The 69,924-nt window shown below is 52.5% G+C and overlaps 1 protein-coding gene across 1 annotated transcript; it reads left to right on the forward strand.

The window, feature by feature from the left end:
- Positions 1-243: 243 nt before the first annotated feature.
- ICE1 (interactor of little elongation complex ELL subunit 1) lies at positions 244-44,108 on the forward strand. Its single transcript, XM_040977383.1, has 19 exons — positions 244-350; positions 8,697-8,755; positions 9,511-9,545; positions 10,997-11,015; positions 11,964-12,075; positions 13,076-13,152; positions 13,957-13,994; positions 17,203-17,285; positions 18,141-18,180; positions 18,263-18,319; positions 21,326-21,412; positions 25,611-26,023; positions 27,282-31,904; positions 32,515-32,683; positions 34,490-34,650; positions 35,890-36,080; positions 37,715-37,821; positions 40,533-40,631; positions 43,102-44,108. The coding sequence occupies exons 1-19, from the start codon at positions 267-269 to the stop codon at positions 43,281-43,283; spliced, it is 6,636 nt and encodes a 2,211-aa protein (XP_040833317.1). The 5' UTR covers positions 244-266; the 3' UTR covers positions 43,284-44,108.
- Positions 44,109-69,924: the final 25,816 nt, after the last annotated feature.

The following is a 69,924-nucleotide window of genomic DNA, read 5'->3' on the forward strand; positions in this document are numbered from 1 at the left end:
GCGCATCCTGTGCACCGCGCCGCGCGGCTCCGCTCGCCGCTGTGTGCAGGCAGCGCGGCGGCCAGCCCTGCGCGCCGGCCGGGGCGGGGCCGGGTCCTGGCTGGCTGGCGTCGCGCCGGGGAGCGGCTCGGTGTCCCAGCGCCAGCTCCACGGGGACCTCGGTGCACGGATGGCCCGGCGCGGGCCCTGCGGCGAGCGGCCCGGCGGGCGGCGGCGGGGGCGAGGCAGGCCCGCGGCCGGGGGTGCCTGAGCCCGGAGGCGGCACCATGATGCCGGGCGAGACCCACCCGGCGGCGCCCGGGCCGGCGGCGGGGCTCTCGCGGTGTCAGGGCTGCGCCTCCCTGCAGCAGGTGCGGCGCGGGGCGCGGGGGGCCTGGGCGCGAGGGAGGCACGCAGCCCCTCGCCCTCCTCTTCCTCGCTGGGCTCGTGCTGGGAGGAGGCGGCGCGCGGCTTCCTGGCTTGCTTCTCAGCGGAGCGCTGCACGTCCCGGGTGACAGGTGCGGTGCCGAGGAGCGGGGCCTCCCGCGGAGCAAGGCCCTGGTCTGTCGCGAGGAGGTGGGACGTGGCGTGTCACGGACAAGGCCTGGGGTCCGTCGGGCTCAGCCGAGTTAGCATGCCCGGGTCGCCTGTGCTTGCTCGGGTCCCCGACGGCGGGCTGCACGGCTGAAAGATCCTCCCTGCCTGGGGCAGGCCGGAGTCCACAGAACTCCTTGGCTTTGTCACCCCGGAGGTGGCTGGCTCCCCAGGTGTTGCCAGGCACCGTGGAGGACGCCTTAGCGTCGCAGGACAGGGCTGGTCTCTCCAGGTGAGGTGTCTGTGTGCCGGTTAGGGCCGTGGGAGGCTGTGTGTGTTGGGAAGAACACGACGAGGCCGTCGGGATGCGCTGTGGTGCCCTGGCTGCAGTGGGCTTCTTGCAGAGTCCAATGCGGAGAAGGAGTGGCTGGGCAGGTGGAGGGGTGCAGGGAGCACGTGCAAAGGGCTTCCCGTGGTGGCAGGGAGCAGGGGCACCCGGGAGCGTTGGGAACACGCCCACCAGTTTCGGTCGGTGTTGGGCCGCCCTCGTTTGAGGCTTGCTTACGGGAATTTACGCTGGACTTCTTGCCAAAGGTTTGAACTTTACGCAGGACTTCTTGCCGAAGGTTTGAACTTTGTTGTTCGAAACTTAAAGCCTGTTTTCTGCAGACACACTAACTAGGAAGTGTTTTCTTATTAGGCAAATGCATGCTCACGGAGTTGTAATTCCTGCAAAGATAGTGTGCGCTTCTGGCTAGTGATGTGTTTGTGGCTGGTGTATACTTTGGGTCTCAAGGAGTCTTCCGGAAGCTCATGAGAGATGTGTGTCAAAAGGAAACTGGCCAAAGAAACTTGTCTGTTAATTGAACATTTCCAGGGGTTTTGGAGTGTCCTCCCCAGACAGGAGCGGAGAGGCGTGGGTTAGGGACACAGGCAAGAACAGGAGGGTACGACTGCCACGGTTGATGTGACTGTGGAGTGGAAAGGCAGTCGCCGTGGGGCCGTGGAGCTCTGGAAGCCACGGGAAGGACGCCTTGCGCACGCTGTTATAGGAGAGGAGACAGGAGGCAGCAGAGAGAGCAGGTGCGTGGGCCAAGTCCGCGGGAAGCCAGCATGCGTTTCTGGACGTCTCTGCCCGGGAGTCACGTTGAGCTGCATCGTCCCACATGTTGTGCCAGCCTGCATGCAGCTGGAAGCTTTTTGGAGACCTGGAGCCCAAGTCAGGGGGATGGGGTTCAGCACACACCCCCATTGCAGGCTCTGCGAGGATGAGCAGGTGTTTGGCATAAGCCTCGTTGCATGGTCCAAGGAGGGACAGTCAGCCACTGTAAGCAGGAAAAGTGGAGGGACAGAGCCCTCCGAGTCTGTTCCTAGATGCCAGCTAAGGGCACGCCTTGAAGCCGTGCCTTCTGAGGAGTGTGCCCTCAGACCTGCCAACCCCGGCCCTGCCGTGGGCAGTCTAAGGGGCAGGAATGCTGGGCCCAGCCTGTTTGTGAGCTTGGAATGTCAGGTTGCCCCTCAGGTCCATGGAGCGTTGGTTCTGGGATGTTCTTCAGGTACCAGAATACAGTGTGTACACACAAGCTGCACCCGGGCTTTCCTGGCCCTGAAGCCATGCGAGGTCATGGTGGTTGCTGATACGATCTTGGTACTACTCCATTGAGGAAATGGCAAGGAAACAAGTCTGTGCGCGCTTAGGACCAGCAGGGATTTTGCTTCTTTCTCCCTTGAGGTATTTTCTCTGTAGGTGCAGAGGCGTGGCTGCAGCCAGCCAGGTGGCTTGTCACTCCTCCCAGCCTTGCTGACTGACTTGGCAGTCTGCTTTCAGCACCTAGGCCTTCTGGCTTGCTCCTGGCCAAGGCTGTCTGCCCTGTCCTGGCCCACTCTGTCCGAGAATCGGCATCTGTGGGAATTGTATTTGTGGATCCATACTGTATTGTCTTGAGGAAATATCTAGAAGGCCAAAAAAAAAAAGAGTAGTATTTAGAAGATAGGAAAGAATTGAGAGAAATTGCACCACTGAAATCCTTAACTTTCTGAAGGTGAAATTTAAGATTTTTTGAATTAGGGGTAGGTGGTCAACTGGCAAAGCCAGCGTAAATATTGCAAAATCCCTTCCTTCTCACCAACCCCCCAAAATCCCTCCAAGTTCTGATACACATCTGGCCCTAAGCGGTCTGGTACGATACGCTGGATCCCCAGTGAGCGCAGCACTGCTGGGATAAACCTCAGCAGAGCTCGGCCTCGAGGGCCGAACCCCGTTAACCTGGGGCTTGCTTCTGCAGAGCGTGGCCACATCCGTGTGTGTGGATAAGTACAGCTCCCAGAAAAACCCGACGTGCCCTCTGCCCAAGCACACCCTGCAGCTTTCACAGCTTAGGGCTCGTCCTGTGCGTTAGCGTGAATGTCGTGTGGGCTAGGTTGGCCTTTGCACCTGCTCGGTGCGGTCCCAGCCACAGCATTTGTGTGCTGCTCAGAGCTGAGCTGTCCCGTGCGTGGCTGCCTTGTCCTCCACTGTGTGGTTAGTAACTGCTCCTGCAGCTTTAGGTGAACGTTGCATCCTGAAAGTGGGAGTGCTTACTCACTTATCCAACACTTGCCTGCTCATCCTAGTGACCCCCAACACCATGCAGCCATTAGCTTCCTGTGTGCCTCGGGTCCCTGTCTGCCCAAGTAGTGTGGAGGCCAGGGGAGGTTGGTGGAATTTGCCCAAGATCACTCAGCCAGCAGTTGTGGTTGAGGAATTGGAATCCAGATGTGTGGATTGGAGCCTGCAGTTGGCGTGCTTTCTGTGGCACGGTCCTTGACAGGACCGAGCAGCACCTGGAAGCAGGCCGGCAAGGTAGGGGTCACGGAGGACTTGGTTGAGAGTAAAGAAAAAGGCGGAATTGGTTCTACTTTAAGTATCATTTAAATGCCTAAGCAAACCAAATACTTGCGATTCTCTGCCAGTTGAGCCTAAACACCCTGGAGCACCCTGTTGGTCTGGGGGACTGGCCAGTCACTGCCAGCTGCTCACCTGCCTTGGGCGTCGTCCGCCAGCGCTGTCCTGCGTCCACCCTGTCTGTGCTGCTCCTAGCAGAGACCGGTCCTCCCTGGGAACCCCCCTGGGAGTTCAGACTGGAGAGGGTGCAGACTCTGCCTCGGAATGCACTCTCCTCCGGGGTGTGCAGAGCTTGCTCTCCCAGGCTCAAGTTCCCAGCTCATGTTGGTCTGCAACCTTTCTGATTCCAGATTCTTTACCGCACTTGCTTCGTTGGGTTTTTCTCTGGGGTTCTTTCAGCAGCCTGCCTGACTATAATGTCATTAAACTGTGTGCTGACATTTCGTGGTCTGGATTTTGTTTGAACTGTGCTGCCTGCTTTTAGTTTGGGCTCTTTTGTCTTCAGCTGAGGATTGCTTCTTGAATATCAAAATTTCTTAGCTGTCTCTTTCTCTGGGACTCTGCCTATTGCTCTAACACAAGTTGCTTCTTTCTCTTGTTTGTTTTGCTTTACTTTCTGGAATGGTTTTTTTGAACTGAAGTCATTTAAGAAAAAAAAATATTTGGAAGGCAGTTACAAAGAGAGAGAGGGAGAAACAGAAAGGTCTTCCATGGGTTGATTCACTCCCCAAACGGCTGTGGCAGCTGGAGCAGGGCAGGTTCAGAGCCTGGAGTGCCTTCTGTTCTCCCATGTGAGTGTGGAGCCCTCGCACTCGGGCCAGCTCCTGCTGCCTCCGGTGCGTTAGCGTGGAGGCGCATTGGAAGTGGAGCAGCTGGACTCCAGCTGCCTCCGGTGTGTTAGCGTGGAGGCACATTGGAAGTGGAGTAGCCGGACTCCAGCTGCCTCCGGTGCGTTAGCGTGGAGGCACATTGGAAGTGGCGTAGCCGGACTCCAGCTGGCGCCCCTGTGGATGCCTGTCTCAGAGAAGGTGTGTCTCCTTCCAGCTGTGCTGTCCCAAAGTTAATGGAGAGAAGCAGGTGACCGGTATGTGGCGATGTGTGTGTTTACTCAGCCCCTGGCATTGGTTGAGCAGCCCTGCCACGAGTGATCAGAGGCAAGCCCAGCCCTCAATGGGCTGGCGGGGGGTGAGCTCCCCGAGGCTGACTGGGAGCTGGAGGTGGGCAGTGCCCCCCGTGGGCTGGCGGAAGGGTAATTTCCCCGAGGCTGGCCGGGAGCTGGAGGTGGGCAGTGCCCTCCGTGGGCTGGTGGGGGGGGTGAGGGAGCTGGAGGTAGGCAGTGCCCCCCGTGGGCTGGCGGAAGGGTAATCTCCCCGAGGCTGGCCGGGAGCTGGAGGTGGGCAGTGCCCCCCGTGGCTGAGTGCTGCCCACCACACTCACCCTGCAGCACAGTTGCTGGGAGATTTGCAGTTTGTTGTTGATTTTCACTGTTTCTGGTTTTTTGAGTTTTAAATCTGTACTTGAATCTCATTTCCAGTTGACTTTTATCTTGTCCTCATCATTAAGGATTTTGCCCTTTTGAAGAAAATTCCTTGGATTGTGCTTCAGCTGGCTTGAGGCAGGAATAAAAGCGCAAGCGTACCTCCACCTTTCGGCCCAGGTGCCTCACTGTGGATCTAGCGGAACCCAGGACAGCCTCATTTGAGCCTAATCAGACTTGCAAAGACCTGTTTGTTTTTAAAATTTGTTTTGAAGAGAAAGAAGAAACAGACAAGGAAAATCCCCCTTCCCCATGGTTCACTCTCCCACTGTTTGTAGCAGTCAAGGCCAGGCCAAGCCAAAGCCAGAGCCAAAAGCTTGGGCAGCCAGCACTCAGGCGCGTGCGCACTCGACACCTGCTGCCTCCTGGAATGTGTCAGCAGGAAACTGGAACGGGAACCCAGGCCTGCAGTGTGGGACAGAGCATCCTAGGAGATCCTGGAACCTCTGCCCCACGTGCCTGGCCCTCCAAAACCCTGTTTCCAGCCATGGTCATTCAGAGTGCGGGTTGAAGGGTGAGGGTTAACCGGTAACAGACTAGCAAAGTTACCCGTGCCCCAGAGGTGTTCCTGTTTTACCTCTTCCTTCCTTTTGATTGAAGAAGATATCACATCTTATGAACCATGTTTAATGGCAGTAAGAATATTGGATGTAGTACAAAAGAAGCATAAACGTGTCAGTTATGAATATAGATAAGGGGAAGAAGCCTAAGCAAGCTAGTGGAAGTAACCCGTCCGTGTGTCTAAGCAGTTAATCCACCGTTATGTTTCTGCATTGGAAACCTCTTGTTGGACCTGCTATGACACAGCAGGTGGAGTTGTCCCTGCTCTGCCAGCAGCCCATATGTGAGTGCTTTGTTTCTGATTTGGCTTCCTGCTGGGGAAAGTGGCAGTTGATAACCCAAGGACTTGGGCCCCCGCATGCGTCTGGGAGGCCAGGTTGGGGCTCCTGGATGCTGGTTTGGGCTGGCCAACCCAGATCTGGTTGTTGCTGCCATCTGGGGAATAAACTAGCAGGTGGGGTCTCTCTCTCTCTGTTGGCTCTGCCTTCCCAATAAATACGTCTTTTTAAAACAGCAAATACTATAATTAATCCACTATAATTAATTATAAAAGGAGCAAAGTACAGGTTTAAACTACACAGAGGCATAAATTTGTTTAATACTTATACATGATAAAATGTTTTAGCAGATTATAAATCTCAATCAAAAATCTGGAGCAGGACAAACTTAATTCTGCTTTAAGACAGAGACACCTGTTGTCACTCCTGCTGTTCACCGTTATGCTGGGATCTTATTACAGGGTGAAGAGGGCAGGTGGGCGAAGGAAATATCAAATGAAATTGTTACCAGTGGGTGTTGCAGTGACTGACATAGACCAGGGTAATCCACAGATGAGTTACTTAACATTGCTGGACTTTGTCGGTGTTTTATTTAGGCCTTAGGTATCCAGGCCTATAGATAAACTTTTAGAGCCAGTGGATTTACCATAATTAATGAACAGAAGTTAAGATTCTAGAACGTATGTGAGATAAAGCAGTGGGGGTGCGGACCCAGCACCTGCTCGTGATCCCAGCAGCGTAACCAGGAGTGTGGGGAACAAATTGTCACATATGCTCCATGCGCACACACAATGCCCAAACACTGCCACCTGTCACATGAATTCTCTTTTCATCCTTTCAGATACTTCGATTCCAGTGTAGTGGGTGAAAAATGCATTTAGTCTTTACATTTTTCTGATACCAAAATGTGGTCTGTTTTTAATGTCCATTCTGGATTCTTCAGTTGATATACTGGACTCCTTTACTACTTTCCTCTGATTATAAATTTGCCTTTTAATAATTTGCTCATTAAATTGTTTGTATGTTAGGAATTTATTATCTCCTGTATTTTATACATGGTAGCTCCAAGACTCATATCTTTTACTGATGAAAATTTTACATTTTGATGCCAGGTGTATGTCCATATGTTTATGCACTGGTGTATAATTTCTGCCTTGAAATTATTAAGAGAATGTCCTGTATTTTGCCTGATAGCGTTAAAGCTTTGTTTACACTGTGTCTATGCAGAACTGACTGCACGCAAAGCACAGGGCTGGTTTAAGTTTGGGAATTCCGTACACTGCTACTCCAACCAGTCCATTTATCACAACCAGTCTGCGTCATACTATTCCTAAGAATCAGTTCCAGAAGAACTAAAGGTACAGGTTTACAAAAAAGGCATCAGAGAGCAAGAACAGCTTATAGAGCAGTCCTTTAATTCTGTCATCCTTGCATACCATGAAACCTGTGGTGGTATGCATGTCTCAGACGTCTGTGTGCCATTGTAATGATGAGTATCATACGAGATTGCTAGTTCCCAAGTATTCTCTTCAGAAGTGGAGCCCTGTCCACAAGCAGCAAGCTGTGGTGAGAGGGAACAGCCAGAAGTGATCAGGAGAGCTGCTTAGCCACCGTTGTCATGAAGGCCGCCGGAGGTGTCACACGGGGGAAGGCCTGCTTAGCTCAGCCGGTGTGGCCTGACGCGCCATGGCAGCGCTGTGCGGGCTGTGCCGGACAGCCTGGACGTGCTGCTGCAGGCTGCCACGGCCACAGTGCCCTTCCAGAACAGATGGTACTTCTGGTACATCCAGGCTGGTGTACATGATTGTAATGGTGCTGAAAGTGCCCCGGAATTTTAGGAGTAACCAGTTTTGATTGCTGATAGGATTGTAAGAGCTTTGTTTACATGTATTTTAATATGTAGCTTTTTGTCTTTGTAGACATTGCAATAAGTGCAGAGCAAGTGTGGATTATGATAAAGACTGATTACTGTAACTGACAAAATTAATTGATTTACTTAGAAAAGAGTCTTGAGAAAATCAGCGGATATTGCTGCTGATAGATCATTGTATCGCATGGGCAAGGCTGCTGCCGTGCTGTTTCCAGTTGTGTTGTTTCTGAAGCATCTGCTGATGGGAAAAGGAGGCGCTGAGAAAACAGGAAGCGGGGTACAGTACTGTGAGAGGCTGGCAGCCCTCGTGGGAGTGGGTTCATGTCCTGGCTGCCCCACTTCTGATCCAACTCCCTCTTGATGGCCTGGGAAAAGCAGAAGATGGCCCAGTGCCTACACACCTGCTGTTCTCCTGGGAGACCTGGAAAAAGCGCTCTGAGGAATGAGCCAGCGGATCCAAGGTCATCTCCCTCCCTGACTCCTTGCTTTACCCCTTCCCTGCCTCCTCCTCTCTCTACCTCCCTCTCCCTGTAACCTTTGCAAATGAGTTAATAAATCTGAAAAACAAAGCAAAACATTGGTTTGTGAATCGCCGGGGTATTAAACACAGCCCTGATGCTCAGTCCGATTAGTGTCTGGTCCCCGTGATGTATACAGATCCTGGAAATGATGTGTTAGTTTTTATTTTAATGTTGGCCCCATTTTAACATTCCTGTTTGTCTCCTCCAGTAATTGTTTTAGTTATTGTGCTGGCATTTTGTATAACTTTTGTGTTTGTCTTCTAAGATGCCATATATCTTTTCAGAAATGAAAGAGTGAAGATTGAGGATAATAATTTGTGAAATTCAGTAGTTTATTCTTACTGGCTGTGTGCAAAGTGTCTTGAGCTGCATTACTGGCAGAGGATTGTTACTGGTCTCAGAGCGTTAGACATAGGTGGCATGGGCTAGAACCATGACACGTGTGTGTTCACATGCAGTATAAATAATAGTTTATTGAAGTTAATTGCATGTGGTAAAAAAAATAGCTGATTGTAGCTTTTTATTCTTTCAGAACTTGAATGAGTATGTTGATGCATTAATTACCTTGAAACAGAAAATCATCAATACAGAGTAAGTACATGTGCATGTGTTTGGCATAACTACCGGGCTGGAGCCTGTGTCGGCTGTGGGCGCGGGGCTGAGGGGCGAGCCGGGGGGTCGTGGGCGCGGGGCTGAGGGGGCCGAGGGGGAGCCGGGGGCAGTGGGCGCAGGGCCGAGGGGAAGCCTGTGTCGGCTGTGGGCGCGGGGCCAAGGGGCGAGCCGGGGGCCGTGGGTGCGGGGCCGAGGGGGTAGCCGGGGGTCGTGGGCGCGGGGCCGAGGGCGAGCCGGGGGTCGTGGGCGTGGGGCTGAGTGGGGAGCTGGAGTTTCTCCCCTGGATGCCTGTTGGGGTCAGGTGCTGATTGTAATAAAACTGGCAGCAGCTTAAACCTCTTGTTGGTGGCTCACAGATCTTTGAGATAAATCTTGTGCATTACTAGAAAGTTTTTTGCAAAGTTGGGATTTTTAAAAATCCTTTTCTGTATTTAAAACCTTAGTTTGGGACCAGACCTGAAATGTCCTCACAGTGTTTGATATTTTATAGTACTTCTACAAAGTTAAGCTGGATTTCCTATTTTAAAATTTCTGCAGTATTGCTCAGAAAGGGCTGTAAAGGCCGTAGTGCGTGCGGGGGAGAGTTGAGGAGCTTGTGTGGCTTGGCAAACGTTCATTTCAGGGAACCTGGGGAGGGAGGCCGGACCTGGGGTCTGCAGGACCTGAAACATGGATTTATTAAAGTATGCGTTCTGGATAAGACAGTAACCTCAGTAACCTTTCCTTTATTACAGTAATCTGTTAACGGAATATCAGAAGAAATGTGATGATATCCTTTTTCTTGCTTTTCCTTTTGAATTTTGGTCTGAAATTGATGTAACCTCTGAAGAAATGTGAATAGTTTAAAGTCACCTTGTGGAAGGCCAGCGGGGAGATCAGCTCGACAGCACAAGAAGGAACAGCCGGCACATCTCGTGTTGGCAGAGGCAGTTGGAAGATGAGGCCCTGGGACGGGTCGGGTTTTGACCTGGGACGTGAATTGCTTCAGCGTGCCCCTGAGCTTTTCACGTCGTGGGGTGTGTGTCCCTTGGGCTTAAGCAATCGGTAGCTAATGATGCTGTCTGTTAGCTTTTCTCTGCTCAAGTTGTACTAGGAGAACATTTACAGTGTTGGGAAATTGACTTAAATTCTTTTTGATTTGTAAAAAAATGACATGTATGTCCACAGCAGTACAGAGAAAGAATAGCTCCGTATCCCCGCTCTGGCATCTAGCTGCCTTGATCCAGTCCAGCCTGCGTCTGCCGAGGGCTTACTGAGGGGAAGGTGTATGTAACACATTCTGACACTGATCATGGTCCCCTTCCTTGAGTTCTTGCCCTTGGAAATGAAAAGCCGCTCTGCCGTGTGCGGGTCACGCTCCGTCCGCGGTGTGCCAAGTTCAGCTTCACGTGCGGGCTGTGCAGTCCTGTGGATGGTGTACCTCCTGAGCGGTGTGTCAGTGCGTCACTCTAAATTCATGTAATGAGAGCAACGAATCAAAACATTATTACTGAGATTGATTTTGAATATCTGAATCTGTATGTGCAGAATAGGCTGTTAAAACCTCAAGTACCTTATTTGTTGGACCTGTCAATTCTTTGAACTATAAATGCATTTACAGTGCACTTAAATATAAATGCAAATACACTAGTACTGCGCTGAGCATTTAGTGTATATTAAAGTGCTTTAGGAACACTTTAGATAGCTAAGTGCTGATCATATTACTTCTGAGAGTTGCCATAAGCTTTTTGAAGTAATTATGGCAGGTAAGCTGGCACTGAAGTTGTTGTTTTTGCAAACTGGCCATAGAAAATTTCAATAAAAATTATCAGTAATTTTTTCAAGAGAATAGAATGTTACTCTTGAATTCCACAGGTTGATTCTGTAGTATAATCTATAGCGTCAGGTTCAGCTACTGTTACTGAGTTTGGTCATTTGATTTGTCTCTGACCTGTGTGAGAGGCAGCTCGCCATCTGCTGGGTCTGCTGGGTCTGCGGGTGGTTCCGGGTGCCCGCAGTGCTCTAGGCTTCCAAGCAGAGCAGGCTTCCACTGTTCTGAAACGTTAACAATGTGTCAGTAACTCAGGATCAACAGTCTTGTGTTACAGCTAGAACCTCGCATATTGTCTTCTAGACTCATGATTTTGCCTGCGTGTCTGTTAAGCAAAATGATTACATTGTAGAGTGAGTTTTATCTTGAGCTGACTGAAGAATCTCGGCATTTTCTTTAACAAGTGTCACAGCTGCAGTTTGCACGAAGGTGAGCTGCCTTTGCTGTTGCTTGAAGGGTGGAGCTGGAAAGGGGGTCGATCAGGCCAGACTGCACTCAGATTTGAGGATTGCTGCGCAGTGCTGAGCGTGGCTTTGGCACTCAGGCATGAAGGGTGGCTTTTATTTAATCGTTAGATTGTGCAGATTTGAGACTCGTGGCTTCAGTCACCAGTGTGGCATTTGGCTCCTTGGCTGTTTACTGATGACATTGTTAGCAAGAGCAATTCCTTTCTTGTTATTGTCAACATGTATCCGACTGTTAATGTCGTTGTTTATCCCATGTTATTTTTTTAACTGAATAGTCTTTTATTTATTTATTTATTTTTATTGAAAAGGCAGATTTACAGAGCGAAGGAAAGATAGGAAGATCTCTCCTCTGGTTCAGTCCCCAGATGGCTGCAATGGTTGGAGCTGAGCCAATCCAAAGCCAAGAGCTCCTGGGTCTCCCACGCAAGTGCATGGTCCCAGCGCTTTGGACCATCCTCCCGTGCTCTTGCAGGCCACAGCAGGGGGTTAGATCGGAAGTGGAGCAGCCAGGACACAAACTGGCATCCGTATCGGATGCTGACGCTTGCAGGCGGAGCCTTAGCGAATAGAGCCACCGTGCAGGTCCCTGCCTCGAGTTGTTTTAAACAGTTCGGAGTAGGCTCGCTTAGAGTGTTAGCAGTGCGTCATGTTCTGGTTACATTGAGCATCTACAGGAAGGTGGGAGGGTGGTGGCAGGGAGGGGTTTACAGTTGCAGAAGCCACGTTCAGGGCTTGTTGCCCTCTGCCCCAGCAGATTGAGGATCTGCTAAACGTGGTTTTCAGGGTGCTTTTGGTTGCTTTTGTTACAAACAGGCTTATGCCTGAGAAATGGGGAAGTGAGTCGTGAAGATCATCAGTGCGTGTGCTTACCGATTCCGTGGTTAACAGTGTGTGCCTTGTCCGCTTCCAGAGAAAACAGTACTCTGCATCACCAGGTGGAACAGATGCTTCAGAAAATCTCTCCTCTGCAGAAGTGTCAGGAAGAACTGGGCTCCTTAAAGGCAGAGCTGGAGGAGAAGAAGGTGTGTGAACTCACTGTGCAGCCCAGACCGGTCAGGATGGGCGGGCAGAGATGCGGGCGGGAGCTGCACCTGCCCCGCTGCTCGTGCGCCCGGAACGGCCTGCCCTAGTGGCTGCTGCAAGCTAATGTCTGTGTATTTGGTTTTAGCTGTCTTGCATTAAATGACTTTTGTACTTTGGTGTGTTTTGTTTTGTTTTTGAGCTTCAATGTTAAAATCCAAGTTTAAAACTAGGGGAACTATTGATGTGAAAGAGGAGGGCAAAGAACTCGATTTCTCCCGCGCCAGGTCTTCCTGCTGTGCTGTCAGGACTGCCAGGGCGTGATCTGGGTACGCATTAGCCGAAAATCACGGCGTTTGGCCCTGTCTAGCCCCGACTGCACGATCTCTCCAGCCTTACCTGAAGGAACCGGCACACTGGACACAGACCTTCAGGTGTCCCCTGATGAGCCACTTTGGCACTGCAACTTTGCCAAACTGTCTCTCAGACTCCTCATTTGTTAAAAAAAAAAAAAGGGGGGGGGTGGGGGACAGTGAAGGCTCAGGACCGAGGCCCCACACGCTCTGTCGTGATGTTGTCCTCATTGCCGTGTCCGCCTCCCGCTGCCCGTCAGCACTCTGATCCGTGTGCACTGTTCCCTGAGTTACTGTGAGGAAATGAGGTGTGGTCCTTGGTATTTCCCCATAATAATATAAACAACATTTGTTTAGTTCAAGATTTCTCTAGGATATGTGCAGTGTCAGTTAATAGAGACAGTAGCTATTCAAATTCAAATATGGTGAGGGTCTGGAATGATCTTGATTAGTATATTATTTTAGATTTTACAGTTTTTACTTGGTTTATGCTAATCTGTTACACTTGCTGGGAATGGTTGATCACCCAGTGTATGAGCTGTGCTTTGATTTCCTGCATTTGGTTCATCACGCGCTTAGAGGGGAGGTGAGGCTCAGGCAGTGGACAGGCGCCGATGCTCAGCTGACCTCCCTGTGCTCTCGCCCCTAGAGTTCTCTCAAGCTGTACCAGGACACCCAGCAGGAGTACACGCGTGTGAAGGAGGAGTGCCTCAGGACTGACGCTCAGTGAGTGCGTGCCCCGTGACTGGGCAGGCGTCCCGGGGAGCGCCGCTGCTTGCTCTGGGGGCCCCCCGGCCATGGTCAGCTAGCTGTGTGAGCCTGAACTAGGCTCTCCGTGTCCGTTAAACGGAAAATGTCTACTCTGAAGGCTTCTGTGGGCTAAAGGGCTGCATGAAGAATGAACTTGACGCATGCATGCATGTCTGTAGAATGTGTTACTCAGTCCTTATGTTATACCAGGACTTTCCAGAAAACCTGTGGAATGGGTCTCTTGTTACCATTAGCAGGAAAGGCCACTCAAAAGCATCCTCTTGATGTAGTTTTGAGATTCGTGACTGTTCCTGTTCTGAACGAAGCAAGCACAGAGCTGTCCCTGTGGCATGCTCGGCGTCGTTGCAGGGGACCGGTGCGCCATGCCCTGCAGAGGCCAGCTCAGTGTTGCAGCCACTGCTCTCGCGTGTCCCTCGGGAGTCACGCCGACCCTGAGTGGCCACCTTGTGGGTAACACGTAGGCCAGGCCTCAGAGGTGCTCCTGGCGTAGCTGGGGTGGTTGGTGGTTGGGCTTCAGAGAGGAACTCCCGCTGGTTGTTGAGCCGTTCAGTGTTCAACATGACGCAGTCACTGTTCTTTATGAAATGTATTCTTCTCTCAGAACAATTGCCAATAACCCCACTTGTTGTGATACTGTGGCCAGAAATGTGTGCTGTACAAACCACATCCATTCAGTAAATACATGTGTCTGTCTCATGAGCTGGAATGCTCTGTCCTGCGCACTGCTCTCACCATTTAATTCCTGCACTTTGTTACTAGGAAGAAGAAACTGGAAGCGAAGGTGAAGAAGCTCGAAGGTAACTGACTGGAGCACAGGATGCGGGTGCCATGCGCTCTGCTGCTGTTGTCATTTGGTTTTGTGTGAGAGGCAGACAGAGAAGCAGCTTTTCCTCCCCTTCTTCGCTACTCCCCTAAATGCCCACGGGGTCAGGTGGGCCGGGCAGGAGCTCGGAGCTGAGAATTCACGGCAGGTCCTCCACAGGCATGGGAGGCAGGCACCAGGAGCTCTCATTGGCCACCTCGCGAGGTGTGCATTAGCGGGAAGTTGGCATTGGCAGTGCCGTGGGATGCAGATGCCCTCCAGTGTCTCCAGGCTGCCCGCTGAGCCCAAGGCCCTGCTCCAGAGCTGTGGGAACCATTTTTAGTATTTTACTCAGAAGAGAGAAAGGCCTTTCATCAGCTCGTTCGCTCACCAGGCTGAAACCAGGAGCCTAGGCGTCACTCGGGCTGTCCTGTGGCTGGTGGACTGTAAACACGTGGCTGAGTGTGGAGGGCAGCTGGAACTCAGACGGCCTGGGGTGGGGCCTGCGGCTGTGCCACGTGGGTTTGTTATCAAAGTGCTGCCCCTGGTCATGGTTTTCGGTGGTACCTCCCTGGGTGACTGTGGCAGGGGTCGTATTGGGAAGAAGTGTGGGTCGCGAACGGCATGCTTGCTCAGACACCAGGTGGGCTTGTGCAGGGCAACTGCCAAACTGCTGACGTCATAGTGCACTCGGAATCAGAGCACTTCTTACTGTAATGTATTAAAAATAGCTGCTAATGACCTGAGTAAGTTTTGGAATTTGAATCCCATGGAGCTTTCTCACTTTTGCTCTTCCTAATGGGATGAAAGATTATTACTTCTAGTGTAAAGAGCATGATGTATTTGCACAGTTGTAGTGCACTTATTGATTAATTTTGAGGAGTTCCCGTCACTGGGGCTTGTCCGGCTAGACCTAGCCTCTGAGCCACGCCAGCTGGGACCTAGCCTCTGAGCCACGCCAGCTGGCAGTGCTTTCTGAAGGGAGCCGCAGAGGAACTTGGTGTGTCAACTTCGGCCTTTTCTCCCGATTCTGCAGCTAGGAGGTGGCCGTGGCGGCAGGGAGGGGAGCGGGCCTTGCACACAGCTGCTTTCTTTCCTGTGACTGGCTCTTGTTTTGTTTTCTTTATAGATGTATTTCTCTTTATTGGAAAGCCAGATATACAGAGAGGAAGAGAGAGAGAGAAAGGTCTTCTACCCATTGGTTTGTTCCCCAAATGCTGCACTGGCTAGATCTAAGCCAGTCTAAACCCAGGAGCTGGTATCCTCCTCCAGGTCTCCCAGGCGGGTGCAGGGTCCCAAGGCTTTGGGCCGTCCTCCACTGCTTTCCCAGGCCATAAGCAGGGCGCTGGACGGGGAGTGGGGCTGCAGCAACACAAACTAACGCCTGTGGGATTCCAGCACTTGCAAGAGGAGCCGCAGCCGGTTGAGCCATTGTGCTGGGCCCTCCACTGACCATCTTGATCCCTGTGGGTTTCCAACCTCTGTATTCACAGTGCACCCCTTCCCAGATGCTGAGTGTTCATTTTGCATGTGAACTAAAAATGTCCTTTGAATTGCCTCAGGGACTCAGCCGAATAGTGGTCGCTCAGCCTGTTTCTAGTTACTGATTTGTCTAGACTGAGCTGCATTTTTTTCTTAAACTGTAAATACTTAGGAAACATTTTTTTCTGCTTTGATTGTTGACTGCATACAGGAAGTGCATTACTATGTTCTGTGTAAGTACTGTCTTCCCTTGCTGGTGAGTGCAGATAATCACTGAGGAAGTGTTTTTGGAAGGCTGTATGCTTGTGCGTTTATGCAATATTCACAATAGTGTTTGCAAAGTGAGAGGTAGCCTTTCTTTTTCCTGTAACAAAAACATTTCCCCCAGTAAGTGAAATGGCATAAAAAAAAAAAATTACCAGGTCTGGCACAGTAGCCTAGTGGCTGAAGTCCTCGCCTTACACTGGCCGGGATTCCATAAGGATGCTGGTTCTAGTCCCTGCTTCCCATCCAGCTCCCTGCTGTGGCCTGGGAAGGCAGTCGAGGATGCCCTAAAGCTTTGAGACCTGCACCCGTGTAGGAAACCCAAAAGAGGCTCCTGGCTCCTGACTCCTGGCTTCAGATTGGCTCAGCTCCAGCTGTTGAGGCTGTTTGGGGAGTGAATCAACAAATGGAAGATCTTCCTCTGTCTTTCCTCCTCTCTGTATATCTGACTTTCCAATAAAATAAATAAATCTTTTTTAAAAAAATGATTACCAAGAAGCGACATTCTCAAGCTCGTTAGTTCTGTGTATTTGGTGGGATTGATACGCTCATTGTATTGTGAAGCAGGGCGTTGGGTTGGAGGTCGGAAAAGAAACAAAGTGAGCAGTGCGTGGTCTCTGCAAGTGACCGAGGTGCCCGGGGTCGGGCCAAGCCAAATGCAGAAGCCAGGGGCTCTGTGTGGGTCCCCTGCGTGGGTGACGAGACCGTGCACCTGCGGCCCTGCCGCCCTCACAGTGCGTTAGCAGGGAGCTGGAGGGGAAGCGGAGCGCTGGGTAGGTGATGTCCTGGCCACTGGGTGACAAACCTGGGCCCAGCTGGTGTCCTTCGCAGTTACATAGTGCATCTCATGGAAAGTCAGTAGTGACCAGACTCCTAGTAGTAAGTAGTCTAGAACTAAAGCCTGTGTTAAGGACTTTACTGAAGCTGCAGAGCGCTGAAAAGATACCTAAAGGGCACATGGGTTCTGTTAGCTTAGAGTAGTGTGGGTTTAGAATCGATTACCTTGTTGAAGGGAATTCCAGGACACAGTAGACATTTTTTGGAGGTGCTTGTTGAAAAGATTGGCCAGAGTTGAAGGTTGCTGCTGTTATTGAAATGGAAGAATAGTGGCATCTTTCTGTTGTGCAGTGAAATGATCTTGGACCAGAAGAAGCTGCAATTGCTGTGTGGTTTGGTGACTATGTTAAGCTTTGCTCCAATTCTAACTTTACAAACAGCATTTACACTTGATCTTAGTAAAAGGCCAAGAAGCGATATATAAACAGCATTTAAAAATACACATTCCTGTTTTTAGTCCAGGCTATTAAAATTCTGAAGCAATGGTAACTTTATAATAACTGTTTCAGAATTTTAACAAAGCATGTGTGCTGGATTAGGTTTTAAGTGTTTCATTTGCCATGGTAGTAATGTTAGTAAATTGGTTTTCTTTCTTGCTTTGTTGTACCTTTTACATAAAGAGGCTGCTGTCAGGCAGACTGAGGACTTCAAGCAACTGAGAAATGAAAAGAAAATACTCGAAAAGGAATTTAAGAAGACACAGGTACCAGATCCAGCAGTGTGAACATGCTGATCCCTGATCCAACTGTGTGCGCATGCTGATCCCTGATCCAGCAGTGTGCTCACGCTGATCCTTCATCCATCTGTGTGCTCATACTGATCCCTGATCCAGCAGTGTGCGCACACTGATCCCTGATCCAGCAGTGTGCTCATACTGATCCCTAATCCAGCAGTGTGCTCACACTGATCCCTGATCCATCTGTGTGCTCACACTGATCCCTGGTCCAGCAGTGTGCTCACGCTGATCCCTGATCCAGCAGTGTGCTCACACTGATCCCTGATCCAGCAGTGTGCGCACACTGATCCCTGATCCAGCAGTGTGCGCACACTGATCCCTGATCCAGCAGTGTGCGCACACTGATCCCTGATCCATCTGTGTGCTCATACTGATCCCTGATCCATCTGTGTGCTCACACTGATCCCTGATCCAGCAGTGTGCTCACGCTGATCCCTGATCCAGCAGTGTGCTCACGCTGATCCCTGATCCATCTGTGTGCTCACACTGATCCCTGATCCATCTGTGTGCTCATACTGATCCCTGATCCATCTGTGTGCTCATACTGATCCCTGATCCAGCAGTGTGCTCTCGCTGATCCCTGATCCATCTGTGTGCTCTCGCTGATCCCTGATCTAGCAGTGTGCTCACGCTGATCCCTGATCCAGCAGTGTGCGCATGCTGATCCCTGACTCCGGCACTCTGCTGTGTCTGACTGCAGCTGATGTGAGACACAGGGCCCTGATGACCAGTCTCATTGACCTGTGAAGTCCCACCTTTTACATAGTCAGAGTGTCTGTAATCGTATGCAGCGTAAACATTATTAGTGTTTTGTTTTCACAGGAAAGGCTTGATGAATTTTCTAAACAGAAGAATGAAAAGGGTAAGTGTTTAGGTAATAGTTATTTGGAAACTACTTCATTGTGCGATGGTTTTGTTTTAATTGTTTTCCTGTGTGTTTTTAGAATTGAGACATATTGGAACACAGATCTCCAGTGATTCGTACGGCAGCATAGATAGAAGTGAGTATATCAGAACCTTTGTGGAGTATTGGAACGATTTGGGAGATTCCGTGTTGCCCTGGTACAGAGCTGCAAAAAAGCCAGGTTATAATAAACGCTTTGTGTTAAAGGCCTTTTTTTTTTTTTTAAGTTTTTGTTAGGTCTGTATATGCTTGTATGATCCATACTTTCATGAAGTATGGATTTTCTCATTAGATTACAGGTTATCAGTTCACTAGATGTGCTGGGTACAAAAGACAGACAGCGGTAAGGTCAGGCAGGGCCTGGAGTCACAGACCTGTAGTATGTTGTCTCAAGACAGAGTTTAAGGAAAGGCTTAGGTCGGAAAGAATGGCGCTGGAGTGGCATGTGGAGTCACAGGTGTGTGTGTAAAGGCCCAGGTCGGAAAGAACCGTGCTGGAGCAGGACCCGGGGTGGGGAGGAGCCACTGGCGTGTGTGTGCTGCTTCCCACTGAGCACCGCTCTTACGGGCGACAGGCCGTGCCCCAGCAGTGTGCACCCTAACACCTCTGCTTGTGTGTGACAGGCCGTGCGTGCCCCAGCAGTGTGCACCCTAACACCTCTGCTTGTGTGTGACAGGCCGTGTGTGCCCCAGCAGTGTGCACCCTAACACCTCTGCTTGTGTGTGACAGGCCGTGCCCCAGCACTGTGCGCCCTAACACCTCTGCTTGTGTATGACCCTAGGTGATTACTCCTCTTGTATGCACTTCTGTCTTAAAAGCAATAACTGTGATTTTAAAATCACAGAGTTTTTTATAGGGTAAAATAGTAAGTTCACAATGGTGTTTTCACTGAGACCATGTTTCCCACGTGGATGTGACTATGAATTGTTATAAGACGAAACGTTGTAAGACACTGAATGGGGTCTGAGGAAGTCTCCCCGACCTCGTGCTTTCTGTAGCTCAGGGCCACACACCTTACTGCTGTCTGGCCACTAACTTGGCGTTTATTGCTCTCACTAAAAATATATATGTAGGATTGGGGAGGATGGAGCTGTGTGTTAGAAATTCCCAGAGAACTGCCAGGAGAGACAGTGACGAGGAAGTCACGGGCAGGAGCTCCCTGAGCCGACACGGGTGCCACGCGTGCCACGGGTGCCACGCGGCCAGTGCAGAGTCCAGCATGACTTCTGTGTTCATCTCTGCTCGTTGGAAACAGACTGAAATTCAGATGACGCATAAAGATATCCCAAGCAATGCTAGCATGAAAACAAAAACATTTGAATCTAAATAATTTGTGCTTAAGAATTACCTTACATTAATTGAAAGGGAATGTGAAGGTTGACTGACGATGTGATTCCAGAAGCTTCAGCTGTTGTAGGCCAGGGGTCAGTCAGTGCCAAGGGAGAACTTGTAGATTCTAGGCGAATTGGTCCAATCTGTTTTCATTGGGAAGTGGCGTGGACGGGCAGGCTTTGGGGTAGGTTAACCGTGGACGGGCAGGCTTTGGGGTAGGTTAACCGTGGCGTGGACGGGCAGGCTTTGGGGTAGGTTAACCGTGGCGTGGACGGGCAGGCTTTGGGGTAGGTTAACCGTGGACGGGCAGGCTTTGGGGTAGGTTAACCGTGGCGTGGACGGGCAGGCTTTGGGGTAGGTTAACCGTGGACGGGCAGGCTTTGGGGTAGGTTAACCGTGGACGGGCAGGCTTTGGGGTAGGTTAACCGTGGACGGGCAGGCTTTGGGGTAGGTTAACCGTGGACGGGCAGGCTTTGGGGTAGGTTAACCGTGGACGGGCAGGCTTTGGGGTAGGTTAACCGTGGACGGGCAGGCTTTGGGGTAGGTTAACCGTGGCGTGGACGGGCAGGCTTTGGGGTAGGTTAACCGTGGCGTGGACGGGCAGGCTTTGGGGAAGGTTGACCGTGGCGTGGACGAGCTGCTCCATCTCAGAATTCTGAAACTGAGAGCTAGATGTACGTCACAGGCAGCAACAGTGCGAGCTTGGCAGTAAATGTCCAGCCTGTCTGGCTCCCCTGGCTGTGTCCTCCACGGTCTTGTGGTCCCCTTTCTGTGGCCTGCACTTTTTCCAGCTTATATAGGACTAACCTATTTGGATTTACAAGGTTAGTCTTTTCGGGTTCTTTTGAACTGGATTAAGGATTTTGCTAATCTCATTAGATGCTTAAGATTGGTGTAAAACTTAAAGAAACTATAATGGGACCATAAAGTACTTAAAACTACTTTTCTTGAGTTTTATTGAGAGTGAGTTCTGTTTTTATGTGCATTTCACTGTAAGCTACTCATATTTTCATGAATACATTTTGTCTAGGGAGATATATGTTTAAGATGCATGTAGTTCATTTAAAGCTGTAGTGTGCTGGTGTGGCGATCCCTTGATGCTTTTGCTTGAAGAATTCTTAACCACGTGAGGGATCAAGACCCCTTTGAACATCTACACAAATCCCTCACGTTTCACTTTCCTGGGAAAGCGTGTGCTGCTTTTGCCCTGGGTGTGCGTCTGCCCTGAGCACATGTGCGTTTATACTTGTTGATCTTCCATCCCGTTGTCCTTCCCAGCCTTTGATGGGCTTTTCTGCAGTCCACCAACTCTCCCAGGTGAATTCCAGCGTGGTCAACTCTGATGACTTTTCTGATAATTTCGTAGAACTTAGGGTTACTTTCCTACTGTTCGTTGTAAAACACGTGAATGCAGCACCAAATGCCCTTGTAAGTTGGTAATAATACTTGCTTCTCTGTTTTATGGCATTCTATGAAGAAAACGTGTGAGCTAAAGATTGATTTGTCCCCTGCGTGGGAAAGTGATACAGCTTTAATAACAAGTAGGCTTGGCCTTCTGAGTCCTTCCTCAAGTCCCCAAATAAAATAGCAAGCAAACCAGGAGTTGCTGGTTGGTTTCCAGCTGAGGCATTGCAGGACTTTGTCGGTGAGTAAGTAATATACAAGGGTTGAGCTTAGGAAAGATAGCTCTCTAGGTCCCTAATGAGTTTCATTTCACAGAAATATGTTTTGGCCCGACGGCATGACTTGAACGTTTTTACTGTCTCCGCAGGAAAAGTGAAGCTGCTGCTGAAGGAACTCTGGCTCTGCATCAACGCAGCACACAGACTCCCAGGGGAGGGCAGCAGGTGTGTCCTAGGTGAGAGAACCTCCTAGAAATGCGTTTCTGTCGTGAAAGTGGGCGCGCTCGCCACTGCTGTTGCATTGTTAAACCTCCTTGATCTCAGCGTTAAGGAGGGGGATGACCTAAGGGGGAGGCGTTGAGCCATCCCTCACTCCTTGTCGCCTCAGAGTGACCTGCGGCCCAGTGGATGCCCTCTTTTACATTAGGTCTTCTCGACAACTTGCATCAGAATGTCATCAAGGGAACTGGACAGGGATAGCAGAGCACGGCAGGACCCACTTCTGAATCTTGACGTTCATGAACCCATCAGGGGTTGAACTTCATGCGTTTTCTTGTAATTTGCTAGCTCATTTGATTGAACCTCTTGACTTGTGAAATACGACTGCTTTCTGCCACATGCACAGCTACAGTCCTTTCAGGATGGAGGGTCTGACAGTGGGTACTGGTTACCTCTAGCAGAAGATCGCCGACTTGTGTAAGATCAAAGTGTCTCTTGTTTATCTTTTTGGCCCTTTACTACTTGGCTGCTCTGAATGTGTACAAGGTTGAGTATCAGAATTTATAGAGACAATGCGTGTGACTTCCCCTTGGGAAAATGTCTGCATGGGCTCTTGAACTTTTCAGGTATGCAAAGGCATATTTGACGGGTCTTCTGGATGGACTGTGATTCTGAACAACAGAATAACCATGGTTGTACCTGGCGCTGGGAGAACCTGGCTAGTCCTGCGGCTCCTGAATTAATGCGTTGTGCTACCTTCTTGTTCAGAGAGACACTGCCTGGAGATGTCTTCTGATTCTTCTGTATCAGTCAGTACTCTCAGGATTTTGAGTATTTGATTTTGTATTGTGAAAGATCTTATTTAAAAGACTAGCAGTCTATTTTTATTACGAGTACATTTATGAAGGGTGAGGCTGTTAGTTACACAAGCTTTTCCTGGGTAGAAGAGAAAATAAGGCTGCTTCGGGGCCCGCTGCATCGCGAGCCGTACTTTTAATTTCCTGACGGAAACAGCTGAGAATTCCCTTAGCGCCTTGTCTGTGCTCCCCAGGTCGGATGCTCTGGTACCCAAGCTGTTGGACACAAGGCCGTTGTTTCATTGTGCCGTGTATTGATGCCACTGTGGTGCTGATGTTTCCCTCTGCTTGGGAAATCCTGTCTGGAATAAGTGATGTGGAAATGTCCTGTTTTCAAAGCTAATCTTGCTGCTTTGTATCTATTTTTAATGATATTTTTACATAATTTTCACACGTTCACGTACTTGAGAGGAATGCATGCTCAGGTGTTCCTCTGGTTAGGATAAGCAGGGTCAAGGTAAGAAGGAAGGTGGATGCTACAAATGTCTCCATTTTTTTCTGCTCCCTGTGTCCACAGTAAGAGAAGAGAGGGGTCTGCTCCCTGTGTCCACAGTGAGAGAAGAGGGGGTCTGCTCCCTGTGTCCACAGTGAGAGAAGAGGGGGCTGCTCCCTGTGTCCACAGTGAGAGAAGAGGGGGTCTGCTCCCTGTGTCCACAGTGAGAGAAGAGGGGGTCTGCTCCCTGTGTCCACAGTGAGAGAAGAGGGGCTGCTCCCTGTGTCCACAGTGAGAGAAGAGGGGGCTGCCCTGTGTCACGTGAGAGAGGGGCTGCTCCTGTGTCCACAGTGAGAGAAGAGGGGTCTGCTCCTGTCCACAGTGAGAGAAGAGGGGGTCTGCTCCCTGTGTCCACAGTGAGAGAAGAGGGGGTCTGCTCCCTGTGTCCACAGTGAGAGAAGAGGGGGCTGCTCCCTGTGTCCACAGTGAGAGAAGAGGGGGCTGCTCCCTGTGTCCACAGTGAGAGAAGAGGGGGTCTGCTCCCTGCTGTCTGAAGTGCAGTGCCCGTGGATAGGGCATATTCATTTCATAGCACCTTAAGAGACCTCACTGTGGGGAAGAGTGTTCTGAGGGTGTTGCTTGAGTGGTTTTGATAGTTCTGAGAAGTTGTCAGTTTCATTGCTCCAGGGTTGAGAGAATCTTTCCAAGGTCTAGTGGCTGACCACGTCCACCTTAGTGCAGCCACATGCTGCAAAGCTTGGCCAGGAGAGTGATCCAACCTGTTTTGCTTTTCATCCTCTGACGAGGTAGTTGATGTCCTCTGCTGGCCTAGATGATCTGGCTGTCATGTCCTCTGTGTGCAACTGGGCATGCTCTCCGCTGCACAGGCATCAGCTGATGAGGAGGCCCAGTCTCGATACATGCGCTCCGTGGCCAGGGTCTTCATTCAGTGGTCTGGGGAGTCCCCGCAGAAAACTGCTTGGATGGCTTCAGACTTAACTCTTGTGTGCATCAGCCAGCACACCTACCAGTGGCTATACCTGCCTGGTTAGTTCTGCCCTCGGTGCCTTTTCACACCAGCTAATGCGTGCTGTGGACTAGCCCAGAACAGCCTGCCACAGGCCTGGATTTCATCCACAGCAGTGGGTTTTGCAGCCTGCTCCATGTAGCTCCCAATGCCTCTACTAAGCCCACCCCCAGCCCCGTGTTTTGTGGTGCTAGCATGTGCTGCAGCCTAGCCCAGTACATTCCGCATAGAATCCGGCTCTGATGCACACCCACGGGTGCTGCTGCCTTGACCAGCTTGAATCACCCTCAGCCCTGGCTCTGGCTCTTATGCTTGCCGGCAGGATCCATAGCCCAACAACAGAGTGCCCACAATTCCCCTACCAAGCTAGTTCCCAGCCCTGGATCTTGTACCTGCCAGGAGGTACTGTGCTCCAGCCTAAAGTAACTCATACCAACTTCCTGTACTGTCAGTGAGTGCTGCAGTCTAGCACATCTGGCCTGTACCCATCATGGCTCTATGTTATGCCAGGGGTTGTTGCAGCCTCACTCTGCCTGGTCCACCTTCCTTGACCAGCCCATACGCCAACTGAAGGGTGCTACAGTACTGTCTGGACTAGCCTGACGCCAGTCCCAGCTCTCACACTTACCAGCAGAAGCAGAGGCCCAGCAGCGGGAGTCCCCAAAGTTCCACTACCAGGCTACTCCCAACCCTAGGTCTTGCATGCGCCAGTGGGTGTTGCCCGGTCTGAGATGGCCCATCCCCAGTCTCAGTATTTGTCAGCAGGTGCTGTAACCTTGTTCACCCTGGCCTGCCCCAGTCACAGTGTTTTCTGGCTGGTGCAACAGCCTCACCCAACCTGGCCCACATCCAGCCCTCATGTGACCTGGTGCAGGTGACAGTATTACTTGCACCCCATCCTGGTTCCAGTGTGTGCTGTAGACTGGCTCAGCCTAGTTTGCCTTCAGACCCAGCCCACATACACACCAATAGGTGCTCCAGTGTGGCCTGTTCCCAGCCCCAGCTCTCATGCTCACCAATGGGAGGTGCAATTCTCCAAGTTGTTCTATTCCGCCAGTTCCCAGCTGGTGTTGCAACCCTGCCTGACATGGCCAGCTCCCCATCCTGACTCTCGCCAACCACCTGGCTGCATCCATTTCAGCTCTTGTGCTTGGCGCTAGCTGGCTCCCTTGCACAAAGTGCTGGCTGCGGGTCCCTGTGTTGAATGAAGTGACTTTTTCTTCATAGAGAAAGATGCTTTGACATTATTCAAATGTTTTTTTTCCTTTGAAACTTCTACCCAGAGATGTTTGTGCCCAGCAGTAAATCACCTTGCTGTGTTTACTGCTTTTGGTATTTGCTGAATAATGACTTTTGTATTTATCTAATTTTGTCTACATTTGTTAACCAACATTTTTTGGAAGCAAAGGCTGTTTTTTCCTCCACTGTTTAGTTATTTATCCATTTATTTGTATGGGAGTAGTTTTGTAGATAATTGTTTTATTCTGTGATGTGTGTTAATTCAGAAACCTCATTGAAGTTCAGCCAAACAAGACTCCACCAGCATCTCGGCTTTCCACAGTGACATTTCTATTGCGTTAACGTGTGGAGCTTTTCATATTGGAAAGACACCATCAGCCTTCATCCCCAGAGTAGTTCCTCTGCCAGGTTCTGGTCGCCTGGAGGATGTGTGCTTTAGCAAGGCCCCTTGCCACTCCAGGTGCTTCCTGGCTCTGCATTGGACAGCTTGTGTGCCAGTGAGGTGTCTCACAAATGTGCAAGACAGACTTCTAGGGTAATGTTTAGAAATCAACTTTCACATTTAAAATGTTTCTACTGGTTTGAATTTACTATCGCATGCATTGAGTCTACTTGATACCGTCAGTGTCTGATAACTGCCTCCCGTCTCCCCTCCACAGAACAGCCTGCCAAAGACAGTACCAGATGTGTGTCATCCGGGGAGGACGGAGCTCTGCCCCCCGCACAGAGAAGTCCTCTCCGGACCCCAGACCCGCAGCCGTGCCTCACAGACGTGTCCATGGAGCTGGAGGGTGACTGCGATTCTCATGAAAGCGTGGAGCCCGAGAGGAGCAGCAGAGCCAGCCACAGTCCTGATCGTGTGTTGAGCAATGACCGAGTTGCTGAGCTTCCCGTGCAGAGTGCTCTCCACAGTGGCAGGCCTGCCTTCGCTGACCAGCAGCATAGCTTTGATAAAGATCTTCAAGCTGCAATTGACTTCTTTAAACTCCCACCCCCACTCCTGTCCCCAGTGCCCTCGCCCCCTCGGATGTCATCCCCACACCCGGGCTCCTTGCCTTCACCGCCTGTCCCGGTGAGTTCTGTGGTGACTGGGGGATGGAGGAGTCAAGGAGGGTTAAAAATACACAGAGGACGTCCTGCTGGGGTGGGGTCTCGTAGGAGAGGTGGAGGGTTCCCTGGAGAGCAGAAGCCACGCGCTTCGGAGACAGGCCTGGGCCTGAAGGGAGACAGTGGGACATAGGCATTTGGGTTCAGCAGGTGACACGCAGCAGGCACATGTGGGGTTGGGGGGTCTCCGTCAGAATGCTGAGGGGCAGTCTGTGCAAGCAGCAAGTACGAGTGAAGAGCAGATGGAGGCCGAGAGGCCTGCAGAGTGCGGCAGCTTGGAGTCGGGAGGAAAGGCCTTTTCGGGGGAGCCAGTTTCTGTCAGCAGTTAGAGGATGCCAGCTGGCTTGTGCATCATGTCCTTCACACAGAAGGGAGCTAGCTGCAGGTCAGGGATGGGTCCTTACTGCCTGGGAGCCAGGGACTGAGTGAGCTGTGTGAGATGACAGACGTGGCATTCAGTCAGAGGAAGTACCAGGGACAGCTGATGGCAGGAGATGACCACAGGGTGCTGCCCGGGGCCATGGTGTGACCTGGCATGCAGCAGGTGTTTCGGACACAAGTGACATTGGGGAAGGAAAGGAACCTAGAGGGAGAGTAAGCCAGAGGCTGTGAGCCTGGTGCCGGGACCCTCTGTGCGGACCACCCTGGGCCTGGTGCCGGGACCCTCTGTGCGGACCACCCTGGGCCTGGTGCCGGGACCCTCTGTGCGGACCACCCTGGGCCTGGTGCCGGGACCCTCTGTGAGGACTACCCTGGGCCCGGGTGCCGGGACCCTCTGTGCGGACCACCCTGGGCCTGCTGCCGGGACCCTCTGTGCAGACCACCCTGGGCCTGGTGCTGGGACCCTTTATACAGACCACCCTGGGCCTGCTGCTGGGACCCTTTATACAGACCACCCTGGGCCGTGTCGGGACCCTTTATACAGACCACCCTGGGCCTGGTGCTGGGACTCTGTGCAGACCACCCTGGGCCCGGGTGCTGGGACCCTCTGTGAGGACCACCCTGGGCCTTGTGAGGAGTGGTGGTTGGGGCTGAAAGGCATCTGGGAGAGAAGCAGTTGTAAATGGCAGTGGACAGGGCTGGAGGCAGCATGGGCCCAGAGGCAGAGGCCCCGCCTCAGTGAGGCTGCCCTCAGAAGCTTACCCCTCTCTTGGTAGGCTTAGAGGGTATGCTTTAATTGGTTTGGTAAATGAGTGCTCACTCCTGGAACAATTACCTTTCAGGAAACCTACGTGGAAGAGTATACCGACTCCAGCGACGACGACCCAGCCCAGCCTAGAACTAGTGGCGAGTCTGTCTTGGATGACTCGGCTGAATCACAGGATTGCTTTGGCTTACGCAGGAGAAGCATGGGAAGTGGCACGTGGGACGAGAAGCCCGAAGCACAGGAGTGTGTGCAAGCCCCGAACGCAGGGCAAGTTTACCAAGTGAGAGCTGCTGGACTTGAGACTTCAGCAGCAGCACCGAGAGAACCTTCAGGCTCGGAAAGCAAGGCTGAGTCCTCCAAGGTCATGGGCGGGAGAGGAAGGGCTGCTTCCAGAGAGGCAGGAGCACGGATGGAGGTCAGGGAACTGGACAAGTCTGTACAGACGGAGGAGCCTGTTCCCAGGGCTGTGTGGCTGGCAGAGCTCTGTGGCAGGCTAGAGCGAGACAAGGAAGTTGACCCTGGGCAGGCAGCCTCGTGTTACTCTGCCCTTGGCAAGAGGTCACTGAAAGAGCTCACCACGGCGGAACCAGCAACCCGGTTCTCCAAAGTCATGGAACCCCAGTCAGAATCTGCTAAGTGGGCGGTAACTGAAGACGTAGCCTGTGTGTCAGACTCTGCGGCCATCTCTCACCACACTCGGAGAGCATCTGGAGAAGCGGCGAAGGCCGCAGGTGTGCAAGGCTCCGAAGCCGATGCTGCAGGCTCCGGGGTGCGCGCCGCGGGGCCCCTCGAGACCCGGCGTCCCTCCTCTACCTCAGTAGTGCAGTCCGTTCGCAGGAATCCCTGGTCTCGTCAGTCACGGTTTGTTGGTAACACTGATGGTCCCACCACAGTGATCCCTGCCAGACTGTGTCCGTCAGAGCAAACATTGGAAACGACAGCTGTGAACACATCACCTGCGCGGTCTGAGCCACCCAGGTGTCCTGCAGCGGGAAGTGACCCGGAAAGCAAGTTCCATGCTCTGAGCTCTGCGTTGGGAATATCCAGTGTCGGTGGCCAGAGGGGCAGTAAGAGCGAGGGCACGGACATTATAAAAGGCTTTCCTCACTCGGTGTTTATGAAAGCAACAAAAGATGGACAGTGTGAAAGTGAAGGGCCAGGACTTGAACTCAGGCTGACAAAGTCAGATTTCACCTCAGTAATAAACTCCCGGGCTGACTCTGTGAGTAACGCCTCTGGCTTTGCTAAAAGCACTTCCTGGCACCACAGTGATTTGTTAAGGAGAAGTGGTGAGGAAGTTCTGCCAGCTGAGTCAGAGCATGCACGAAAGATCGGCCTTCCGTTACAGCAGGGGAGGCCGTCCTTGCAAAGCAGAGGATCCGCGTCCAGTCTTGAACTTGGTGGAGAAAATGCTAATCCTGTAGAATTCAAACCTGCTGCAGCTCAGTTGCCTAATCAGGTGTCCGTTATCATGAAGCAGACAAGGCCTGAAACGGTTCAGCGACTTGCTAGGAGTGAGCCTCCTGCAGGGGCGCGGCACGGCGACCCTGAAGGCAGCCGAGCGCCACCTGTGGCACAGCGCACTGGCGAGGCGGAGGACGCGGCGGCGCGGCTCAAGGCCGTGGCGGCTGCCAGCAGCTCTTCTCCGGAAGTTTCTACCTCTTGGAAGAAACTGGATTTCGACTCCCCGAGTGGTTCTTCCCTAGTAGAAAGTGTTGACGGTTCCACAACTAGTCGGGCAGCTTTCTCCTCCCGGCACATCCCTCCCCAAAAGCGAGATGTGGTGAGGGAAGCGGCAGCACGGGAAGAGGTGCGAAAGCAAAGGCGGTTTCCGCAGGCCCCGGATCCTGACTCCAGTGGGTGGGAAGGCGGCGGGCTGCCTCCCGCCTCTGAGGCGGCCGAGTCTGGAGGCCTTCCTAGGGAGGAAATGCCCTGTGGAGTCGCGGCCAGAGCTGGGAGTGAGGCTCTGGCTGTTGACAGCGGTTCTCCTGACACACCACCCAATGCACGTGGACTCTTGGGGTTGAAGTCGAAAACCAGTGCTTTTCCTGATTGGCTCCTCCCTGCAGGCACTGCTGCGCCTTCAGCATTCTGTAGCAAGGGGGAGGAAACGCGAGACGCACCCCCGGGTAGCCTTCCTGGTCCTTTATACGCTTACACGGGCATTCGGGAGAGAGGAGGGGAGGCCGGGGAGGCGGAGGAGAGTGAAGCGTTGAGCTGCAGTGAGGGTGAACACGAGGCCGAAGGCGCGGTGGGGAGCAGCCAGCAGGATGCCTCGGGGGCCTCCCCGGGAAGTGCGGGAGGGTCCGTGGCCGAGGCAGGAGCGTCGGTAGACGTGGGCCTTCTGGCCTCGGCGCTGGAGGACTGCACCATAAGTACTCTCCCCGACATAGACCGACTTTCTGCATCTGATGTGGTGTTGTTTCTTGAAAGTTGCCAATTAAAGGACTGTAGTTCAGGGGACTCAGTCTCAGAATGCTCGGGCAGAGAAACCTTAAATAGAGAAATGAGCCAAGAACTAAAGCAAGACGGAATGTCAGCAGGAAGACCGAGCAGGCAGCCCTGTGAAGAAGCCCTCGGCGCCGCCGAAGAGTGGATCGAGTCGGAAGATGACGACAGCTCCCTCCGAAGTCCGAGCCCACCTGCCCAGTGTTCTCTGGAGACGCTGTCTGCAGTTCTCACCGAGATGGGGCAGGAGCTGCAGGTCAGCTGTGAGAACTGCCCTGGTCCTGCTGGGAGGAGGACACCCCTACAGCACCACGGCATGCCCTCTGAGAGCGAGGAGGGGCGAGTTCCATCTCAGGAAATAGCCAGCTCCTCCCACGCCCCAGGAGTGCCACTGGCCAGTGTGGATGCCAGAGGCAGCTCGCCTGTCGCAGACGGACCACGGGGGCACATCCGGGACAGGCCTGAGGGTCATCCAGGTGCAGCCGGACAGGCAGGGGGCGGGGAGGAGGGCCTGGGCTCCGCGTCTGCACCAGAGCCCACAGCGGAGGGAGAGCCTGGTGACGCCCAAGCAGCCTTTCAGTGTCAGATCTCGACGGTGACTTCTGAAGTCATAAGTGTACTTATAAATAAGGACCAGAACCTGGTTATCGAGAAGGGAGACAACTGGACCATCGTCAGTGGGGTGTCTGTCGTGCCGGATGTGGGCCAGCTCATCGTGTGTGAGGCTCCTGAGGACGTCAGCGAGCTGGACGCCGAGTCCACTGCAGCCGTTTCTATGGCGAAGTGCCCAGACGCCGATGCCCCTGGGCCTCCGAGTCGGGAGCCTCTGGGGAGCAGTAGCGTTTCATGTACCCAAGAAGATGTTTCAAGCAGCGGTCAGAGCGCCAACTTTGATAAAAGCCGCTTGCGGAATAGACCTGTTAAGCCTAGCATATGGATTAGTTCTCAAATATATGATCAGACTTTCGAGACCCAGGTTGCTGCATCTGATCACACGTATTATAACTCAAAGCTAGAGCCGTGTAGCAAAAATAAGAATCGATCCAAGATTGTGAACAAAGAACCAGCAGGCAAGCCGGCCAAGGCTTTAGCATCAGGCAAAGCTGAAGTTCATTCAGGTGAAGTTTCTCAGTCCTGCCCAGAGGGAAGAGGTGGCGCAAAAACTCAGAGAAGCCAAGCTCAGCCTGTCCTGGCCAACGCCGATACCTCCACCCCCACGGACTGCTCTCCTGACACTCTGAGTAAAATACGGCAGGAGGTGGGGCCGCCGCTGCCGCCTCTGCTCGCCCCCCTCGTGGCTACACCCCCTAGGACCTGGCAGCCTCTTTCTCCTCTGATTTCAAGTTCCAGCCCCTCCTCACCCATCTCCCCCGTCGGCCAGACTTCTCCGTCGTGTGAAGCCCCAGCGCCTGCCGTGCCATCGCCGTGGCTGGAAGGCCCCAGGCACACCTCTCCTGCACTTCCCTCTGCTTCTCCATCGGCTGCCTCGGCCGGCGAGAGGATACCCTCATCCCCTCTGCAGTTCTGTGCAGCCACACCCAAGCACGCGCTTCCTGTGCCTGGCCGACTGCCAGCCTGTGCGTCCGGTCACGCCACGGCAGGGGCCCCTCCTCAGGAGAATTCCGTGAAGATCCTGGATAGCATGTACCCCGAGCTGTCGGCCAGGGCCCGCACCCTCAGCCTCCTCAAAGGGAACATTCGGCTGGCCCGGGGTGCGGACTCCGGGAGCTTGTCGGGGCCCGTCGGCGCGCTGAAGGCCTTCAAGGCCATCACCTCGGCTTCGACTGCCTTTGTCAAAACCGGGAGTAGCTCTGCTGGCGACTCGAGCTGCAAGTCGCAGGGTTCGGGGACCCAGCAGGAATCCGGTGGGAAAAGGGGATTATCGACGTGCCCGCTGAGGAGCGCCAAGAGACTGTGCCTGGGCAGGGGCTCCGCGGAGCCCGAGAGCCCGGAAGGCAGCGCCGGGGCCCACGAGAGCCTGGAGGGAAGCTGCTCTCAGGGTGAAGTGAGCACGGAGGCCAGCAGTTGTGTTCCAGCTGTCAGTGCGGATTCACAGAGGCCTTTAAACCCCAAAGAGACCGTGGAGTCCCACGACAAAGCCATAGCCGACGCACTGAGGAAAGTTGCCGAGTCGACTTTTGATCTGTTACCTGTCATCCGTAGCCACGTGTACGTAGGAAATATCTCCAAAAAGCCTGTGATGAGAGATCAGGAGAAAGAAGTTGTTCATGAATTCAGCACAACCAAAAAGGTATGTGGCTGCCATGCTTTCCGTGCAGCTCTCTGGTGAGCTGAGTGTGCGAGCCCCAGGGAGGTGGAGGCACGTACGGCTCTCTCGTGAGCTGAGTGTGCGAGCCCCAGGGAGGTGGAGGCACGTACGGCTCTCTCGTGAGCTGAGTGTGCGAGACCGGGGAGGTGGAGGCACGTGCGCACAAATCATTTCTGGCCAGCATTTTATAAAGCTGAAATGTAAGGGGTTGGAGGTTTCATGAATTGTGTTCATCAGATAAAATGTTGACCTTATCTTTCAGGCCTAAAACTACCCATATTTATGCATAATTTTGGCATGCCTTGAGGCACAAAATTATTTGTTTCACAAGTCCAAGGTCATTTTATCAGAAAACAAGACACTATGTCTTGTCTCTCGGTGCAGTAGTACAGGCCACTGTGTGAGCCCACACTTGATCTCAGAACGCGTGCCTGGGACCCCGTTTCACTCCTCGGGGCTTGCCGCTTGGTGGCTGTGCTCTGCCTTGGTCAAGTGCACGCTGTGTGTGCCCGATGGATGCTCTGCTGCTGCGGGGTGGGCTTTCACTGGCTCATCGGAACAAGAAGGCACACTGACGTCTGTTTCTCTGCAGCATTTAGCAGAGTGCTTGCTTCACTCTATCCTCGCAGAACTGAAAGTTGAGAAGACGCGCCTGGAGCACAGCTACGTGCACGCCCTGTGCAGGGTGTACGTGGGCGTCTGCCGGCAGCTCGGAGACTTGGAGCGCGCACGCTTGTTCTGCTACAGCCTGCTTAAGGAAGGTATGTGCGGCTGCAGTGCGCTGGTGTTGGGAAGTGAACTGTTGCTGTACTTGGGTTCAGCGTGGTGATGGCTGTGTAGCTTGTAAAATATTAATTTTGTGCATTTACTGGAGGCCATGAATAGCTTAAGCTGTATCTAGCAAGCCTGGTTTTCAGTAGAATTTACTTCAGTGAACACATTCATTTCCAATTACATAAAAACAGAATGGCAGTCATTCCTGTGTTTCTAGTCCTGGGGTGCCATGCCCACCCTAGGCAAGGCAGCCCTGAGAGGGATGAAGCAGTGACTCGGCCGCGGGCTGAGCCTGTGGGTGTGTCCTGCGCTCCTCTCTCCCTGCAGCTTCTGCTAAGGAACCAAAGGAGGCTCTGACTTCACTGCCGGCTCGTGGCGCGTCTGAATCATGAAGCCATAGGTAACATTTGTCTGCAGGTCCAGCTCCTTTGCCGTGTGTAGGGCTTTGAAGGCAGGATAAGTGTACGTGCCCTTTGTCCTCAGTGTTGGGCCTGAATGCGCTCAGTGGCCTGCTGCATCTCTGTATTCATCAGTGTGTGCTGTGCGACAAGCAGAGTTGCACGGTGTGCGGAGTCCCGATGCGCCCGCGGCCATCGGCGCGTCCTGTTCTCGCAGCACCCAGATCGCCGCCTTTGTGTTGCACTGCCTTGTTGGTCGTGACCTGTGGGATGAATCGATTATGTAGAAGGTGGATTTGCAATAGTCTGGGTCAGGAAAGCTTTCCCTGTCATAGTGACTTTTGAACTTGAAACATAAAATTGTGTAGAAAATTCACAACTGAAAAGTGAGCAAGAGAGCTCTAGACAGGAAGTGAGAGCAGGCAGGTTTGTGTTGCCTGGTACACAGGTGTAATAGCTGCCGGGATTGTAAAGCCGTAACTGCAAACCAGTGCCAGTCACCAGGCGGGTTCCAGATGACTGGGCTCTGTGCAAGACCACGGATGAGTCTCAAAGGAAGAGAGTGACTCCGAGGCTAACGCACTCAAGGCTTTGTGCAGGGACAGGAGGCTGACAGCTGTTGATCGCAGTGGTGCTGGTTCTACTAATAACATTGGGGGAGAGGTACCCCCATCTTGAGGTTCACCCCTTGGGCAGTAAGGGCCGAGGAATGCTGAAGCCAGCAGCCCCAGGGAGTCGCCGTGCTGCCTTTAGAGTGTGCATTAGGAAGCTCGCGTCGGCACTGGGTACAGGGCCACACGTCCCACCTGAACTGCGATTCCTGATGCCTTCCCTGAGCCAATCTGCTTAAAGTGAATTTTAAAAAGCAGACAAGCCATATAATAGAAAGGATTTATAGGAAGAGGAAATCATCCAGAATTTAGAAAATTTATCTCTTCAAATAAAAAATTCCATGAGTGATCCATACCTTTATAAACATATCCGTTGAAAAACTGGAGGGGAAATCGTTGAGGGGTCAGCGGGGGGCCTTGGGAAGGCACGTGCTACCCCAGAGCCTATGGAACTATGTCATAAAACAAAATCAAAATTTTCTAAATGTTGAAATAAAATGGCCTGCAGTGACACAGCGTGGAGAGTGTGAGGGTGGGGAAAGCCTGGCCGGAGGATTGCTGCTTTTTGTCTCTGAAGGTTTCCTTCCTTGCTCAGCGTCCTGGTTTATTTCTTCCTTATATAAAGAAAGTTTGCCAATGTGGGAAATCAGAAGTTGGAACTGCATCTGGGCGTCCCTTGGGATCCCTTTCGCTGCAGCCTGCAGCAGTGTAACACACAGATTTTACTCTTGCTTTATTTTCTTCACTTGATACATATAAACCATTCTTGTTTTCTGTGTTATAGATTTTCCAGAATCTGAGAAGCTGACTCTGTTTATTGCCAACATGTGGCGTGATGTGTTCGTCTCTCAGTCGGTGGTCTCTCACGCGATGCAGTTGGTGGCTCGGCAGCGTGCCCGAGGAGAGGTGCTCAACTGCCTGAGAGCGTTCCTCGGCTGGGAGAAGGTGGGCTCTTCCTCGGCGCCGGCCCGCCTTGCAGCTCTTGGCTTCTCTGCTGAACTCAGGAACATTTGAACGCTGTTATTATCTTCATAGAATCTGATTTTTACACTGCTTTGTGACCGAGATCCCTAGATAAGTTCAGCGCTGGTGGGAGACTTCAGCTCTACAGCAGGCTCTCTGAAAAGACGCCGCAGCTCTCTGCAGAGTCTCACTCTCATCAGTGTCTCTCCTGTAGATGGAATTTCTGTGCTGCATATGCTATTACCATGTTACCTTTCTGTTTTTTCTTTTATTACTAATATGTTAAGGTAACATTTAGCTTGATGTTCTTTAATTTTATGTAGTGAAAATCAAGTTGACAATAGTGCATGTACGTGTAAAATCACGCTTAAAATCGACAGTCTAGACAAGCCGGGCTCTGTCCAGCGGTCAGCGGAAACCTCTGACTCGTCCACGCCAGGTCCCTCCAGGAAGGCCCATCCCTCCTGCTGCTTCCTGCACGAGCTCGTGGGCACTGGGATGGGAGTCAGCATTACACATGACAGCAGGCCGGCGCTGTCTCATTCAACTGTGTGAATTTTCAGGAAAAGCTAACAGTTCTCCAATGTTAGAAAGGGGACAGAATCTCAAGAATCATTTTCAAGTGCTTCACTTTTTCTGCTTAGCTGTGTGTGTGTGTGTGTGTGTGTGTGTGTGTATGTATTTGAATGCGGAGTGACCTAGAAAGGGGGAAGGGGAAAGAAGAGAAGTCTTCTCACTGCTGGCTCGCTCCCCAAGTGGCTGCCAGGCTGAAGTTGGGCGCTGGCAGCTTTATGCAGGTTGCTCACATGGGATGGAAGCACTTGAGCCAGCTTCTGCTGCTCCCCTTGGCACGTTGGCGGCGGGCTGGACTGGAAGTGGGCAGATCTCGGCTGCTGTTCTCTGTGGGGGATGCGGCCGTTGCAGTGGCGGCTCCACCTGTGCCACCCCGCCCGCCCGTACCTCTCAGGGCAGGGCCAACCTTGGTACCTCAGTGCTCTTCTACCTGATTCGATTTTGCCGTCCTGCCTGTAGTTTGTTTCCATGATCTCTCAATTTCCATTCCATAATCATTTTAATATACATATAGCTCCTTATTTAAAATAAAGCTGCTTCATGTGGCAGTTCTTTAAAAAATGAAATGATTGTCTAGCCCGTGTTTGTTGAGTTCACTAACGTGAGATACACTGTATTTGAGACTCTGTTTTTTTCCCCATTTTCTAGAATGCTTCTGTAGATGTTGGCTTCATGATTTCCAAGCTGCTTTTGACTATACAGTTATGTCCAAAAACAGAATTTCAGTCCAGTGGGACGTTTGGTGAGGACTTGAGTGACCAAGCCTGGGAGTACGTGTTTGCCATCGATCTGCTCTGCTGCCATCAGAAGTGGATTTGGACGCACGACAACATCATAAGGTGGGCATTTTGAAAGCTCAGAGTAAAGTGTGTTACTGGAGTCGTAAGACAGACTCTAGTGCTAACTTGTGACTTCACTTGTTGTTTAGGTCTGTTAACCAACTGAAGTATCTGTAGTTGTTTTTATGTGACTGGAACATTGTTACAATGTGTGCACCTCTACCACGTTGCCGGGTCTGTGTTCTGTAGTACTTCTTTCAACTTTGTCTTGTGCTCTGTGATGCACTCTCTGCCCAGCCAACGACCCTGGGAAGGGGAGACTGGCCCCCGAGTGCCCATCCTGTGGGACATGCTTACCTGGGGAAGCACCCACAGGTAACAGACAAGGAGGCATCCTCAGGATTGCAAGGCTGACAGCTTGCTTCACTTGGCAGAGACTTAACCCTCGTGGTCTGAGTCATCCACTGTTTGGAAAGAGTTAACTTCTCTGTGTCCACCTGCAACTATGGCATTACCTGTGTCTCGTCTGTGAGAGGATGGGCACAATTGTCTTTCAGATGCTTTTCCTACAGGTCTTCATTTTCTTGTGGAACCCGGGCTGAGATGAGCTGGTTCAGGGCTTTTCCAGTCTTCAGCAATGTCCGCCTGAGAGTGCCGGTGCGGGGCACTGAGGCCCAGAGCGCAGGCCCTGGCCCTGGCACTGGCACTGGCCCTGGCACTGGCCCTGGCACTCGCACGTGCACGTGACGCTCAGCTGTCCTCCCCAGCAACAGGAGCAAGAGTAGCATCCGCGTGCCCATTGTGTACCAGGCAGAGCAGTGTTGAGATGCGTACTTAAGTAGGGTTTTGTGTGTCTGTGAGGCTTCGTGGGAGCCCAGGAGGCGGGTTTCCTTCCCCCCGGCCCCCGTTAGCGGGGAGGAGACACCCCTGGTCTTGCCAGTGCTCCCTTGTGCACGGCGTCCACACCGCCGTGGACGTCAGGGTCGTGGCCTGCGCACTGCAGACCCTGCCTCCTCCCCCACCACACGGCTCAGGTCCGCAGAGATGGTGAAGTGTTTACTGAGAAAAGCCCAATACCAGGAGTCGGCATCCTCTGAGCTGCTTCACGTGCAGTGATTTAGTGTCCTTTGTGTCATGTTTTGTCTGCACTTAACGCTTCTAGTGCTGTGACATGAGTGCCGTGTAAGAAGCTAATGAATTTTTGGTAGAAGAGAAAGCAAAGAGGCAGTGGGACTGTTTTCAGCTAGAAGTTTATCTCTTGTTTCTGCCTCGACTGTGGTTTGGTTCTTGAGATTGCAGTTCCAGTCTGGGTTAGCTCTTTCTGCACCCACTGTTGTTGTTTGTTTGTGAGCCTCCCAGATGACTGGGCTTCTACAGGGAGCACCTGCTAGGCCCAGTGGGAATCCAGACTGCCACGTCCTCATTCTGTGACAGTGGGAGTGCTGTTAAGCTTCCCTGTGCAAAGCCTGATAAAAGCAGTTAAGACAGACCGAAGACACAAGCGTGTGTGGATGTGTGTAGCTGTTTTGAGCCAGTGAGGGTACGGATAGTTCTAAAAAGTTGGAAATGTGAGCATCTGGGGTCTGTTAGATACTCAGTAGTTACCTGTCTCAACCCACTGGCACGTGGGCTTATTTCTAAGATCATTTTCATTGAAGCAGTAACTGGTACACACCTGTTCGTGTTGTTTTCAGTAAGGAACTGTGGCCTGTGATGGACAAGTGGATAAAGTACAGAAAGGGACACACGAACATTACATATACTCCTGATATTATTATAGCATCGATACTGAGGCTGATAGGTAAGTTGTGTTTTAAATCTTCCTTACGTCTTTGTTACAGATTAAAATTTTTCATGTTAGTGCACGTTATTTGTAATCTAACATTTGTTTCGCAAATGCAACTGTTAATGCACTTAGTACCCGCTAATGAGAGCTGGAATGGGTATAGGACAGTCGGTCAGAACTGCAGACCCTCAAGTGAGTGCCAGGACCAGGGGCTGGCCACCTCAGTCTGGGCTGCAGCACACGTGACATCTAGGGCTGGGAAGAGGCCCGCTAGAGGAATCTGGGGATCCCCCTGCTAGGCTGCAGCTCCTGTTGGTGAGCACGAGGGCCAGGGCTCAGGCCGGGCCAGGCTGGGATGCAGTACTCATTCTCATGTGTGGGCTAGGTGTGAGGGCGGACTGGGCTGGGCCAGTCCGCAGTATGCACTGACGTAAGCAAGAGCCAGGAAAGCGGCTGTGCTCAGTCCCCGCGCTCAGGCACTCTCCTGAGTTCTGCTACATAATATGCAGGTCACTTGTCCTGGCAGGAGATGTCCCCAGCCAGAGGCTCGGAGCGGTGGAGAGCAGCTGCAGGTGCTGGGCTGCCACGGTCTCCACTCTCTGCTGGCTCCCAGAGACCTCTTGCCTGCTGCCCCAGTCTGTCACAGCAGCTTTCCCTCCTCAAGCATGTTCTTTCTTATTCTGAAACTGACTGGCTAAAGAGGGTTCCCCTCCTGTCTATTCAGCCATCCTGATTCCCCCCAGGTTGTCTTTATTCTTAATTCCAAATTTGCAGTGTTCTTATTATTGAGATTTTTATTCCCTAGGAATTGAGGCTAGGCATCTGTCCGGGCGCATGACTGTTCCCAAGTGTTGAGATGTGAACGCTGCATTAGCAGTGGTCAGATGTGTGACCACCTTACAGCAGTGGCGCTAAAGCCTGCTCTGTGGAGTGCGTGCATTGCTCTGGAGTAGTGTTACTGCACGTGACCTTGGCACGCTCGTTTCTTTGCAGTTGAAGCTGAGACAGCTCATGCAGCGGGAAGGGAGTAGCACGGCCCAGACAGACTCAGTGGTATGTAGAGTTCAATGCTATGCATTTGCCCCCAGGGGCGCCATGCGATCCTGAATGGCCCACCTGGCGTTCACCGGGACCAGAAGGAAAGCTCGACGCCAGTAGCCAGGACTTGGTGATTTTGTGCATTCTCCTGTCAAGTCTGTCAGCTTTCCTTGGAATGAGAACCGAGGTCGTGGTACTGCTGCTGGTCCCACTTCTGCTGCAGACTTGGTTCCAAGCAGGTGTTGGAGGCATTCCTGGCGAGCCTGTTGTCCACGACCTGATGGTGGCTCCCGGTAGTCCTGGGTGCTCGCACTTCCAGTTGCAAGAAAGGCAGCCCTTATGGCCCAGAGTCTGACCTGTGAGGAGCCCACATCCATCAGGAGCCCTCCCTCAGCCTCCCTCAGCCTCCCTCAGCGTGAGTGCACCTAGGTCCTGGCCTCGTCCCACTGGAGGGCACGCTTTGAAGGATCATCAGCTGAGGCTCCTGGTCTCAGGAGTCGATTCCTTTTCGGTCTGCGTTAAAGGGCGGTGTGGGATTGTCCAGACACTTAGAGAGTCACTGTGAATCAGGGATTACCTTATATTCTTGAAAGAGTAATTTTCTTCAGTAATCACTAATTATATACTGAACATGTGCTGTGCTTTACAGCGTTCAGGGCACATGGAAGCACTAGGGAGATTGGCATAGTGGATAAACGCAGTAAAAGTTACTAAGGGGCCAGCATCGTGGCACAGCATGTGAAATGGCTCCCACTGACGTATCACAAGCAGCCGTTCAAGCCCCAGCTCCCTGCTGGTGACTTGGGGAGGCAGTGGAAAGTAGTCCAAATGTGTGTGCTCCAGTAGTCGTGGGGGTGACCTGGATGGAGGTCCCTGGTCCTGGTTTTGGCTCGAGCCAGCCCTTGCATTACTGTAATCTAGAGGGTGAGTCGATGGGTGGCAGCTACCCCTCCCTTTTTCCATCCAGGTGTCTCTGTGTTCTTTCTCTCTGCACTCTTTCAAATAAATATTTTTGAAAAAGCAAAATTACTTAAGTGTTTTGTGCTTTGGTTTCTTCATATTCAACATGGAGATGAGGCTCTTGGACTGGACTTCCGTGGTAACCCGTAGCACATCTATAGTGTTGAGAGATAGAAGAACAGAAAGGAACATACAATGTAACACTGACATAACACATCTGAACTGCCCTCCACAGTGCCTTTCCTGCTTAGGGAGACAGTCAGAACAGGAGGACTTTGCAGGATTCTCCTTTGGAGCTTGCATCCACGGCAGGTGCTTAGATGTGAAGGATCCACAGGGACCGGAGCAATGACACCTCTGGTTGCTTTAGCTGTGCTTAGATGAAATTAGCTCCTTGGGCCGCACACGGCTGGCAGTGGGGCAGGGGCTCTGTCGGAGCCGCAGGGACCTTGGATTTGACCTGTTGGCCTGTCAGAGCCAGTTCCTCTTGTCCTGCTGAAAGGAACCACACTTGTCCTGGAAGAGCCACGCAGTGTGCTGCTTGAGTGGGGGGCACCGATGCTTGGAGAGCCCCCCATCGCTGTTCGTGGACAAACGGTGCTTGTCATTCTGTCTAACCAGGCCTCACCAAAGCTCATTTTAGTTCTGGACTTTGTTACAGTACATAATGTTATTTGAAAAAAAAAAGCGATGCACTGAGATTACTTCCGTGTTATTTTGCTTCTCAGGGCGTTTGGGCCAGTTGGGCTTGAAGGAAGGATTTCCATCTGCTGTGAAGAATATTAGCTCGGTTATCGGGATGTTCATACAGCACGCTCAGGATGAAGGTAACACTCTGTTTGTTGAGATGAGTTACTGACCGTTTGCACTTCTCTTGTTAAATGCTTTGTGCCACACCCTGAACTGTGCCTTGTAGGTTGGCCATGTGAACCAGCGTCCTCAATAGAGTTTGAGTGCATGTGTGAGGGTCCCGCTCACCCTGGGGGTCCTGGCCTCTGGCAGAGAGCTCCCCTTGCTCAGAGCCCTGCCAGTGGAGATGAGCAGTGCGCCCACGGGAGGTCGCACGTGTGAGGTGCTGGTGGACAAGGCCCCTGGGGAGAGTTCGGTTCTCACTCTGGGAAGAGCGTCATCCTTCTTGGTGATCCATCTAGCTTCTATTTTAAATATTGTACAGTCATTTTAGACATACACAGAGTGACATCTTAGACGCTCTACAACAGTCCCGACAGTCCTGAAGGGATGGGCCCCTGTCCCCACTTTGCTGTGGGCGACTGTGAGCCTGAGCCACCGGGGAATGCTGCGGGGGGCGGGGAGGGGTCCGTCTGCAGCTTTCTTGACGTCAGGATACCTGGGTGCTCCTGTGCATCCCAGATGGGTGACTGGAGGGCAAGCTGTGCCACGGGGCCTGCTGCAATGGACACACTGTGCCCGCCCCAGCCGGTTCCTGCTGAATGTGAGGAAGCTAGAGTCCAGGGGGCAAGCTCAGATATAGGACACCGTGTGTGTGCCCAGGGTGCCCGCCTACAGGGGCCACCTGCTGGGAGCCCCAGGTCCTCCTGGGCTCATTTCCCTGTGGGATGACTGCACTTGTGGGGCAGGATAAGCTGCCTGGGGGCTGTGCCCTGAGCGTCTCAGATCCTGCACATTAAAGGGAAAGTGGCGTGGAAGGCAATGAGCCTGTTTGCATTTCTTTTTGAATATATGGGTTTTGTGGTGGTGGCATTTTTTTTTTAAAGATTTACTTATTTTATTTGAAAGGCAGATTTACAGAGTGAAGGAGAGACAGAGAGAAAGATCTTTCATCCACTGGTTCACTCCCCAAGTAGTCGCAACAACTAGAACTAAGCTGATCTGAAGCCAGGAGCTTCTTCCGGGTCTCCCACGCAGGTGCAGGGTCCCAAGGCTTTGGGCCGTCCTCGACTGCTTTCCCAGGCCACAAGCAGGGAGCTGGATGGGAAGTGGACCAGCCAGACACAAACTGGAGCCCATATGGGATCCCGGGCATGCAAGGCGAGGACTTTTTGGCCACTAGGCTATTGTGCCGGAGCTGGTATTTTTATTTTATTTATTTATTTATTTATTTTTAATGCATGTTGAGTAACCATCACGTGAACTTCTCCAAAATCTGAAACTTGGAGCAGGGATGTCAGCACAGGCCATGCCAATGTCTGTCAGGGAAATGCATGTGTGTTGCAGAATCACCTGTCAGGAGTCAGTAAGGTGAGGGTGAAGTGCAGATGGCTCTCTTGCTTGGACTTGGTCTAGTCCCTTGGCCTCTCGCTGTGCGTGCACAGAGCGCTCGGACTGTGATGCAACAGGGCCCTGAAGCACTGCCAGCCGCCCAGACTGCAGGACGGGCCCAGGGCAGAGCCGCCCTGTCCAGGCGGGCAGCAGGCCGTTCAGGAAAAGCCACGCTGCACTGTTTGAACCACTTCTGTCAGTTCCTTGTTAATGCATTACACTTCAGTTAAAAACCCCTAAATGGGAGAGCTACGTAACGCACGGTCATCTTTAGCCCATCTCGGACCCCTGCTGTATAACCTGACAGGCAAAAATGTGGGCAGGGCAGGTCTTCATTTTCTCGTTTTTTTGATATTTTTCCTTTCTCATACATGCAGACGCATTTACACGCGGCATCTGGTAGAATCATCTGTTTGACAGGCTTGGGGATCTGCGTCTTCTTAAATCCCATGTCTCAGAGCGAGTCTTGGTGATGGTGATGGCGACGGGGTTGGAGCCGTCACAGGCACCCGTGTCTCCTCCCCAGCACCCAGCTGGCAGGGAGCAGGGCAGCGGGGCTGGCGCCGTCATAGGCACCTGTGTCCTCCCCAGCACCCAGCTGGCAGGGAGCAGGGCAGCGGGGCTGGCGCCGTCACAGGCACCCGTGTCCTCCCCAGCACCCAGCTGGCAGGGAGCAGGGCAGCGGGGCTGGCGCCGTCATAGGCACCTGTGTCCTCCCCAGCACCCAGCTGGCAGGGAGCAGGGCAGCAGAGCTGGAGCTGTGCAGACCTGCCCTGTGCCGGCACAGCAGGGGCGTGGGGCTGGAGCCATGCATGCCCTGTGCCGGCAGCGCCCTCCCCAGCACCCAGGGAGGAAGACGATAGCAGAGCTGCCCTGAGGTTCTTCCTCCGCTTTATAAATGTACGCTTTTGTTGTGTAAGATTCTTCTTTTACATTTAGTTCTCCCTGCCAACAAAAACACTGTGTATTTGAGTTTTCTTATGGTAGTTGACAACCTTAGAATTTTGGATAATGAGCATTTTCTTACCTGTTGACCGATGTGAGCGTTTGTTTCAGATATTCCGTGGGGTGTTCAGTTAGCAGCTGTATATGCACTTTGCGACCTGAGTCCCAGCAATCCAGCGGAAATTGCCAAGATCCTGGAAGCCTGGCGGAGGAAGACTTCTAGGAGCATCCCGTGCGCCGTGACCAGCTACCTAGAGGAAGTCAGTTCCTTGAGTGCCGAGGGGCGCGGCTGACCGGGCGGTGGCTGTGGCGGCAGAAGTGCCTTTCCTTGCTGTGTAGATGGATCTCGGACTCGGCTTTCCCAGTGTAGACTGAGGCCCGGAACAGGAAGACCTAAGGCAGACAGATGGCAGGAGGCGCTCCCGCTTGGTTGGCGGGGAGACAGGAGACCAGCGGTCTGCCCAGTTTCTCCATAAGTGCGTTTCATGTACGGCTGTTGTGATTCTGTGGTGGATGGATTGTGTTGGGTCTTGATCAAACAGAAACTTGAACTCAGCCCTTTTTGTGCTGCAGAAAGTGTCCTGTTCGTGGCTTTTTACGATTGAGTGGTTATTTTATAATGAACTTAAACGGTATAAACTCGTGATTCGTTTCTTGAGCTGTTCTTGGGCTTTGTGTGCGGAAGGGAACCGTTGATTGGCTAGCAAAGATCCGGAACAGCCTTCTGCTGTTTCGCTGGCAGTGGGCAGTGACGTGGCGCTGCTGTGGCGTGGCGCATGACCTGGCAGGGCGGCACATGTCCTTAGCAGAAGTGTCCCATGCCACGTCTTGTCCCTGTCCCCAAAGTCCCCTGCAGATATCTAACTGTGGAAGAGCAGAGTGGAGGGCCGAGTCTGCGCCTGGGAGCGCGTGGGCCGCGCGGCACTCACAGCCCTGCCTGTACATAAGGACGACAGCGCCATGATGGGACTCACATTTGGTGATGTTCCACTTTCGGAATTTTAGTATTTGTACATAGAAAATGGGTTTAATAACTCGCCGTGATTCTGATTTGTCTTATATTCATCATTTCTTAAAACTCTTGTATGTGTTTTTTATAATAAAAAGAATAAAACTAAGCCGTGCACATTTTTTGCGTGGTGAGAGGCGCGGCCGCAGTGTTGTCTGCCTGGCGCACTCACACTCCCGCGCTGTGAGCACGCTCTGCAGGCTCCGGCGGCTGCGCGGAGTGAGCATGCGCTTGGTGCCGCCCCCTGCAGGAGAGCCGAGTTCTCTGAGATCCTCCCAGTCACAACTGTTGTCCTCTACGAAGTGGCGCTGGATAAGCTCTGTTGTGCCTGCCTTGTGCTTGCTTGAGTAACCAGAACAAGTGTCGCACGCAGTCCTGCACAGCCTTCTCGCTGGCCGGCGTCTCTAGCTCGTCCTTCCCCGGGTAGGTGCTCAGCAAAGCCGTGGGTGAAGAGCCTTACCAGGGGGCCCGGTCCCCAAGTCAGCACCGAAGGCCTGGAGGCAGGGAGCAGCACGGGCCCTGCCTAGTGCTGCTGCGGGGCTGCTGTGGCCACAAGCCGGGGTTGGACAGGACGCCGGGGAGCACCCATGTCTGTCCCTTGAGATCACGGGGTATTCTAGAGATGAACGGGCAGACTCAGTAGCTGCAGGCGAGAGGACAGGAGTGGCTGCATGTCAGCAGGTAGACGGATTGGCACCAGCTGGTGCTGGACGCAGTGCTGCCTTTGTGCAGTGGCCTGAGACGGGGGCAGTGACAGATGCACAGCTTTGGTGGGACAAGCTGCAGGTCACTTGATACCCTTCTGGGCCTTGGGAGTTGTGACACATGCAAGAGGGTTGTCAGGAGGCTAGACAGAACTCAAGGGCTGGGCAAAGCTTTGGAGCTGGTGGTGTGTGAAGCTGCCGAAAGCCACATGCCAGGCGGGTGTCTGGCACAGCGGTGGGCCCTGCTGCCGAAAGCCACGTGCCAGGCGGGTGTCTGGCATTGCGGTGAGGCCCCATTGGGAACTCCTGCATCCTGTTTCAGAGTGCCCGCCTCGGCCCCTGGTGCCAGCGTCCTGCTGATGTGCCCTGGGAGGCAGCGAGTGATGGCTGCAGACGGGCCCCGCCCACCACGTGGAAGACGTCGGCACGACCGCAGCTTGTGGCTGAGTCCTGCCTGGGATCGTTTGGGAGAGGAGAGCAGCCGAGATCTCTGCATTTCCAATAAATGGGTAAGTGAATATAAATATTGCTTTAAAAAAGCCAAATTGATGTATGTTTGCCTGTGGAGAAGAACTGTCCTAGTTTGATCAGGTGGGAGAGCGAGGAGCAGAGGGCACGTGGGCAGGACGTCAGACAGTGGGCACCGTGAGGTCAGGTGTGGGAGCTCTGTGGGCACCAGAGGCTGCTGAGCAGTGCCCGTGGCCAGAGCTGGCGTGGAGTCGTGTGCAGGACAAGGCCCGGAGGAGGGTGAGGAGAGCAGGTGCAGCTGCCAGCGTCTGCGTGGTGCGTTTTCCACTCCTCAAGCCAAGGCGAGCTCTCGGCTGTCGTGCTTCTGGGCACGACCATGCCACTGCATGCTGTGATCGAACAGGGAACAGCCCTGACTGGCCCTTGATGCCTGTCACCCTCCAACGTTAAGCTTTTGTTCATTTCTGTAAGCCAAACAGAATGTTATTGCACCAAATGAAGTGGGGAAAACCACATGAACACTCAAAGCTGGAATTGGGTGGGACTTTGGAATGTGAGTCCGCACACAGCGGCCTCTGCTGGGTGCTGGGAGATCCGTGGGAGGCGCCCCGAGTAGACAGTGCGAGGCAGTGGGCACAGGGATGGCGCAGAGCAGGAAGCCGCGGAGGAGGTGGGATGAGTACACCCACGTCCTTGAGGCCTGCTGGCTGCTCTGAGCGCAGGGCCGTCCTGTGTGGTACGTGGATGACAAATGTCAGCCAGTAGTTTTCCACACAGGCTGCTCTGTTGCCTTGTTTGTTTTTTAAGATGCAATGTGGCATTGTGACTGTGGCCACTAGAGGGCACTGCAGGCCCAGCCATAGACAGAGCCACGGCCCACTAGCCCAGGCGCCCAGGAAGAGCAAATTAAAAAGCAGCAGTAGCAGCAAGTAATTTACCTGTTTGGGCAAACATTGGGAATTTTCAAATTATCCCTAAAACAAAATGCTTTGACAAAGAAAAGTGTGGAGAGTCCAGGGATCCAGCTGGGTAACTGGAAGGAGTGTGTCATCACCCAGCTAACCAGTACAGAGCCTCGAGCTGGGCCGTCCACCTACATGGAGGTCCCACTTTGCAGGTGAGTGCCCTCGTGTGAGGGGTCAGTCATGGGAGTGAGGTCGTGGACATGAACCTGATGGACCCACGCAGGAATTGCAAAGTGGGGGATGCTCTCGGAATTTCAGTGCAGGCCTTGGCAAAGTTGGAGCCCTGTGCCTTCCTGTCTGCCTGGCGCTTCTGTGAAGGCAGGCGCCCGTGAAGCCGCCGGTGCCTCTCCTGGTCCCTCCGAGATCTCCACAGTGCCTGCGCTGGCAGTGGCGCGTGCTTCCCTCTCGAGGCTCTGCAAGCGGCCTCTGTTGGTTTGTGCTGCACAGCTGGGTCCCAGCCGCATGGGTGAAGGGCTGGTGGCGGGGCGGTCCAGGTTGGTTTCCTGAGTACAGACGTTCCGATTGGCTTGTGTGCCAAGCTGCCAGCCTGTGTGAAGGGCAGAGGGACCTAGAGCAAGCTAAGCTGCAGACCACTGTCAGGCAGGTGTTACCCCGTCCTGATTTCCTACCAGGCACAGGCCCTGCCGTTTCCTAGGGGGAAGAGGGCAGGGTGGGAGGCAGAGGAGTCCAGGAGTGGGAGCTGGATCTGTGACTGGGGAAGCCCCCGCCCTCCGCCACCTGGTCCTGCAGGCACCTGCCCCCAGAGCTGCTTCCCGAAGGCCGGGGACAGAGGCTGCTCTGGTCCCAGGGTGGCTTCTCCTGTCACCCCAGCAGTGGAAATTTGGGGTGAAGACAAGCTAAGCATCTTCTACCATCTTGAGCTCTGTCATCCATGGAGAAGGCAGCCTGCCTCATCTTGGGCCATCCTGCAGGGAGTCCCAGCACAGACCCCACAATGTGGCATTTGCTCGTCTCAGCCCCTCTCTGCCTGCACTGTCCCTCGGGCAGCTGAGATGGCAACGCCATGCTCTGGTTCCTCGCTCCTGTCCTCAGCAGGCCGTGGAGCACTGTGGGCACTTCTACCTGGCACATTGTGTCCTGGTTCAGAGGTGCCGAGGCAGGGTTCTGGGGAGCCGGAGGGGCTGCCCCCTGGAGCTTGGGGAGCCGGAGGGGCTGCCCCTGCAGCTTGGGGAGCCGGAGGGGCTACCCCTGCAGCTTGGGGAGCCGGAGGGGCTGCCCCTGCAGCTTGGGGAGCCGGAGGGGCTACCCCTGCAGCTTGGGGAGCCGGAGGGGCTGTTCCTTGGAGCTTGGGGAGCCGGAGGGGCTGTTCCTTGGAGCTTGGGGAGCCGGAGGGGCTGTTCCTTGGAGCTTGGGGAGCCAGAGGGGCTGCCCCTGCAGCTTGGGGAGCTGGAGGGGCTACTACCCCTTGGAGTGGGAGTGCTGGGGGTCCAGGCTGTCTGATGTCTCCCACGTGAGCCCGGTGGTGGGGTGAAGGTCAGGCCCCTTGTGGTCATTTTCAGCTCAGTTCCATAGCCGTGATGGGAGCTGCAGAGAGAAATGGGCACCAACAGGGAGGCGCCACTCTCACCTCCTCCCCCGGGGAATCACAGCTTAGGACATAGGCCGTTTCCAGTGGCCACACTGTTGTCACACAGGGTAAGAACCGTGTGCAGGGGACAGTGGCAAGCTGGCGTGTGGGGCCAAGTTGCAGCTGCTACCCTTAGGGTTCCCCTTGATGTGGGGCAAATGCAGGGAACTGCATCAGAGCAGAAGGAAGGGAAAGGTGGGATGCAGGAGCAGCTCTCCTGACACAAATGTGGAGGCTGTGGATCCCAGCCTCCCTCTGCCCTTCTCTCCCTCTTCCTTCTTTTCATCTGCTTGTCTTTCTGGGTTGAGCCCCGGAAACTGGGAAATGTCACTGCTGGACACATCTCCAGCCTGCTGTCCACCCCACTCTGCCATGAACCACCGCCACCCCACTCCGTAGAGCTTCATACCCTGGGGTCTGGCTCAGGACTCCCCACAGTCAGCAACCTCCTAACCCTGCTTCCCAGCTCAGCCTGAGGCTCAGCCATCCACTCGCTGCTGGGACGAAGGCTGAGCCTGCTCTGCTGCTGGGCATCCAGGCCCCTGTGCCTTCTGCAAGGGCTGCTTGAACTGTGCGCCTGACCAGCCTGGTTGAGGTCAGAATTCACCCCTCACCAGGCCTCCAGGGGGCGCCATGGCCTTGTCTCTGACGGAAAGGAAAGGCTGTGGGTGGAGAAGAGGGCCAGCGCTGCAGGTGACACAGCAGGGACTCCGAGCTGCTCCTCAGCCCTGGACGCTCCTCTCTGCTCCCGAGCTCAGGAAGTGGCTTGCAAGGCCGGCAAGCGGAAGAGAACCAGGTTCAGTGGGCTTGAGGGCTTTGCAGTGTGGTGGCTGGAATCGGTGTGATGTGGGACAGGAGGGCTTTGAGGGACTCAGCGGCAGCCCTGCGAAGCACAGTGCTGGCCAAGGATGGGTGCTGAGGCGGCCTTTGGGATCTGCACCACTCGCGTTCCTGGACGGAGGCGCAGCACAGACCGCTGTGTCGGGACACGCTGTGTTGTGGACAGCTGCAGGCCTGTGCCCAGCGGTTACCTCCTGTCATTCTACACGCAGCCCAGGCAGTGTTGCCCGGCCATGGCAGCCCAGCCGGAGGGCCGAGCAGCCGTGGCTTGCTGATACCTTCTCTCCCAGTGGTGCTGTGTGGCATCCTCCGTGGGCCCGCTGCATGTTCCTCCCTGACAGCTCTCTTCAGGCCTCCTTTTGCTCACCCCCGAAACAAAGATGGCCTTGGCACTGCCCCCTGAGGTCGCCACAGAACTAGACATGGTGGACATTGAACACAGTGGGCAGACAAGGGCACAGTGAATGCATCGGCTGCAAGCCCCAGGGTGAGTCAGTGAGTTCTCACTGGGAGCTTGTGGGGTCACTGAGCTATTCAGCCCCATCCTGTCCTCACTGGGCAGCAGAGCTCAGGCACAGGCCACCAGCTGCACGCAGGAACCTTGGGACTGAGCCCTGGTTGGCTGCTCTGCCCCTGGTCCCACAGTCCCTCCTGCAATTGGTCACATTTCCTGTCACCATAGGAGACAGAATCTTTAGGGGCAGAGACCTGCTGTCCAGAACCCGGGGGCTGACAGGCACCTGCCACGAAGTTGGCCCCAATGAACGGCGGGTGAGTTGAATGGCACCCTGGTACCTTCATTCTATTAGAAGGCCTACAGTGGAAGCCATTGCTTCCTGGGTAGGGATACTGGCTGACATTGGAAGAAAGTCAACCAGGAAACAGCAGCTGTCTCCTCCAACGGCTGTCCCTGCCAGAGGCCGCTCCCGGAGGCTGCAGAGTCCATCAGGCAGTGGTCCCCTCCAAGGGCTGTCCCTGCCAGAGGCCGCAGAGTCCGTCGGGCACGGGAGGACTCTGACATCAGTAGCACCTCTGGCAGTGCGGGACTTCTGCCCGCCTTGAGCCACCCACCCCTCCCACCCCCCCATTAATTCAAGGCTCGAATTTTGAAGCGTGGAGACTTTACAGCTTTTCAGCTTTTTTTGTTTTAAGTATATTTTCACTTGAAAGAGTTAAAGAGGGAGAGACAGAGATTCCATCCACTGGTTCACGCCCTAGATGTCCACAAGACTGGAGTTGAGTGAGTCGAAACCAGGAAGCCAGGAGCTGCCTCCAGGTCTCACTTGTGGGTGCAGGGGCCCAAGAACTTGAGCCGTCCCCTGCTGATTTTCCAGTCTATAGGCAGGGAGCTGGATTGGAAGTGGAGCAGCCGGGATTAGAACTGATGCTGATATGGTGTGCTGGCACTACAGGCAGAGGATTCACTTGCTAAATCCCTGCTCTGACTCCTTGTTGATTCTTTGTGCTAAGGAAATAGAATAGAGCAGAGGGCAGCGTGTGCGTGTGTGTGGCCTTGGGTAGAGGGCAGCTCAAACCCTGGAAGCCAAAATCCTTCATCTCCCGTTTCCTGTTCGGGCAGAAAACAAACTTCATTTGCATGTGAGAGGCCTTCTTTCTGCAGGTCCAGTGGCTGCCAAGGCCCAGATCCCAGGGGTTCTCAAGGCTGCTGCGGAAGTGGGCCCCTACAACAGCAGTTGCCTCATCTGTTCTCTAGTCTGGTTTAATTGGTGGCTTCTCCCCTTTTGTTCTCGGAAGAGCTGGCCGGCTGATGATACCAGTGCCAATGTGCGATGCATTTTTAAACAATTATTTATTTACATAATGCGCTACTGCCAGAACCTCCCGAGGCCCACAGAACACAAACGCTTTCAGTGCAGGTCTTTGACGTCTGGGAAAATGAGGCTGGAATAGCTTGCTGGCCACCGGATGGTGAGCAGGTTACAGAGCACACGTGGGAGAATGTCTGAAAGCGCCATTCTTGCCGTGGTGCGGGAGCCTTGTTCACCTGGGAGAGGCTGCGGTGCCAGCCGTTGTAGAACATGACGGTCGGGGTGTGTGCCAGGTTCAGGGCTGCCCTCACTGGCGGTGTCTGATGTGGCTGATCTAAGGCTTGTCCTCTAACCTCCAGCCTCCACAGGACTCCCTGGCTGAGAAGTGATGACACCACCGGGGAGGGCTCCGTGCTGCTTTCCCCACGCACTCGTGTCTGGACTCAGCCACAGGTGCCCTGCAAGCCCGTCCCTCGCAGTCCCTCGGAGCTGTGCCCAGCGCTCGGCCCGAGCCCTGAGTGTACGTGGATCCCGTTTTATGCGTTCTGATTCCCTCGCTGTGCCCATGGCCTCGCTCTGCCCATCAGTTCTTGCTTGGCTCCTTGTCATGTTCTCCCCATACCTGACGAACATCCTTTTTCATTTCTCCCTCCTGCTAAATAATCCTTCGTGGAATTTTTTTTTTATCTTGGGCTGTGATGTGCCTATTATTCTAGCTGCCCTCGCTGTCACTCCTTCTGTTGGTGAGATAAATAAATAGATAAAACTCTGGGTTTTATGCTTCCCATTTACATTTTTCTTCATTAAGAAACGGAGTTTAGCTGGTGAGGCGACGGCATGCTCATCCATTATTGCTGACTCGTGAGTTATTCTAACTTTCTGAAAATGAATTCAGCAGGATGCCTCCAGAGCCTTCAGCCATGAATCTTCCTTAACCCAGTAATTGAACTTCTGAAAACCGCATCCTATAAAAGTAATCCCACACTCCAGCACAAAATTACACACAAAGATATTCAAGGTAGCATTACTCTTAATTGCCCCCAAATGGAAAAGAATGGGAATATCCCACAGGGATAAAAATGGTCTATTAGTGTAAAATGGCGTGAACATGGAAATAAATTCACCAAAGTGTTGTAATTAGAAAAAAAAATACATTTGGTGTGCGGCTGAGGGATGGAGGGACAGAAGGTTTGCATGGAAGGTGGATGGGGGAGAGCCCTCAGCAAGTCCAAGTGACTGCTAGTGCTGTGGGTATGTATACACCCCATCTCTTAGTGCAACCGTGCAGACATCTCTCTCCTCTCGTAAACTCTGTGCACATGCAGGAGGGCTGTGGTCTCGGGGAGGACCTGGGGCACGCGGGAGGGCTGTGGTCTCAGGGGAGGACCTGGGGCGCACGCAGGAGGGCTGTGGTCTCGGAGAGGACCTGGGGCGCACGCGGGAGGGCTGTGGTCTCGGGGAGGACCTGGGGCGCACGCGGGAGGGCTGTGGTCTCCGGGAGGACCTGGGGCGCACGCGGGAGGGCTGTGGTCTCAGGGGAGGACCTGGGGCGCACGCAGGAGGGCTGTGGTCTCCGGGAGGACCTGGGGCGCACGCGAGAGGGCTGTGGTCTCGGGGAGGACCTGGGGCGCACGCGGGAGGGCTGTGGTCTCAGGGGAGGACCTGGGGTGCACGCGGGAGGGCTGTGGTCTCGGGGAGGACCTGGGGCACGCGGGAGGGCTGTGGTCTCAGGGGAGGACCTGGGGCGCACGCGAGAGGGCTGTGGTCTCCGGGAGGACCTGGGGCACGCGGGAGGGCGGTGGTCTCAGGGAGGACCTGGGACGCACGCGAGAGGGCTGTGGTCTCAGGGGAGGACCTGGGGCGCACGCGGGAGGGCTGTGGTCTCAGGGAGGACCTGGGGCACGCGGGAGGGCTGTGGTCTCAGGGGAGGACCTGGTACAGAGGCTCAGAACTCTCTGTGGGCTTCCCCTATCTGTCTGGTGCCTGGTCTGGGTGGCCTGAAGGTGGAGCTGCTAAAGACAGCCATGGCAGGCGTGGGCACAGGCACATGTGCAGCCCATGCAGCCCGTCCACACGCCTGGGCTTCCCACAGCCTCTGGAAAGCATCCAGGAGACCTTGCTCCTCCTGCCGGCCAGCTGAGGCAGCCTCTCAGGCAGGAATCCTAGACCAGCCCCACAAAAGGCGGCGTGTCCAAAACTGGGCTGTTTCCATTGGAAGCAGAGCATGCCCCGTGTTGCCTTCTCCCATGGCGTGAACACAAGGCTAAGATGGCCGACAAAAGTGCCACTGTGAAGCAGGGCCCTTGTTGGGTCTTCAGAGGCGCACTCACACTGCCAAGAGCTGGGGCACTGGGTTCTGGGTCCCACTCCCCAGAGAGGCAGGATTCTGCCGGCGTAGCCTGAAAGTATCACCACTGCAAGATACAAACTCACATCCCGTGCGTAGTTCCCCTGACTCACCTGCAGGAACTTCATCTTTGAGTGTTTGTAAGCCTGAGATGAACTGGCTCACAAATAGAATGCTCATCTTCCCCAAGCCTAGAAAGGGTCCAAGAGATGGACAGGAGTGTTGCAGACTTGGTTTGTTCATATTTGTCTTAGAATGCCAGGAACAAATTAGCTATGGGATCAGAGAGAGACACTGTCCCTCAGGAGCCACAGGGTCAGAGAGGGGATGAACTCAGGGAGCCCCAGGACCCACAGGGGGGTAACTTAGGGAGCCCTGGGATGCACAGGGGGTGACTCAGGGAGCCCCAGGATGCACAGGGGGCTGACCCGGAGAGCCTCGGGGTACACAGGGGGTAACTTAGGGAGCCCCAGGACCCACAGGGGGGTGACTCAGGGAGCCCTGGGATGCACAGGGGGTGACTCAGGGAGCCTCGGGGTGCACAAAGGGTGACTCAGGGAGCCCCGGGATGCACAGGGGGCTGACCCGGAGAGCCTCGGGGTGCACAGGGGGTAACTCTGGGATCCCTGAGATCAAACTGTGGCCGTGTGAGATGGCGCAGTGTTGGTGTGGAACCTAGTTACATCCTCCCAGTCTTTAAATCATGTCTAGCTTATTTATAATACCTGATACAGTGTGAATGGCATGTGCATAGGTTATCGATGATGCTCCTCAGGAATTAATGAAAAGGTCTGGACATGTTCAGTACAGACGACAATTTTGAAAAAGTTGGTTGGGTTCACAGATGAAGAAGCCGCGGGTTGAGACGTCACTCATAGCATCTGTGTGTCTGTCACCTACCTCTTTATCCATCCTGTGTCTCTTTGTCATCGCCCTATGCATTATCTCTCTAATCTCTGTCTTCTGGAACTTGAGAGTAAGTTTTACTGTCAGTCTCTCATTCAGTCATCCTAAATGTTTGTTCCCAAATCTCTAGTGATACTTTGGCCGTCTCTCTTCGATGGCATGTACCACGTTCTGCATGGAGTTGCAGTTATTGTTCATTTATCTACCCGTATTGAGCAATCCGCCAGGCCCACTCAGGCTTTAGCAGGCGCTCAGGGGGCTCAGCAAAGCTGCTACCCTACAAACATTCAGGGAAGGCCTGACTCCCCCAAACCAGGCAGTCTTGTTGGAAAGTAGGATCTTGGTTAAGGAACCAGGTTTAGCTTTTGGGAAAGCAGAAGGGGGAAGAAGCTAGGGGCTTCCCCTACACAGGAGTCTTGGGCTGCGTGCCACTACAAGGAAAGGATGGAGAGAGAAGGGTGGAGGAGAGCTAAGCATTGGAGCAGATGTAGACAGGGAACAAGGGACACAGGAGCAAAGCCCCAGGTCTCCGTGAGAGCTGTTTCCCATCTGTGAAATCATCCTTGGCTTTTGGAAATAGCGTTGGACGGCTGAAGAGAGTGTCTTCCGTAGGCCCGATAGCAGACAGAAGGAAAGCATGGGCACAAAGAGGCGGCAGAGCCTGTGGGCACAGGGCAGAGGGGACTGCACCTGCCCATTCTGGGTGCTCAGGGGACTGCCTTAGGGGCACCTGGTGATCTGCCTGAGCATTCACAGATCTCCCTGTGCACAAATTCCTAGCAGGGGATTCATCTATGGAAACCACTTCCTACATGACTCCAGGGACCTTGAGGGAGGCTCCTAGGGCTGTGCTAGCAAAGTCCCCCTGAACTGATGGTCCAGACCAAGGTTGGAGCTGACATCTAGCCCAGCAGCAAGTGTGTCTACATTCACACTTCCCCGGACACACCCAGCTCGCGCCTCTGCTCACCCGTACGCACCTGCACACTGTGCAAGCATCTTGCCTTTCCATGGTTACTCTGTCCTCCACCCAGATCTCTCTCCTGGTAGCCCTTGGAGCTCAGTGGGGTGGGGTGAGCATTCCTCCGGCCTTGCTGTCTGGGTCCTGGGTCCCAGCAGCTGGAGTCAGGTCTTTCTTCCCTTTCCAGCCTCAGAAAGATGGAGCCTTTCAAGTATTTTATCATGCGATTGGAAATAGACAGATCGCAGCTCCAGAACATTCTCTTTTCAAAGGAATGTAAGATTAAGGTGTTCACATCTGCAGCCTGTAAAAGGCCTTGAGGATACATCTTTTCAATAAAAAGATTGTCTTTTTTATTTGCTTTGATTAAAAACAGCAGCATTCCCTGCTGCCAAATAACTCACCTGGGCTTCATCTCACTCCTCGTTATCAATAAGCAGACGGGCACGCATCACAATGCGCTCCATTGAACACTTCAAGACGCAGAGCCTCACAAAGGCTCCCTGAGGACTGCAAGGGGCTGCCTTTCAAGATCACAGGCGGTCAGCCCCGTAACATCTTTATTCTTAGCAGGCTGGTCAACCCCCTCCCAGGACCAGGGCCTTCCTGCTCCATGTCTACAAAGCAGATTGCTGTGTGCCTTGCCTGTCTGGCTTTTGCAATGCACAGCTGGCTGTTGGCACGTATCCCTGACATCGTTATGTGGCCAGAGATGGAGAGAAGATGCCACTGTGCCCTCCATGATGGGCATCCTTAGGTACAGTTAGAGACCTGAGTCAGAGCATGCCGGACTGTGGGAGTTAAGACTGAAAAAAAAAAGAAGTCAGGAGCCATCTCTTACTTCCAGAATGATGCTGAGGAGGGTGGCGACGATGACCATGATGATGGTGAGGAGGGGATGTCATGTAGAGGCTATCCCACTTTGGGACTGCTTCGAATTTGTTCAGATTTAATGCTCACATCCCCAGGGTCGTTACTAAGAGTGTCTGGAAAAGTGCTTCAGCGTGGCCATGCTCTACCTTAGAGCAAGAGCAAATCCAACTATTGTAAGCACCTGGAATCCTCTTACCGAACACTGGTGTCTGGACCAGAAGGTACACCTGATCTGTGGTCAACATGGGGTTCTGCCCCTCACTTCCCAATGAGTGGCAGCGTGCTGTTTCGGTATTCAGTGTTCTGTCAGCTTTTGTGTTCCATTCACAGCACCCCAAGCACAGACAGCATAACCAGAATCTCTTCTCAGAGACGGACAGCAAATTCTGGCTCAAGGTATTTGGTAGAGGTTCTTGAGTGAGTCTGACTTATCTGCAATTGTGCGTTTCTTACAGGTCCAGGGTAAGGGGTATTAGGGCTTCACACTGGTAAAAACATTTTCCTCCCTTTTTAGTAAAAGGTGTTATGCACTCAAGATGTACAAGTTATAAATGTGCAGTCAGGGACCTGTGGCCAGTTGGAGGCTATTGTGTTACCAGTGTTAAGATCGGAGCATTGAACACCGCCAGCACCCCAAAGATGTTCCTGACCCCAGCCTACACGGTCGCCACGCGACTCGTGACTGATGCTCATTCACTTCACATACCTGTCGCCTGTGCTTCCTCTCGGCTTCTCCATCTCCACCCTCAGCTGAGTCCCTCGTTTCTCTCGGCATGGCTCCAGCATTTCCGCTAATGTGTTTGTGTTTGCATGCCAACATTTCACTTTAATCATTGAGATGTATTTTTCTGGCACTTACGTGACTTCAAAATCTGACTCTTTGTTGTTGACATTCTTTTATTTTCCTGTGATTTCTGTTGCTCCTACTGAATTATTAGCTGTGTTACTGAGACCACTTGGGAAATAATTTCTTTCTTTGCCCGCTTTTCTGCAATTTCTCTATGTTTCTCTGTGTTGCCTCTGGATGGCACTGTGTGTGATTGCCCGCCCTACCCTGCCTTTCTTGAAGGTGGTGTGCATGGCTCAGGGGGTGTTACAGTCCTCAATGGCTGCATGCCCACTCGCGCTCTGCAACCTCTGTAGCCCACTTTTGCCACTGTCACTGGTGGGGACATACTCTAATGCTGAATGCTGCCAGTTGAGTGCTCCTTGGTGGTGGTGGTCACGGCGGCGTGTGCGTCTGGGAGGCAGTGGCGGGGTGGGCAGTGTCTTGGCTCTTCCTTCTCTTGTCACTCAGCGATGCCATGCTCCTGTGCTTACTTCCAGATGAGAAATCAGGTCCAGGGAGACTCATTCTCTTGTCGAGGGAGCCCATGAGAAGCCTGGCTGCGAGCTCAAGGGGAGCTGACTGTTTTAGGTCTTGATGCTGCTGCATCAGTACAGCTGTGTGAAGAGCCCGGCCCTGTCCAGGGAGGACAGCACAGGAGCAGCGAGGGTCACTCCGTGTATGAAGGGTGCCCAGCAGCACCCATGTCAGCTGTGTCCCTGGATGCCCCCTGACCAGGCCCAGATATAATCTCACCAGCAGATATGAAGCAGCAGGCTTTGCGAACTGCTTCGTGACTCTCCTTTAGTTTCTGGATTCCTTTGTGTCAGAAGATGGATCAGAAGTGCCGTCTCTGCATCCACAATGGGTACCTTTTCCTGCATCGACCTGTACATGACATGTACGATCGGGAGGTCATTTGTAGGCCTGAGTGAGGCTTGGGACTTGTGCAAGGCTTCCCCACAGGCAGCTGTGACGTTGCCCACATGGTCCTGTGTTGTAACCTTGAATCTGGAGGACACCAGTGAAGCAGCAGCTGTCAAGCTGCAGAGCTACCATCATGGAGGCAATGGGAAGCCCCTGTGGCTGCCGGGCGAGGACAGCTCATCCAGCAACAGTTAGTTTCAGCCACTGGCCCTCAATACTTAATCAGAGACAAAAGCTCAGCTTCCTACAGACACCGAGATGTTGAGGGACAGTCAATGTTGCTGCACTGAAACCGCGATGGGACAAGAGCATCACAGAGGCGACTCATTAGCATGTGAATTGTCACCATGGACAGAAACGCTAGGAGAACTCTGACTTGGGCTCTTGGCAGAGAGGAAAGGCCCCTGGATAATGAGCTGATTGCTGCTGGAAGCCCTGTCTGGGCCAGCACACTGTATTAACGACTGCATGCCATCTCCGTGAGAGCTCAGAGAAATGGGTAGATTGTGAAAATTCAGCTTGGGTGCTTTAGGAGCCTTCCTGGGGCCCCTGGGGCTCTCAGAAAGGCAGAGAGGAAAGGTAGGGTCTGCCACCTTCTCTTATGCCAGGGGCACGGCCCTGCTCACATTCATGGGAGCTGTGGGTCAGCTCCTGGAAGGAAACGCGTGTGGGACAGGGGACAGGAAACCACCTGCAGACATTTTTGCTTGTGGTAGAGAAGTACTGGATTAAATTGTGTTGTCCCAACATCCTAAACTCCTGGGATTCATAAGCTGGATGAAGTAGCATGATCTTGATCTGGCAGGACTGGCATATGCAGAGGGTTTGGATACAGGTCCGTATAGACAAACTCTGTTCGTGAGGGCTCGGGCAAGGCTGGGTGTCAGAAATGGCGCAGAAAGGCATGGATCTGCTCATGTTCTATGAACAATCGTCATGGGGTCTGCCGTGTGCCTTGGATGCTGCTTGGTGGCTCCTCTCGCCTGGGCCCAGCAAATGTTAAACGGCACTGGCCACCACGCGGCAGGGGAGGTTGAATTATTCTGCCTGGGAGCTGCTGGGTTAGATGGAATGATAGCTGCTGACTATCCCCTAAGCCATGAGCCTGGGTCCTGCCGGCAAAGGGGGATGGCAAGTGGAGCAGCCCTGGATGTGGGCAGCCGGGCTAGGCTGAAGGCGTCTGTGGCTCAGGCTCCGGAGTTTGTTCATTCTGGAGCATGAATGGCTGACCACAGGCCCAGGGCTCATTACTCCCAAATTGTCCATCTGTCACTGCTCGTTAGCGGGGCTCTCATCGGAAGTCCCCGTCTGGTCTTTGCCCTTTGTGAAGAGAATGGTGACGGGGAAGGTCGTGGGGATTAATGGCCACTAAAATCTTCTGCTCCAGTCCTTCCCTAAGGATGACTAAGCATCGTATTTTCTGCATGTGAAACGCCCCAAGTAGGAAATGTGGCCAATCCGAGAGTCTGTGTGGCCAGTGGCTCTCTTGCCCTCGTTAGAAACACCTTTGCCCATCATCAGAGCAACCAGGAAGACGTGCCCGGAAGCCATTCGACCCAAAGCATGTCCTGGTGAGCCTGCTGGAAGCTGTGCTTCCCCACACGGCTGCAGGGCACACTTTCCTGACTAGCTGCTCTGACCACTACTCTCCTTTGGACTTCTGGCTCTTGTTCCATTCTGGACCACACCCCTCCCATGGCTGTGAGTCCATCCCCTGCAGAGCTTGCACCCAGCACCGCCACCCCAGCCTGCCTGTCCTGCTTCTCTTTGGAGAGAAATCACCCAGTGGGCTCCCTTCTCTGGATCCTCCCAGCACCCTCCTCTCCTTCTCTCCTTGACCCTCACCCTGCTCTGCTTGAGCACTTGTGTTCCTTGCATTAGCCCCTGAGCCAGCAGAAGTCATAGCCCTGGGCTGCAACCATTTCCACTGCTGCTGAGCTCTGTGGCCTTACTTAGGCCACTGGTAGGGGCTGAGTGGACCTCACTCACTGGCCGATTGTCAATGGAAATCAGTGTGTCTTTTCCATGTCCTCACCCAGATTGCTGGGTCATCACAGGCCCCTGGCATCACCTGCTAGTGTGGCTTCTTTATTCAGTTCTAGAATCTTTCAAATTTCTCCTCATTTCTCATTTTCCAGGCGTGGGCATTCACCTGGACTCCAGGATTGCTTTCCTCTGAAATGTTCCTTGTCCTGGTGGCTTTGTTGGAATCCAAACCTTCCTGCACAAGTGTGCACCCAGCACAGAGACAGAAATCCTCATTGCAGACCTGAGACCATCCTTACCCGGCCTGCCCTTACCTCTTCCTGGCAGGGTAATCATGCTGGGAGTGCATGCCCAAATCTCCGGCAACCTTCTCCCTCATTCCCAGGGATAAGGGGAGATGAGCCGAAGAGGAGCCGCATCTGCATCTGGTGTGCTCTGGCTCAGCAGGGCCCCTCTTGCATCCTCTCTGAGTGGTCATGGTTCCCCAAGAAGATACATTTATATGTGAATATATTTCTTTATATTAATATATTATACTGCTGAATATTATAATAAATGTAATAAAATATATTCTGTGTTACATTTATATAAACAAGCTAGTCTTACAATTGTGTACACATCCCTGCGCCCGCCCACACACACAACGGAACAAGTTGGGACATTACTCACCTCTAAAGGTGCCAGCAGGAGTTCTGCCCAGGAGATGGAGCAGGGGCCGGGGGCTAGGGGCATGGCTGCTGTGCTGGCCCGGGCACTTCCTGGCTGTGTGTCACCAAGTGATGGGAACAGTACACGCTGGAGAAAGCTTGTCCATCTACTACAATAACAGCTTAGAATCCTTTTAGTCCTCATTACAGTGTCCTGTGACAAACAACGTCACCTATACTAAGCGGGGGGAACAGGGGCCGTGTGTGAGCAGCAAAGAAGGGGCCAGGAAAGGCAAGCTGACTTTGGAGCCAATGGGATAAAAGAAGTGCAAGGCGGAGCTCTCGCCAGTGCACATGCCACCTGGTGTTGGTGAGTGGTGGTGTGGCTTGGAAAGCAGTGACTCCCAGACCAGGAACTGAACTGCACTGGTCTGCATGGGCACAAGGAGCATCTGAGAGAAGTTGTACTTAGAGAAAAGTGCCTCTTAAGAAAGCTGCAGTTGGACCGCTGGTGACTTCCTACCACTGTCCCTCGTGTTTAAAGAGGAAAATTGGGCAGAAATCTGCCAGTGCTTCCCTCTGACGAACCCTCACGGACCTCTGCTGATTTAGCAGTCCAAGGCCGTTCCACGTCTGCCCCCGACGCTGGCTGCCAGGGCTCGGTCTTGCTGGAGGTTCTGACCTGGAGTTTTTCCCTTGGCCTGATTTAGTAAAGGAAGTGAGAACCTGCAGCTCTTGCTATTACCACACAGTCCCTTTAATGATAGGATATGGGAGACTTATGGGACTTAATTAGCATTTGAAAGAAGAAAATCTTGACACAGTGATTTAATGAGTCTGGCGATGCTGTTACTCTGAGCAGGGCTGCAAAGATGGTGTGAAATGGAACAAAGTTGGAAGCTAATCTGAATCGATTAGCTTTGTGAAGCCCGTCCAGCCGCTACCTGGAGCTTGCCTGTTGACACATGCTGTGGTGAACGCGTACTGAGCGGGTCAGATGTGTGGGCAACAAAAACTTCTTTACATTACCGTGTTTCATTCCCCAATTCTGAAAAATAGAGCAATAGCAACCCTGGCAGCGTCTTATGACGAGTCATGATACAGTGGGATAGCAAATGGTCAGTACAGAATAGGCACTGGAGAAATAAAAGAAAATGCTGAGAATAATTGTGATTAAGAGAGCAGTGAGTCTAAACTAAAGAACAGTGCAGTGTCCACAGGAGCACAGAGGACGTGGCCTGTTCGGAAGGGCTGTGTGGTCATTGCTTTTGCAGAATGAGAACACAGACCTGGAGGAGAAAGACAATGCAGACAGAACATACTAGAAAAAGTGTAGATGTGGTGTGAGTACACCATATAAATATAAGCAAACGCAGAGAGAAGGGGCTTTTAGAACCCTTGGAGACCTGGTTCCAGGTGGGAACTTCAGCTTCCTGCCCATGAAGACCCCAGGTGACAGCACCATCGCTCAAGTAGTTGGTCCTTGCCACCCACATGGGAGGCCTGGGTTGAATTCACAGCTCTGGCCTCAGCCCGTCCAGGAGCTGTGCAAGCCCTTGGTGGTGTCCTGGCTTAGTGGGAGCTTTCTCAATCCACCTCTCTCTCCCTCCCTCCCTAGTAAATAAATTCCGAAAATTTTAAATTAAAGTCTAAAAATCCACTGAGAAAGGAATGGGACTGGTTTATTGAAGGAAGTCTTTCAACTAGGAGAAGAAAAAAAGAGTGGGGATATTTGAAGATGAATTAATTAATTAATTAATGCTAAATTAAACGTTCAGCCTATTGAGGTAGACACGATTGTGCGATATCAGACGAGAGGCACAGGAGCAAGTCAGAGTGGGGACAGGGATCAAGAGAGACTCGGTGGGATGCTCCAGTTTGGAGTTACCTGGGCGGACTAAGGTGGAAGCCGCAGGCCTGGAGAGGACTGTGGGAGATGAGGATGGGAAGGGTAAGGTCTGAGAATTGTGGTCACCAGGGCTCAGAGGAGGTGCCGCTGGAGGCTGCTGAAGGCTGTGGAAGGGAGTGGAGGAAGTGAGGACTGAGGCAGCCCTTGGAAGCTGAACTATTGGGAGATTCTCTGACAGGAAGGGCTCCGGCATCAGCTGGAAAGGAGCAGGAGCTGTCTCAGGTGCTGACTGTGTCCAGGCGCCAACACTTGCACTTCGTGACGCAGCCTGTTATGCTTTTCAAATTGGAGAGTTTTGCAATCTTGAAGCAACTTCAGAGTTAGCGGCCTTTCTTCCCCTGGGTGGTTATGGGAGGATTTCTGATGCCCTGCTCCTGTTGTAGGTGAGCTGTTTGGAGCTCCACACCCTTTGGGGAAAACCAGGCTCCCATGAGGTTTGCAGAGCTGGCTCTCCCACTCCAGCTTAGCCAAAGACTTACCACAGGCTGTTCTGTACCTGAAGAAGAGATTTTTTTGCAGCTCTCCGTCCATCCCTAGGCACAAGCAGCCAGGACTTCACTGGGGTTTAGTAATGTGTCTGCTTGCGGAAGTTGGCGTGCATGTTTATTTGCCTTCCTTGCAGTAGAACTGAGAACATGTGCAGTTTCATAGCTGTGGCCTTGTAATGAAGCTTCACACTGTCCCCCTCCCCCAGCTGAGCAGATTTGGGGGTGAGGAGGCAGCCCAGAGCCCAGTGGGGCAGAATGCAGATTTTCCAAAGTGTTAATTGTAGGAGGCAATTCTGAGCTTCTCACCTGGTCTCCCCTGGGAGTGGTGCCTTCTGGCTTATTGGAACTCGTGAAGGGACTTGTCGGAAGAGTAAAACCCAGAACAAATCCTTTAGGTAATCTTTAAAGTCTCTATAAATCTTCTCTTCTTGGCCTAAGTTACCTGGTAAAGGAGAGAAGGAGGAAGTGGGGATAACATCCCAGGCTGATGGGACTGGTTGGAACTTAGAGGCTGTTCATACAGGTATAACGAAAACAAAAACAGGTGGAGCAGCCATGCACATGGCCCCTCAGATTCCCCACCCCCCACTTCTGCTTACCTTCTATTCATTTGTCTGGAAAAATTCTGGTCTCCAAGCAGCCAAGGTCAAGGTGGCCTGACAAGGACAAGCATTTTCTCCTACTTGTTAAATGGAAATTTCCCAAGCATCTGCTTCATTGAGTTGCCACCGCCAGGGACATACAGGTCACCTTGCTGTGGCTGTATTCATTAGACTTTCAGTGTGTACTTCTCACACCCTTCTAATGTGATTACTGCACAAAGATCCAGGCTGCAGAGCCGTGTCCTCCAGTACTCCTTGTGTGGGGCTTGCCAGCCATGTATTAAGAAACAGCACTTCCTATCACAGGGTCGTTTTCCTGATGCCCGGATGTGGCTTCATCTCTGGTGTGGGCAGAAAAGGAGGTGTCAGCCTGTCCCGTTGCAACGCTCACAGGAGGGAGCTTGTGGAGGCAGCAGGGGTATGCAGACGGCTGGAATGTGAGCACCAGCCATGGTGTGATGTGCAGGTGGTGTGTTATGGCCACTGCTGCCACCTGGGAGCAGAGTGGTGCTGGGAGCAGGCAGCAAAGCCATCTGTGTGACACCTGCTCTGGCAGTCTGTAAGGACAGGAGGTGAAGTGTGATAGAGACCAGCTCCTCTCTGGAGGCGTCCCTGCTGGGAGCAGGAGGGTGCATCGTTGAGACTGAAAATAAGCCAGCATTTACGGGTCGAGGACCGGCTTGGCTGGATTGCCCCGAGTACAGCCTGTCCTTCCTTGGGTCTGCACACTCCAAGTCTTCTCTCTTCTTTTGGGCCACAGTTCCCGGCTGGCAGATGGGTCTGGGCAGTGCCAGCTGGGCAGCTCTTCGGGCAGACCTCTGTCCAGCTCTCTCATGTGCCCACGCAGAAGCACAGTTGTCACAATCGGGTTTTAGAAGGGTCGGTCTCAGTTCTGTCCTTTGCTAGCCATTTCACCCTGGGCAGGTTATTTAAGCTGTCAAGTTTTCTGTTTCGTGGCCTGTCAGTTGGAAATAATTCTCCTACTCAAGTCTTGGGGTGACATGGGGATACAAGAAATGGCCATTCCAAGTTTATCTGTCAACATCAAGCAAACTTAATGTCCTTTAATTTTCTTTCGTCTGTCATTCAGTATTCCTTTGTCACCGACTGCTTTACTGTTCGTTTATTTGATCTAGGTGAACACATATCTCATGCATGTTTGTTTAACCCAAGTTCTAGTCTGGCAGTAGCTAACCTTAAGATGCAAGAAATTTCTCTCCTCCCCCTTACATAATTAACTCCTGAATGTTTGCCTCAAGTGATTCAGAGCTGCCATTGAAATGCAAATACTACTTCTAGCGGCTTCCAGTTTTTATCTCACTGGACATTTTTCCTTAAGCAGAGATTCTCCTTAAGAAATTTATTCTCAGTCTGGTGCTTGCTAGCCTCCATTGCCTTAAAATGAGAGCTGTGCAAGCTAGCTTTGCTTCCTCCCACAGTACCTGACAGAGCAAAGACACACATCCAGCTGTAGTGGAATCTTAGAACAGAAAGGGATCCCTGGGGTCTGGCGCCCTGGGGACTGACTGACAACGTGGGATACCTGCACTGGATTCCATATGTATGTGGGTTCATGTCCCAACTGCTCCACTTGCCATCCAGCTCCCTGTTTGTGTGGCCTGGGTAAGCAGTAGAGGACAGGCCAAAGCCTTGGGACCCTGCACCTGTGTGGGAAACATAGAAAAAGCTCCAGGATCCTGGCTTTGGATCAGCTCAGCTCTGGTCGTTTTGGACACTTGGGGAGTAAACCTGCAGATGGAAGAGCTTTCTCTCTGTCTCTCCTCTTTGTAATTGCCTTTCCAATAAAAATAAATAAATCCTTAAAAAAGACAGAAAGAAAAAGAAAGAAAGAAAGAAAGAAAGAAAGAAAGAAAGAAAGAAAGAAAGAAAGAAAGAAAGAAAGAAAGAAAGAAAGAAAGAAAGAAAGAAAGAAAGAAAGAACGCAAGCCAAGCAACTCGGGAACCATTGAGTTAGAATTCTTAAGCCCCAGTTGACCACCAAGGTCTTAGTAAGCCAAGGTGCGGTGCTGACTGCTCTGCCTTGTAGAAGAAAGGTCTGCAGCAAGGCTTTTGCCACATGTGGGTTGCTTAGTTTCTGGTTAGGGACTTCGTCTGTTGGCGCTACTCTAGACCACATAGGGGCGGCCTCTTGACTCCTCATCACTCAGCTGCACGGCCCTGCCAGCACTACGGGTTTGCCCAAGTTGCTGACTTCCGGCCTCTCTTGTGTGACCCCATGAAGGGGAGGGGTATGGACCCTGGAGATGGTTTTGTAAGTGCACTAACCCCATTCACAAGGGTTCTGCTTCATAATATGGTGTCCTGATTAAGGGATGCAGCTTGCCCTGATGTGGGGACTTACTGTTCAGCATAGAAACAAGAGAACAGTCCAGAACAGAGAGCAAGAGTGATGCTCTCGACAGAAAATGGATATTCAATGCTCATGAACATTTTAAGAAGGGCTTTACTTTGCTGTATCTTGTTCTGAAAGAATTGTTGCTAATTGAAGATTGCTTTAAGAGGCACAGCAGGCTAAGCCACCATCTATAATGCCTGCATCCCACATGAGCACTGGCTGCTCCGTTTCCAATCCAGTCTCCTGCTGTGCACCTGGTAAAGCAGCAGAAAGTGGCCCAAGTCCATGGGACCCTGCATCACATGAGAGACCCACAGGAAGCTCCTGCTCCTGGCTCAGCCTGTGTCATTGCAGCCGTTTGGTGATTGAACCAGCAGATGAAGGGTCTGTCTTTCCCCCATTCCCTATAACTCTATTTTTAAGATGAAATAAAACTTTTTTTAAAAAGGAATGCTTTAAGCAGAATGAAATGCTGGGCAGCAGGAAGGATAGCTTGCACCGGCCAGTCTCTTGCCTTGGACAGTGTAGTTGCCAACCCTCATTTGATAGCGTGAGTGGGGAAGCTGGTTCAGTGAAATCAGACGCGTATGCCAGCATTTTCTCCTGAGTACACCCTAACAGCTTGGAATAGGCATCAGAGCCCATGCCGAGTGACAAACACTCAGACAGACGGGCATGAGGGGCTACAGCTCTGGCCCAAGGGGACCCTGCGTGTTGGAGCTGAGCCCTGGCTTTCAGGTGTGGAGAGAGATTAGGGGCAGCAGCTTGCTCTGTCGGTCAGTGCGGCTGCCGCAGTGTCAGTTTCACAGGGGGAGGCGATGAATATGTTGGCGCAATCTGGCATGAGCGTTACCTGCCAGTTCCTGCTGGCCAAGGTCAGCTCTGCGTCCCAGTGACACATTTGCAACGAGGCAAAGCTTCTCATTCTGTGGTTTAGATTGAAAAGAGACTCAGCACTACTCCAGGCATGTGTCTTGCTTTGATAATCCATTAGGAAAACAGCAATCTGGGGCCAAGACTCTCCATCAGGGCTCCCCTCTCTTTCCCCTTTGGCTTCTTGCCTGGATTGGAGAATGGGTATGGCGGATATGCACATAGCAGGTCAGTAGCCATAACTCTGCCACGGCCAGCACATTTGCCACCAACACTGACAGCTCCATGTGGTTTAGCAGCCAATCGATCAGGAGATGCAGGGCACATGCCTGGCAGAGCTCTTCCTTCATTATCTGACCAGTCTCCTTGGAAACTCATAAAGAAAGGAAATTAAAACACATCTTCCCTGCACCGTGGCTATAACCCACTAGGACGGGTCAGCCATGGCTCTGCTTCAGGGTCTGCCTGGCTGGGAATGAAGAGCTCACGATGGGGAAGGCGTTGATGGACTTGTAATGGAGTCCATGTCTCACCTTGAGATTTATCCTTAGGGAGGGGGACTCGGGCACATTCACTGGAAGAAGAAAATTTCCTGAGGAGAGAATCATTGTGTAGGAACAATTATCCAAAACAGCCAACAGCAGCCCACGGGGTGGGCACTGCAGGCAGGAGTGCACAGGTGCCTTCCCCGAGGTCAGACCTGGCAGCTGATGGGGTGCAAAGGTGGTGGCATCAACCCTGTGGCATCGGGAGGGAGCAGTGCTGCCATACCTCCCTGGCTCCTACTGGACAAGGGCCGCCTCCCTTCCCAGGCTCCAGGCTGCTCAGCTCAGTGAAGGGACACAAGGACCAGAAAGGGCTTAGAGTACAGTGACCAGTGTGATGCGTTAATTCTGTCATTGGTTCTAATAAAAGAATATTTCAGATCTTGAGACAGAGGATGCTAGAGAAAGAACTGGGCCTTGGAGTTGGGAACCTGATTCAGGGACCTAGTTATTTGAGTTGTCACAACTGCCTCCCAAGATCTGTGTTACCAAGAAAAATAGCTGGAGTCAGGAACCACATCATGCAGACTCCACTGCAGGCACAAGTGTCCCAACCCCCACCCTAATCCCAGCCAACTGCCCAGGCCATCAGTTCTAACTAGTGCAAGGAGTGGCCTGATGGGACCGATACCTGAGACTGGCACGGTACCAGGTGACTTGGCTGGGATGCCTAATCTCAGAGCAACAGAGCACAGAGCAACAACATTCATGAGCTGTCACGAAGCCCCAAGCGATGTACTCCGCTGGCGGCTGAAGCTAAGCAGAGAGGCCGCTGTGACCTGGCTGAAGGATGACGGTGTCCAGCAGAGTCCCTGACTGGGGCAATGGCTGAGTGTACAGTATGTGTCCTGCACTCGGCCAGTTGCAGGGAGACAACGGTGGCCAAGGCGTGAATCTGCTCAGATGGGAGAACTGCACGTGAGCAGGCCAAGTGCTTGGTTTCCTAGACGAGCATAAACGACTTGCCACTTTTCCATAGGAGGCTTAAACAACAGACATGTTCCAATTCAAGGCTTTCTGCAGCTCGGAGCATGTGGGCTTTGGGACTGCGTTTCCCATTGCGGCAGGAAACGTCATCGGAGTTTCCATAGATGGCTTCCGCAGGACGCACCTGCTGAGGATGTGCATCCCTCTGGTCCACGACGTAGAACGTACTTCTCTTCGTGTGTCATCTACGTTTTTTTGACCCATGTTTCATAGTTTCTAATGCCTGGGTTTGAATATACTGGGTCGAATTTATTTCCCACTATGTGGTTATTTTTTTATGCTCTTGTAAATGAATTGTTTTCTCAACTCCTTTTTCAGATAGTGCATTTCAGTGTATAGAAATACATTTTCTCTGTTGATTTTGGATCCCATAGTTTTGCTGATTTTGTTTACTAGTTCCAAGAGTTTGTTGGGGCAATCTTTAGTATTTTTTTATACATCAAAAAGATACAGTAGTCAAAACAGTATGGAACTAGAATAAAAACAGACACATAGATTGATGGAACTGAAAAGAACCCTGAAATAAACGCATGCATATATGGCCACTGAATTTTCACCAAGGCACCAAGAATATACAACAGAAAGAGGACAGACTCTTGAATAAACAGTATCTGGAAAACTAGATATACACATGGAAAAAACTGAAGTTTAAGTCTTCTGTTTTATGCACAAAAATCAGTTGACCATGGATTAAAGAGTTAAACATAAAAATTTACAACCAAAAAGCTTCTAGTGGAACACTTACTGCGGGTGAAGCTTTCTGGCACTTGTTTTGGAAATGATTTTTTTTTTTTTTTTGATTCTTACTAAAAGCACAAGACAACAGGAGTTAAAAACAAGCAAACAGGGCAGGGCCTGGCTCAGTGGCCTAGTGGCTAAAGTCCTCTCCTTGAATGCACCAGAATCCCATATGGGCACTGGTTCTAATCCTGACAGCCCCATTTCTCATCCAGCTCCCTGCTTGTGGCCTAGGAAAGTAGTAGGGGATGGTCCAGAGCCTTGGGACCCTGCACCTGCGTGGGAGACCCGGAAGAGCTCCTGGCTTGATAGGGCTTGGGAAGTGAATCATCGGAGGGAGGATCTTCCTCTCTGTCTCTCCTCCTCTCTACACGTCTGACTTTGCAATAAAAATAAAATAAATCTTAAAAAAAAAAAACAGGGCAAAACAAACAAAAAACCAACTGAGACTGCATCAAGCTAGTCTTTAAAATGTTGTATGGTCAATAAGAGTTAATATCCAAGGCATACAAGGAATTCCTATAAGTCAGTGTCTGAAACCCAATGACCTGCTTTCATACATGGGCGAAAGATTCAAACATTTTTTTCTCAGAAGAAGACAAGCAGTCAGTAGACATAAAAAGTACTGAAGCCAGGAGCTTGGGACTCCATCTGGGTCTCTCAGAGGCGTGGCGGGGTACAATCAGTTGGGCCTTTTTGTCCTGGCCCTGCTTTACTTTCAAAACTGGAGCCCAGTTTGCTCCCTCTTAATGCTCCAGGCATTGTCCCAGCTGACACCATTAAAGGCACCCAAGACTGTGGGGCTGGCACTGGGGTGCAGAGACTTCAGCTCACAGAGTCCCTTCCAAGAATTTTTTTCAGTAAGACCTCTATGCTGTCAATTTCTTCCAATTCATGGATGACTGCTTCAGTACCTGCCCATAGTCCCCTGGCATTGGTATGCAGAAAGTAAAAACAAACACACAAGCTCACGAGGTCAAAGAAGTCTTGACTTTCCAGAAGGAGTAGTTTCTGCAATGAGTTCCATGCTTCTAACCATGAACAAAGCTGTAAAGTTGGCATGTTGTCACAGATGTGGCTGACAAAAGAGCAATAAAAAATAGTTATAGCTAAAATGATTCTAAGTTTTGAAGACAAGTTCCTGGAGACATGAAAAAATAATCTCATTACAAGGAAATAGGAGTTAGTTTCCCTCTGAGAAGAGGATCAAAACATCACCCATACTTCCATCAGGACCCAATTAGAGAAGTGACAACATGAATGAATGAGCAGAAACAGTCTGGGTGATTAGGAACCATTTATGGATGGCTTGGTGTTATGTGGGGGGGTATTGATTTCTTATAAAGCAATTCCATCAAGCAGGTCACTTGCCTTTTTGGTGGCTCAGAACATCATTTTTATTCCTTCTATTTTGTGTATTTCATGTGACCCTACTTCATGATTGTATCAGCCCATGAAACTGAAAAAGCCAACTGCAAAATCCACAACCGTGGTTTCATCCCTCCGAGAACGGTGATATCTGTGTGGGTTGCGTGAGATTTGGTTGCTGTGGATTTGCTAGAGTAGGGTTTTACAGGGAGACCTGGAAAGCAGGGAGAGCTGGAACAGGGACAGGGAGGA

This window comes from Ochotona curzoniae, unplaced genomic scaffold (assembly GCF_017591425.1).
Source record: "Ochotona curzoniae isolate NIBS_2020 unplaced genomic scaffold, NIBS_Ocur_1.0 contig_2754, whole genome shotgun sequence".
Classification (NCBI taxonomy): Eukaryota; Metazoa; Chordata; class Mammalia; order Lagomorpha; family Ochotonidae; genus Ochotona; species Ochotona curzoniae.

Bases quoted from the DNA above. Each gene is read 5' to 3' on its own strand.
- ICE1 (XM_040977383.1), top strand. From the start codon at position 267: ATGATGCCGGGCGAGACCCACCCGGCGGCGCCCGGGCCGGCGGCGGGG. The intron at 21,413-25,610 runs GTGAGAGAACCT...TCCCCTCCACAG, and splicing joins GGGCAGCAGGTGTGTCCTAG to AACAGCCTGCCAAAGACAGT. The intron at 32,684-34,489 runs GTATGTGCGGCT...TCTGTGTTATAG, and splicing joins CTACAGCCTGCTTAAGGAAG to ATTTTCCAGAATCTGAGAAG.